This window comes from Anas platyrhynchos, chromosome 24 (genome assembly GCF_047663525.1).
Source record: "Anas platyrhynchos isolate ZD024472 breed Pekin duck chromosome 24, IASCAAS_PekinDuck_T2T, whole genome shotgun sequence".
NCBI lineage: Eukaryota > Metazoa > Chordata > Aves > Anseriformes > Anatidae > Anas > Anas platyrhynchos.
Genome location: NC_092610.1, coordinates 8,873,120 through 8,934,067, shown reverse-complemented (window position 1 = coordinate 8,934,067; position 60,948 = coordinate 8,873,120). Strand labels below are relative to the sequence as shown.

The following is a 60,948-nucleotide window of genomic DNA, read 5'->3' as shown; positions in this document are numbered from 1 at the left end:
GTGCTAGTTTTGGCTAGGATTGAAAAAATCACAGCAAAAACTGCAGTGATAATTTGATGCTGCCACTACATATATACCACCAAGTATTTCCTGCTACCATCCTCACAGCTAAGCCAGGTTTTATGTTTATCCAATTCAGTACAAACCCAGGCACTTTTAATTACTTAATTACAGAGATATCCAGCTGCACTGTGGGATAGGCACATAGCTTTCATTTGACAGAAATTCTAAACAGAATAAAAATGATGCTGCTCAGCTACTGTTTCTGTGTTAGTCATACACGTATTAGTTTAATCTGTAGCAGCTACTCACTGCTTACTAGTCCTCTGGTAAAATATTGCTTTATCTGTAAAATTTGAGACAGCTTAAAGCATGTTTCAGGATTTCAGGAAAAGAAGGGAAATATATTTCTGTTGGTGTATTGCAGTGAAAGTAGATACCTCTCTATAGCTCTAAAAAGTCTTTTGAATATTAGTTTTCAGAGTGGAAACTTTCAGCCAAGTGAGAGATGCAGGCTGTCTAAATGCTGAATTACCATCGAAAGGACTCATGAACAAGAATGGAAATTAAAACAGAAATTTTACACTCTGAACTCTTAATTTCTGTAAAACTAACAACAGAAGAGAAGCAAGGATCAGACACACAGCAATTTAGGTCACTTATTGCTATCATTGATACTAAACAGTTTAAATACCTGTTTCTTTTATAGACCACTATACCAGTATAATTTCCTCTTGGTAAGCAAAAGCACGCATGATATTTATGGGTAGTTTCCCCTCCATCAATGAGGGGCTTAGGATACTAAAATCTAGGGACTTGGACTGGACAAAAAATGATCATGCTTGGGATTTCCCTGTGCAGCTTTGCCAATTGCATTGTACATCTTCTTAGAAGACTCAACAGTTTATTACCTACAGAATAATCGATCTCATCATGATGTGGGAGAAATCAAGCTTTATTAAAATTTATTTATTTATTGTTTTACCAAAAGTTGTATCATACAGGCTGAATGATGAGACCAGAAAGAGTACTGTGGGTTACCTACACCACCAAATTCATTATTCCTGTGGACTTTGCATTATTGTTTTTAAGAACTGCACTCTTGGACAACAGTTGTTTCAAAAACCAAAGCACTTTATGGAAACATCCTAAATCAGTGATATTCTTAAAGCTGATACTTTCTGTTGCTATCTATTTCAATACCAGTAAAGGACTGAATGTCACCAATACCATTCTCACACTGAAGCAACAGCTCCTACTGAATTGTCATGTTTAAACTTGGAAATTTTACATTCATGAATTTTATGTTCAAATATCAGTTTTCACTTAATGGGTTTAAAATTAGATTGTTACCCAATGTGTGCATGCTCTGTGGAGCAGAAGGTCTCATAAAAAAGAAAAAAAAAAAAGAAGAAAAAAAAAACACTCAGATGTTTACATCAGTGAGGTATTCAGCCAGAGACCAATTTCTGAAGGTGGATTACCATTTGGAGTCCGTACCGGTAGCAGTTTCCCTGGCTAGTAGACCAGTTTTTCTCCCACATTCATCATCATTTAGAAAAGCAGAAGTCAGTTTCTGTGGTTAAGAGTTCCTCAATATTTCAGTTTTTTCTCACAGCTGCACTGAGACAGTGGTTATCCCAACGTGTTTCCTGTTACAAATACAAAATTTATTCAGATAGCTTTCTTCTTTACGGTGAAGCAATATTCCAATGCCATGAGAGTTCTGCAGCTTTAAATGCCCAAAATGCCAGAACTGGTAGGAGCCAACACTGCTGCTGCATCCGTGACACCATCCAGTGGCAGACAGCAGTGTGCTCCAAACACCCTGCCTCGCCTCCCCAGAGCTCAGACCACGCCACCCGCACTTCCTCATGGCTTGAGCACAGCAAAAAGGGAACTGGTGATGACCACACTCTGTGTGTCTGCCCTTGTCATGGCTAAATGCCAAGAAAAGCTGTTGTCTGTGAGAGCAGTGCAGCTGCCAGAAGTCAGGAAACAGGCGGTGACAATATTGGAGCTCACATTGCTCACCCTGCAGCAAACAGAGCAATGCCCTGTCCATAGATTGCATGTGAGCTACCACCAGGGTGACACTGTCTCAAAATGGATCACTTCTACATTATTCCACTACTAACAAGGTCAGACGAGATGAAGAAAGAGGAAAATTATACATGTATGAGGAAAATTATCTCTGCCACTGATTCCTGTATGCACTAACACTTGATACTGAACCAGTATCAGTACTCTGAAGGACCCATACTGCTGCCTAGGGCTTCCATACTTCCACTGGAAGGTCCAAATTAAGAAACATACTTCTTACCTTCTGAATTTAAATTTTCAAGTGAGAAATGATGAACATCATACACAGCTGTTTTTTTTTTGTTTGTTTGTTCATTTGTTTGTTTTTGCATAGTGTTGTGGTTTAACCTATTAGGCAGCTAAGCACCACGCAGCCATTTGCTTACCCTCCTCCCTCCCTCTGTGGGATGGGGGAGAGAATCAGGAAAAAGAAAAAGAAAAAAAAAAAAAAAGGAAAGAAAGCCTGTAGGTTGAGATAAAGACAGTTTATTTGGAGAGAGGAAAAAAAAAAAAAGAAGAAGAAAAAAAAGGAAAATAATAATAATGATGATAAGAGTATTAATACCACTAATGTGTACAAAACAAGTGATGCACAATGCAATTGCTCACCACCTGCTGAACGATGCCCAGAAAGAAAGAAAATTATCTCTAAGCTACACATGGCTCTGTAAAAGGAGTCTAGATAAACTATACTAAAATTCTTTTCGAGTCCAAGCCGAAAAGTGTTGAGAAAACCCCAACACAGAACGTAAAACTTTGGAGTACTGGCTCAATAGTCATGATGTCAATTGGATTTCTGGTTTTCACATTTCTATTTTCACATTAGCCTGCAACTATTATCATCATAATATACAACACCTTTTTTTCCAGCTACTTCATAAAGTTTTGCATTAAAAGTCAGCTGCTTTCCTTGCATGACCATGTGTTTTTGTTTTTGTTTTTGTTTTTGTTTTTTTTTTGAGAATGGAAAAGAGGAATCTGAGTATAACATTTTCTCATGTTTGAAAGTGAGCAGCTTAATGGCTGCTGTGATATCAAAGTTCCAACACATTGACTTAATAGTACAATATTGCTGACCTGCAATTTATGTACTACAGTAGCCTGCAATCCCAGAAAGTCCAAAATTGCCACAAAATCATATTTTTCACACCAGCAGAAATAATCACAGACATTTTATTATCAATAATAAATGTATCAAGCTCATATGTCTGCATTTCTTGTGTAACACAGAAAACACTAAGATCAAGGACATGTATGCATCCTACATTCAGCATTTTTATGTCTTTGACAGTGAATGTCGTAGCAATATTGCAGGAGTTCTGGGAAAGCAAACAGAAGCAGAAGGCCGTATTCCCAAGTGAAGGCATCATTGTGTATGAATCACTGAGCTCCCTGGGCCCACCATTTGTGAGCTATGTTACCTTGCCGGGAGGAAGTTGCTTTGGTAACTTTCAGGTAAGTGTCAGCTTCCAATCTTTGCCAGGGGAATTTTATCTATTTATTTATATATTTATTCAGGAAAATTCTTTTGCCATAGAAGATACAGGACAACTACTTCTGTAACAATGAATACTACACTTGACTTTTCCAATCTCATTCTGTCCCAGCCCTCACCGACTTGAGAGACAAGGTACCTGAAGGAAAACAACACAGAGTTCTAGGAATGATTTTACCAGTCTTGTCTCTGGTTTCCAGTCATATCTACAATGAAGTGAAACATTATGAGTAACTCAAGTCAGGCCAGATATGTCCCTTCTACGTCAATAACCAAACCTGTCAAGTTAAGAACATGGAATTAATGAAAAGGAAATCCTTCTATTTTGATCTGAGTTCACTTTTTTTTTTTTTTTTTTTTTTTTTTTTTTTTTTTCTAGACCAAGAAGAACCAGCAAAAGTCGGGTGAAAAATGAAATGAAAAATGTTAAGGCCAGGCAGCTTGCTCACTGCAAGTGCTAATCTGAAAGCAGATGGAGTGCATCTTCATACACTCCATCCTGAGACACTCCACTCAACAGGCCAGACCAGCTGATGAAGTGCATTGCTGTCCTGAAGTTTCATGTGATGGGCTACTTTTAAGTCTCTTGTTTATGCTGTAGTACTTGAGGTCTATGGCAGGACCACAGCACACTCTTATTTGTCTACCCTTCTTTCTTGATCGTGTGTGGGAAAGAGAGAACGTGCAGAGGCCCTCAGCCACATGTTGCACCTGTCACTCTGTGCAGCTACATCCCTGAGCCAAAGTACCAAACTTCATGCTTGTGAAAGGACTTTACACAAACTACAGAAATCTAAAATGAAGCATCCAAACACTTACAGAAGGGTGGGCCCTCTCGATGCACCTCAACGTGGGATCCACAAGTCCTCACGTGGTTTCATCCAGCACACTTCTCTGTCCCTCCTCGCTAAACTTGCTCAGAGGCAGCTGTTACCAAGGTGTCACAGTGACATCATTCAATTCTGTTTCTGAAGTCATCACCGTAGGCCCCTGGCAGCGGCAACACAACACTCTCTCTTGCTAATGCGAATGTCTCTGAAACAAGTAGAGAAGTCCCACTCTCCCCAAGCTGACTTTAATTGGAGTAGTTCCAAAATTATTCTCTGCCCCCCTACATCTGGGGAAGGTGTGTGAGAAATCTTTTCCTTAAGAAAGGATTACAAGCCAAAAAAAGCTTGCTTCTGATATGTTCCCCTTCCTTTTAGAGCTGTTCACCTTTGATTTCCAAGGAAGAAAAAAGAAGGTGAAATCAACAATTCTCCTCCTCCGAGTTGGGAATATGAAATAAGCCCAATTATTTAGGAAGCCTGAAAAAGGAAACTATACATTTCCTTGTTAAACACCTTGTTGCTTCTGAAAACTTTTCCAGTACTTTGCAGCTGCAGTGCTTTTCGGTGGGTGGGCAGCCGAGCTCCATCACGGCCACTCTCTCCCTCCCCCTCCTCAAAGAAAAGGGAGAGAAAATACGAGGCAAAGGGCTCAAGGGTTGAGACAAGGACAGGGAGATCGCTCAACAAGGATCGTGATGGGCAAAGCAGACTCAGCATAGGGAGACAGTAAGATTTCCTGCCTAACTACTACTACTACCAGGCTAGACAAGTGAGAACCAAAGGAAAGAAACCAAAAACACCTTCCTTCCCCCCATCTGAGCTCTTCCAGCTCCTCCCCCCGTGCAGCGCAGGGGAACAGGGGGACTGGACTGGGGGTTGTGCTCAGTCTGTAGCACTTCATCTCCACCACTCCTTCTCGGTCCCTCTCTGCCCCTGCTCCACGTGGGCTCCTCTCCACGGGCTGCAGCTCCGGCCCGGGGCCTGCTCCTGCGGGGGCTCTCCACAGGCCGCAGCCTCCTCCAGGCCACATCCACCTGCTCCACCGGGGGCTCCTCCACCCATGGGGGGGCTGCAGCGTGGAGATCTGCTCCATGGGGGACCCATGGTTGCAGGGGGACAGCCTGCTCCACCAGGGGCCTCTCCCTGCACAGCCCGCAGGGGAACTGCTGCTGCCTGCCTGCAGCACCTCCTGCCCTCCTGCAGCGCTCACCTGGGGGGCTGCAGGGCTGCTTCTCTCACGCTTTCACAATCCTCTCTCCCAGCTGCTGTTGCACAGCAGTATTTTCCCCCCTTCCTTAAATCTGCTCCCCCGAAGCCCACCCAGCAGCACTCCCTGCCTCGGCTCTGGCCAGCAGCAGCTCCTTTTTGGAGCCATCTGGAGCTGGCTCTGCTCTGATGCTGACAAGATGGGGCTGCATTCATTTCCAAACTGCCTGTCATAAAGGCCTTCACCTTTGCATTACATTGAGGCAGCGGTGATCTCAGCCTTATTGTATTGCTCTGCGTAATGTAGCTCCCAAAAGAGATCCCAAGGTCCAGAACAGACATGGAAATAACTGGGGGGTTGTAAGGAAAACAATTGCATTCCATCTACATGGTTGGGTGTTATTAACAGAGCTTTGTATACTGAGCTGGTGCTTGGTAGGAGAAAAACCATAAATCTTCCCTAGGAAAGTAGGACCCCCTCAGCTACATACTGCTGTGAGGAAACTCAGATGTAAGAACACACTTAAATAACACATCAGCAGAGCTGTTGTGCTCCTGACCACCAAAGGCACCTTTTTCCAACACCGTCGTACTGGAAGTTGATGCAGCTGGTTCCATCCTTAACGTGGGACTGTACAGTGCTTTAAAAGAAATATTTTTTCACAGCTTTGGAGAAAGTGAAGCAGAGAAAACCCCACCTAACCACTGATACCTGGACCCCAAACTGCCACAGACTGACAGCGATGCCCACTGGATATCTCCTGCTGCCTTCTGCCTGCTCCAGCAGAAGTCCCGTTTGAATTAGCCAGCAGGTCCCTCTGAGTGGCTTTGCTGAAACTCCTGCCGTAGGAAGTATCCTACGGGAGCCAAGTTGCTAAACTGATGTGTGGTTTTCCCTTAACCCCCTCAGCCCTGACTTTGCAGCTCCTGACGACACTGCCAACGTGTGCAGTGTCACCGTGTGCCAACTAGGTGCCAGCTGCCATGGTTTATAGATTGTAAAATGAGTGATTTGGGACTCGTGAGCACTGAGAACAGGTTAGCAATTGCTTAAGAGCTTTACTTGTGTCGCTCTGGGGCAGGGAGATGGGTGAAACATCTTAGGCTTGAAAGTGATTCCCTGCAGAGGGACGTGCTCAGATCTGCACAACAGATCTGTTGTTTTGCTCACCTTATTAGATCCCTGCTTGAGAGGGTGCTTGCAAGAATCGATTCCTCTTTACCTTGATGTGTCAAGCTAAAGACAAATCTGTGCCAAAGCACTGTCTGATCAGACGAGTGCCTCAGTTCAGGATTGTTCTTGGACAGCTCCAGAAACACCAGGACGATCAGCGCCTTCAGGAACAGATTAATTGGATCTCGAGGCTGTCATAAAACAGGTCCCTGAAGTTTGAAGACTCTTCCAATAGTTTGGGCCAGCAAGGAGCAGCTGTACCTGGCGGCTGCGGTAACTCGGGGCTCAGAGTCTCAGAGAGCGTGGTGAAAGGTGACCCCCAGCTGGCTGCTGGAGGAAGCTGAGGCAGCGTTCAGCTCTAACCTTTGCCTTCTTGGCTGGCATCTTTGCACTCCTGCTGTCAGTGGGTGTTGAGTGTCCTTCCCCCCAGCCTCAGAACGTGCCCTCAGATGTAGGCAGCGTTTAGCAGCTAGAATTCACTCAAATATAAAGAGTACAAATCATGCATTTTCTGCTTTTGCTTTGGAACTCTTAGCTTGAGGTTTTCCTGCAGGCCATGAGGTTTCTTGCAGCAGCAGGGATGAGTTCTGTTAGCAAGAGGCTGTTCTGTGCTTCGACTGTGGGAAGATGAATGGTTACCTGTGCACCGTTAAATAGAACTTGACACCTAGCACACCGCACTTGCAGCCTGTGGGGTGCTTTAACAAGCAGGTAAATCAGCAGAGGCTGTTTTGCAGCCGGGGTGATGCTGGGTGATTAAAAAGCAGGGGCAGAACAAGGAGTTTCTAGTGTTTGTTCTTGCTTGTCATCCGACTCTCCACTTCCACTGTTCGTTAGAAAAAAAACAAAAACAAAAACAAAAAACAAAAAACAAGGGGTAAGCATCTTAATATCTTTATTATAAATGGAAGGCACAAAACAGACCAGCTACAGAGACTGTCCAAGAGAAATACTTGGTGCTTTATAAACAAACAAGGAAGTACCCTTAGGTGGGTGTGATAATCCTCCTCTAATGCGTTTTTGGAGTGCAAAAATAGATTTGTTCCTTTCTTGCTCTTCTCTCCAGGACAAAGGCAGAATAGGCAACTGCAAAGTTAGACCAGGGAGGTCAGTTTGTTCCATACTGAGAAAGACAAGCCTGTAAAACAAACTAGACAGATTTTCTTGGTACTATTCATCTTCCTTCAGCAAAGGCAAAGCTTATGACACTTGTTGGTGTGTATTTCCAGACCCCCAGCTACTGGCACTGTAGCGCATCTCTAATTCTTTGGTACAAAAGGTTCAAAATCTCTTAATGCAAACATTTTACCAGCACCCTGGAGCAAAAAAAAGAAATCTAAAAATCTTACCAACTTCTATTACAGACCTGCTGAGTGCACCAGAGTTACTCATTTTTATTCAGGCTTTCAGGGGCAACTTCAGTTGGTTTAGCGCCCGGATTGCCGTGTTAGCAGGTGTCAGTTTAAAAAAAAAAAAGCTTTTGAGGTCCTTTTTAAAATGAGACTGCTTTTTTGGAATTTAGGGCTGCGAGGTATGCTTGGTTTTGCTTTCTTCCCATTCCTTAGACCAGATCCATTCAGATTCTGAACAGCGTTCCCGGTCTGTTCAGGAAACTGGAAGGCAACAAGCAAAATGATGAGCTCCTTGGGCAGTCAAAAGAGCTAAATCTGGAGAGTGTTTTGAGTCAAACTTCCATGCTAAGGAGCACCAGTAACTGTTAGAAGTAGATGCAGAGGAACCTGCATGGCACTGGGTGTGTTTCTGAAGGTGCTAAAGGTCCGAAGTGACGATTCCTATCCATAGTAAAGAAGAGAAGGAAAGCTTGCACTTAACTACTGTTTTTATTCCCTTTGCCCAGCAGTCAAAAGCAGTAACTAATATGAGAAGCCAACTTTTCCTCTCTTTATTTTAGATTTGGGAAAATTCCCTGCCAAAAAAATATTTCCTGGAAAATTCACTAGTGTTTGTGTGAGTAAAAGGTTTCAACCTTTGATTATTAATTTGTAAGAACTATTTCATCCACTTTTGTCCAGAAGAGTCAGAAATAATTTGCACAGAAATGTGCAGCGTTTTAATGAAAGGTTTCAGAATCACTCTAATTTGAACTTTATCTGGTCTGGTTGCAGGTTTTGTGTTTAGTGTCTTTAAAAAAAATAATAATTAAAATTTCTGACTTCATCTCAGAAAAAAGAAAAAAAAATGCTTGTGGCTAAATAAAATCTGTTGCAGCTCTGCTCATCGAAAAATCATTGGCTGTTAAATTGGACCTAAGTCGTCTTCTCTAACCTTTCATGATCCTGCAGCAATGGATGAGGATGGATATATGGATTAGGGAACAGCACGTGGTGGCAAACCTGTGGTATTTGCTACAGCGCAGAAAGAAAAACCCAATTGCTTCCAAAAAATCCAACTAATTCAAAATCCTTGGCATCATGCAGTCATGCCACTGGCAAAGTGAGCATTCCCCTGCCTCTCAAAGCTTGCTGTACCCTTGATCTGCTGTCTTCCTGCTGTTAATTGATTGCAACTCTACGTGTCTGATCAGGGCTACGAGTTGTTCTCGCTATGGAGATCATACAACATATACTGTGCACGCTTGTGTGTATAGATCTGTTTATCCTGTATGCATGTACATACGTCTGCATATTTGTGTGCTGGCCCCCAGATCACTCATGTTACAAAGCATCGGCCTCGAAGGCATACTCATCAAAATCTTTTGTAGAGCCTCCATTTTTTTCTAGTTCCCTCAAAATGAGAGAATTTTTACGCGCTCTCTGTGTCGAAAAGGCAAAAATTCTGATTTTCACTGTCGCTCTCGCTAACTTTCTCTCACTCCCTCCTCGTGTGTGTATAAACACAGATGTGTGTATGCGTATGCACATCTGTGGATTTATATGCACTGGTATGTTTTTTGCTGTACAGGTAATAAAGACGGGGAAAGGTTTTTGTGTTTTCTTAATAGGTGAAGAAATCTTGAAGACCAGAGATTGGAACATACTGAATTTTAAATTAAAAAAAAAAAAAAAAGTTAAATTGTCCGGCTGTGGAAGATGGAGCCTCATTTTTGCAGCCACTTTGAATCATGAGTTCATCTCTAAATGCGCTGGGTTTTTTGTTTTTGTTTTGTTTTGTTTTTTGGTTTTTATTTTTTTGAAGAGCTAACTATCCCTGGCTGTCTCCAGTCTGAGAGAGCATTCAAATGGACTTGCTTCCTCTATTAGTTATAAGCTGTTTAAAAGCACATCCTATGTTTGAATTGTGGATGAGAGGTTCCCTTGGCAAAGTGAGGAGGAAAATTCTTCCTACCCCTTTATTTTTAATTCACGGATTCAGTCTTGGTTTGGCCTACAGGAGAAGTTAACTGGAAGTCTTTGAAGATCGATAACTTTGCTGAGGTTGTCCAGGTAGGTGAAATGGAAGACCCACAGTGCCTGGAACGTGCTGTTTAATGCGTCCTAACTGTGTTCTAGAGAAGTTATTTGTAGCCAGAGTTGATTATTGACTTGCATGTATGATCAGGTGGTTTTTTAAGGAGTGACTCCGTTTTCAGGCTTCCAGATGTGCTCCAAGTCATCTTATTGAGGATGTGGAAGAGAACGCTTGCTGACAAAGCTCCTGGCAGCTTTACGGAACTTTCATATTTAGTTAGTTCATGTAGCAGCTGATTTCAAGGCTTTGCTCTCTTCGAGAGACTGATAACTTGATTTGATGAACTGAAGAAAGCTGGAAAAATGTTGGTTCCTCATTATTTTTCACTTGTTACTTTCTTTAGGGTTACTTTTCAAAAGAAGATTTCCCTGCTCACAAGCCAGTAGAAGACTTTCAGCCCAAGCAAGGGTGAAGACAGCTCTCTCCAAGAGCAGAGGAAGGCCCTGTGGAGAGAAGCCGAGCTTGTTAGCAGAACTCGTCGGCATGTCTAAACAAGGAGACGATTGCTACTTCTATTTCTATTCTACCTGTACCAAGGTATGGCTGGCTTTCCTTTGCTTTGCTTTTTTTTCCCCATTTTTTTTCAGGAAGGAGTAGATTAGGAGGAGGAAGCACGCTGGTCTTTGGTTAACTTGAGAACCAGATAGATTCTGAATTCAGTTGTAGCAACATTAGGCAGCAGCATGGCCATTTTTGAGGCTGTACTCTATTTTCCTCGTTGGTTTCCTTTTGGTTCCAGGGAGACAAATGTGCCTACCGCCACTGCGAAGCTGCTCTGGGCAATGAGACAGTCTGCAAGCTGTGGCAGGAGGGTCGTTGTTTCAGGAACGTCTGCCGATTCAGACACATGGAAATTGACGTGAGTGCCTAACGATGTGTTCTCAAAATCAATCAACAAAAGCATTTTTCAGTGCCGTAGGTGTACTGATTGTGCTTTTGCAGGATAGATTTGTTTGCTTCAAAATCATACTGGTTTCTGTTACCAAGAGAGGGGGTGGGAGGAAGCAGAGGAAAATAAAATCAATGCCTTAGGTATGTCTTAGCAAGATATATATATTTTTATTAGATGCTGACAGTTTTCTCAACAGATGCAGAATAGCTGTTAAATAGACTGCTAAAACCTGCTGGAGCAGGGGGGTAATAAACAGGCTGTTCTATCGTCATGGGAGCAGGCTTGATAATGAACTCTCAGGTCTCTTCTGACCCACAGTCCTTCCGATAACGCTGTTCTCGCTGCCTGGGGTAGGAAGTGGGGAAAGTTAAAGGTGCAGAAGAACTAAGTCTCCAAGAAGTAGTTCTAGACAGGGTTAACCTAGGCAATTTCAGATGTTCTTTTTCCCTCTGAATAATGCTAGTATAATCCTAGGTGTATTAGTTTAACCCACCCTCAACTGGTGTCTGAGAGTGCCTGTCTTCTCTAACTGAATGATGACAAATCTAAATGTGCATAGTGGTTCCAGCTTATGCAAACTTTGTGAATATGCCCAGAAATACTACACTTAACTGAGAAACTGACCTTTGGAATGATGTTTCAGCACTGTGTTGTGACAGCTGTCATGATCTGGAGCTGCGCATCTCTTTGCAAGCCTCAGGTGCATGTTATCACGAGCTTTTCTTTCTTTCTGTCTTCAGAAAAAGTGCAGTGAGATTCCTTGCTACTGGGAGAAGCAGCCGGGAGGCTGTCAGAAAGCCAACTGTGCTTTTCATCATGCAAAGGGACGTTACATCGATGGACAATTCTTCCCACCAAGCAAGAGTGAGTTTAGGTCCTTTTTCTTGAAGTGCTGAAGACTTAATTTGGAGTATTACTTAGTGGGTGCCAATCCTGTAGGGGGCATCAGGTAACTGTTCATTTGTGAGTACAGGAAAAGGTCTGCAGTCATAGGTGTACTGCACGGAGTGTACTGCTGGTGTTTGTTTTCTGCTTTCGTGCTCAGCTTCTCTTGGCTTTGTGTGATGTTTGCCTTGCAGTTTGCTTCCTGTTGTTTCATCTTTTGCTGAGTGGTAGGGAGATGTGTTGTTGTTCGAAGGGAAGTCTTTGTTGACGGTGTAAACAGTGATGGGATGGGCAAAAGGAGATGATGAATTCATTGTCTGTGCGGGTTATCTGCCTTTCCTACCACCTCTTTGCTAAATTGTGGTCAAAGTTTTAAACTGCCATATTACCGATGATCATCCTCTTCCTCTAGCTACACTGCCAAGTCCGCCTGAGTCCGCGGACGATGATTTGAAAGTGGCTCAGATGTCACTGCAGCAAAACAAACTTTCTGTCCAGTCAAATCCCTCTCCACAGCTAAGGGGGTGATGAAAGTGGAAAACTCTGAAAATGTCCCAAGCCCTACACACCCTCCAGTTGTAATCAATGCTGCAGATGATGATGAAGATGATGATGGTGAGCATGTTTTGGTTCTTGGAAGGAATTTGTGCTGTAAATGATTGTGTAAATCTTTGGTTCTTGAAGGAATCTGTGCTGTAAAGGAATGTAGAAATCACAGATGACCTGAGGTCTGACTAGCGATAGGGCAGGCAGTGTGGCCAGGTCACTGGTGGCTTTGTCCGGCAGTCAGTGGACAGAACCTGAAACGTTGGAGGAAAGCTTAGAACCACTCCTGGCTTTAGCTGGTCTGTTGTGTAAAGTTCTATGTGAAACTAGGAAGGAAATTTCTTTTTTCTGTCTGAAGAGCAATGTGTTGTGTAGTAGTTAAAGCTGCAGAGAGAATCTAGAGTCCTAGATGTTTTATCCTAGTGTATTCTACTTAGGAGTTCATCAGGTCAATGTAGCTCTTTAAAAAACAAAACAAAACAAAAGAGCAACAAAGTTTTTTATATGAAGCATGGGCTGAAGTGTCACTGCATGAGCTACTTAATCATGAACAATCTGGTCTATGCATAACTGAATAGATTTTTCCCCTTCAGACCAACTTTCTGAGGAAGAAGAAACTAAAACTCCTGTCCAGCAACCAGCTGTGGAAGGCAAAAATGGATTACGGGTGATTTCCACTCGCAAAGGCAGTTCTACTGCTACTAAACAAGGTATTCCAGCACCTTAGTAGGATAAATCAGAAGAACTTGACAGTTAACTCAAAAGCAGTGTGGTGTAAAAACACAACAAAATGTAGGGGTGCTGAATGGACTCGGTTATTTCCATGATCTCATTTCTGCCATGAATACCATCATGTGCCAATTGGGTCAGAAAGGTGAACTCCTTTTCTTTACTTTTGGAGAACAAAACAGGGCCACAGCATGGAGTTGAAATGGCTGCATGTGCAGCCTTGCAACCACTGTTGATAAGCCATATCTAACGATAGAGGGATCTAATATCGTGTAAATGGATTAAAATTAAAACTACATTTTTAAGCCTGAAGGATGAAAGGAGGGGCAAAATGCCCTTGGTTCTCTGGCTCTTTCACTTGTGAGGAGTGTTGACAGGCTTTATTCTAAATACTTCAGAAAGTTGCTGAGCGCTAAGAAGCCTGAGGAGCTGTGGTCCTCAGTGAGTGCCTCTAAGCCAGTCTCATGAACTGTTTCCTATTTTCAGAGGGAAATCTGAATTTTGGAATAAAAACACTTGAGGAAATCAAATCTCAGAAGATGAAGGAAAAAAATAAGAGACACAGTGGTGAGTTAGTACAGTCAGTACTTTAGGTGTTAGCTGAGCACGTGTTTCGATGATAGATGGTGGCAAATAAGCATGTTAGTAATAGACACAAGGAGACAGCGTGTGGGAAGATGCTCTTTTCAAAGTTCTTGGAAATCTGTGGCTTTATTAGTTTAGTTGAAGATGGAAGTGGTTCAAGAGGAACTGAGTTGTGTTTTTGGGCTATTCAGCGTATTTTCCTTGAAACAGTAGATCACCGTATTTAAAGCTATGTGGTTATTCCACAAATGCTTGAAAGTCTGCTCCTAACGTCAGCCTAGAGTCCTAAATTGTGATGTGCTGCTCATTTCTTTGTGGTGTTTGAACATTTGCCAGTTAACTGTAAATTCATGCATGTATACAAAGCTGTACGCAGACCAGGAAGCTGCTGATGCTCCAACTGAGTTTCTGGGTGTGCATTACGCTCCTCTTAACATGTGTGTTGGGGGCTTACAGCAGTGCTTACAGTAGAGCTATTTGACCTGCAGTGTGGGTTAAGGTGGGTAACATAGAAAAGGGATTCGGTGTTACTGAAACACTGGATATGTTACTTTTATCATAGTTAGCTTTGTTACATCATGTCTAAAACTAGACTGAAGCTCTTCAGGGCATTGTCCTGTCTTCTGTTTCTGAGAAGTACTTAAATGCTTTAGGGAACTGAAGCTAGAAATACACCCTTTTGTTTCAGTCATTTCACAGTTTAGCTTTCTAAATGTCTCTTTGTTTATCAAGTCTTTAGGGTGGAGTAAGCTCTGTGTACTTACAAATTGCTGCATCAGACATGCTAAAGCAGTGTTCCATGTCATTAGTAGGACCGACTTGGTCTTATCTGTTGTTTTAATATAAAAATCTGAAATAATCCATTCACGTATGCTGACATGGTTTGTAGAAAAGCATGACCTACAAATGAGTAAAGCACTAAATAAATAAATAAATAAATTACTACTTGCTAGAAATAACCATTGCTATAATGTTGCCTTAAAATTATATGGTACATGTATATAATGCTCATCTTCTGTTGGTGATGCATGAATCTGAGTAACAGGTACTTTTGGCTGCAGGAGCTGTGTTCACAACTCTTACTGCTTGGAGCAGACTGCACAGAGAGTTGCACTAACAGCCTGCTAGTGATATGCAGATCAGAACGTTTGGGAACTGGGTCATTTATGGGAGCTGTCAATCCATGCCATGATGGTGTTGCAAGTTGGATTATTGAGGGATCTTTTTGTAACGGGGTTACTTACTTCCTTGACACATTAGTGAAAGCCTTCTCTCAAGACTATGGCTCTTGCTAATACATAACACAAATGGAAACAATTTCAAATACTTGCTAGCAGGCTTTGCTTCCTTTTACCTTCATGCGGATTTTTCCTGTAGCCTATGTAGTAGGGAATATTGTGTTCAGATAAATAGGGTTTGGGCAACAGGCTGTTATTTACTTCCAATATTTTACCGCACTTCAAAACTCTTCCTTGAAAACTACTGTAGAAGTTGAAATGATGCTTCAGGTCATAGTTTGATCTGTGGAATTATGAAACTCCTTGTGGTATTTGATTAAGGAGGCATTGGGGAGGCATTGGGGAGGCAAGGACAATCCCCAGACAAGGACTGTATATCTCGAAACAAGACGCTGCAACTCATGATAAGGAAGCGGTAGACAGACAGAGAAACAAATGGAAGGACTATAAATCTCAAAACTGGACATTGGAATTCATTATAAAGATACAACAAATGGAAGAATTAGCAACAACCAGCGCTTGCAATTAAGAAACATGCCAACTCAGCAGATTCCTGACCAAAGGTGAAAAGTACACTGTGAGGAAGACTCGGGGTCTTCCTCCCAAAGACCCCTGCCCACAATTCTTGGGAGGCTCTACGCAGGTGCAAGGTGCCAAAAGGCTAATTAGCATGAGAAGCGAGGGAAGGCGGGGATAGGTAAGGAATATGTATAGGCACTTGTAGAATATTGAGAGATTGATTGTATAAATTCAAGACTGCTTTCCGCCTTGGGTATGCACGATAGGTGGAGAGATCCCCTGTGCATCATCCAGCGCTGCAATAAAGACTATACCACTTAAAGGAATTTCGGCTTCGATCTTTGAATCATATTTGAACACTTTCTTTCTGTGATCAAAAAGCTTCCTTAAACACAGCCTCAAGCTCAATTACACCAGTGTGTTTTTAATTTTCTACGGCTGGTTATTTCTATAGCAATACAGAATAACACTGCTCATAATTCCTGAGGTGGGGGGAACTATACCAGCCTCTGAAAGGGTGCTAGCAAGCACCTCTAATTAGCTGAAAGCTTTTGAGGTATCAGCCCATTGTTTTTTCAGGGAGGGGGGAATGGGAGCCATACTTTGAAACTGAAGTGCTAGGTGCTTAATAAAATGGGTCTGCCAGAATTGTAGGTGTGGTGCTAAAATATGAAGCCTGGCATGGTGGTAGGCCTTGGTGAATCACTGGATCCATCTTTAGGTGTTGCAGAAGTGGGATAATTTGATCCTGCTGTAATATGAATAGTATTGAAATGTCCTACCAACTGAATTAGCAATGTTAACAACTATCTGCGACTCAACTAGAAAATAACCTGCAATCTCATGTATTTGCAATTCACTTTATAAACTCATTGCCATCCATTATGATGATGATGATGTAGAAACACCGAATTCAGGAATAAGGTTTTGTAAATTGATATCATGTTGTCACTATAGTATTTCAGTGAATTGGAACAGCAGAATTCCATGGGTAGTACTTGTTAAATGTACTTGTCAGCTGGGCTCTTAATTGCATGCCAACTACGATAAGACAGCAAAGGTATACTTACTGGTGTATTTATATTGGTGTATTTATAGACGAAAGAAGGGAGTTTGCAGCCACTTTATGTACCTGTGTAGAGGTTCAGCTACGTGTAATTGTTTTCAGATTGTATGTGCAAAAAGAAGGATTTGGCAGCATTAGCCACTGCTGCCACTGTACAAATAAAGACTGTTGTGCCGTTGTACTGTTTACATTAACTATAAATACACCACAGTAGAGAGAGACTAGAAATTCCAGGCTTTTACTGAAGAGTCATACTATAGTTCTTTTTTTTTTTTTTCTTAAGCCAAGCACAGCAGGGAGTCTGCAGACAAAACTTTGAGTGTTGTCTGCTTTAGAGCAACATCCAGCATCATAAGTTCTTGTGGAACATGACTGAGCACTTTTATCTGGTGCTTTTTCTTGCTGTAAAGATGCACCTGTAATCTTTTCTCTGAGCTTCAAGTTTCAACATATTTTGTGTCCAGCTAGTAAGAGCATGAAGTCTCTCAACTTTAACTAATTTCCTCAGCTGGTTAACTATATAGTTATTTAGCATTAAAATATTTGTCAATGTATGCACATGTGTGCATATGTGCACAGTCTTGTCTGCACAAAAATCCAAATGTATCCTGTTCTGTCATTTAAAGAGTGACAAATATGAATTACTTATGATGTAGATATGATTGACCTGTATTTTCTAGATACATAGTTGTGGTCTGATCAGCTAATCTGAATATCAGCATCAAGTAGATTCACAGCTCAATGGCCGTTTTCTCCTAAGATGACCAGCTTCATTTTCTCTTCTTTTGAGAGAAATGGAGTTGAGTAACTTTGTGTGACGAGAATGCTCTTTTCTATAACCTTTTTGTCTCCTGTAAACTTAAGAGTAGAGCATGGTTCTTTCATCTCTGAAAAGTGAAATGACATATTCCTTTTAAATCATTATTTTGGGGAATGGTCTCTGCCATGCTATTGTTGCATGTTGACATATCTGAGTATATATGGAGCACCTATACAATTTTGGACTGGAGAAATTCTGGAGTTAAGTGGTAAAGAGAGCCTGTGGAAACTTCTGCAGAGTCTCATGTTCTTTTGTAATAGTACTTAATAAGGAACAGATTTGTAGGTTATCTAAGCAGATAACTCAAGAACTTGTTTCAAAATCTAAAGATCCCTTTTGAACAGTAATTTCAAGAAGTATGTATTATCTCACTACACCGCTGTCATAATATGTCAGCATATCTAGAAGTCTGTTTTCTATGAAATTTGTAATCAGAGATGGATATCATCACTTTCAATACTCTGCTAATTGACCAAACTCTGCATGGAAAAATTGCAGTTGGACAAACATAGATATACGCAGGATCTAGCTTTAATGTTAGGTAAATGATTTGATCTTTAGAATGGTGTCCCAGGGATGTACATGTTGCTTTTAGCTACAGGCAACAACAGAAGGCATAAGTGTTACTTAGTTCTGTCTCCTCCCAACGTATCCTCTGTGTCTTGCTCTAAGAACAGGTGAACTTGATGTTTGTGGACGGTACCAGCTGAAATGCTGGGTTCACCTCCCTGTGGAGAAAACTGCTTGCTGAATCTCCAGTGCATTGCAAACAAAATTAAACTTCTTGTAAAAGAAGAGATAAGGCTGCTTACCCCAAACTGGAGCTTGCGTATGTGTATTATCTACTTCATTTTTAAATTGTGTTTGTCAGGCTCTGGGGATGGCATCTGAAATAGTTTTTAAGCACTAAATTATTCTATTCTATTCTATTCTATTCTATTCTATTCTATTCTATTCTATTCTATTCTATTCTATTCTATTCTATTCTATTCTAATTGTGTCTATTTCCACCCAGAACATGAAGACCAGCTTCTTGTAGAGCCACCTTTTTTCCACGAAATCTCTCAAGAGCGAATGTATTAGCCTAAAATGTGTTTGGTAGATTGTTGTTTTTTTTTTTTTTTTATTTTATGTAATTCTTCTTTAGTTACCTAAGGTAATACAGTGTAGTCGGTTAAAATATAAATAAATTATACTGTATCTTTTTGATTTCTCCCTCATTCCCCCAATTCCAGCCCTGTCTTATGCTTTCTGAGCCAAAAAAAACCACTTCTGTGGTTTAATGATATGAATTATTGCTTGTTTGATCAAACAATGTTTTCATTCTACCTTCTGTGCTACTTTCCCAGGAAACTGATAATTAAAAGAAGCCAGCTCCCTAGAATTCCAGACATGGCAGTGGAATCTGCTCTAATCAGTTCAGTCCCTACCATTGCGTCTCGTTTTGCCTTACTACAACTGGAAAGTGATACTGATTCAGAGCCTGGAAAAGGCAGAAGTGGCCGACGTGCTGGTAAATCTCTAGCTTCAGGGTGTAGATCTATAAATGTGAAGAAAGGAGAGAAAAGAAGAAAAAGGAGAGAACATCAGCAGAGTGAGGCCAATGATGTAAAGGGATTATATTTTCAACAGTGAGTAAGGTTGTTGTCTCATCAAGAGTTTTTGCTGTCCCTGAAAAGTCATTGGTTTTGGTTTTCCCTGTGAAAGAAGAACTACTTAATCGCAGATTACATCTTTACATTGTCCTGTTTTATGTTTCTGAGAAGTACTTACACGCTTTAGGGAACTGAAGCTGGAAATACACCTTTTTGTTTCAGTCATTTCACAGCTTAGCTTTCTAAATGTCTCTTTGTTTATCAAGTCTTTAGGGTGGAGTAAGCTCTGTGCACTTACAAATTGCTAAAGCAGTGTTCCATGTCATGAATGGGACCGACTTGGTCTTATCTGTTGTTTTTCATATACAAATCGGACAGAATCCGTTCGCGTTTTGCTCCTTGAGCTCTGTCGGCATTGTGTCTACAGATGTGTCTGTGTGTGGACGTGTGCCTGGGCACTCCCGGCGGCTGCTGGGCCAGCAGCTGCGAGCAGTTGTGAGCGTGGCTCGCCTACTTGGAGACCGCTTGTGTTTGAGGGAAAACTCAGCCTTTACCGCTGAGCTCCACCGGAGCCGTAAGGAGACGCTCTCCTCCATGACGAGCGCGGCGATGGAAGCCGCATTTCGCACCCCTGCTTTGACCACAAGCAGACGGCCCCCTCCACCCTCCCCAGGACTCGAGGGCGAGCTGTGCGCGTCCCTGGGGGCCGGGGGCTGCCCCCCGCTGCCCCCCGGTGTCCCCTCACACCCACCCCTCAACCCCCACTCCGCCTGCGCCCTCCTGCTGCGGGGGGCCACTGTGCGCGGCGGGGCAGCGCCGCCGAAGGTTGCGGACGTTGCCTAGCGAGGTGCTGTCACCAGCAGCGCGGGCGGCCCAGGCGCGGCCCGCCGGCCCCTCAGCCCGCCCGGAGGCTGCCTCCCGCCGCCCGGAGCAGGTTTGGAGTGGGGAGCGACGGGGCCGGGGCTGGGGCTGGGGGGAGCCGCCCCACAGCGCCGCTGAGCCGGCATTTTGCTTGGTGTTTGTTTGAGGAAGTAGGAGATGGGATCTCTCCCCTCCTCCGCCCCTCCCCTCCCGCGACTGGTTTGGGTGTCATTTTGGGAGGGGGGGGCGGGGGGGGAGTCAGTAAGTTTTCAGTATGTGCTCGTGATTGCCGTGCCCTTTCTGAAATGAGCAGGATTTCAGGCTCTTGCTTCTCTTTCTTGGCTTCCCTTTGCTCTGTTCTGTACAACAAGGCTTTTTGTCAGCTTCCAAAGTTTCTCAGCTCTGAATGGACAAGCCCTCAATGCAAATGGGTGTGAGTGAAATGCCAAAACTCTTCTCTTTGCAACCACAGAAGACTTGTGTTTCAATCTGGTTGCATTTTCATGCAGGCTGAATTTGATGTGCTTAGCTGGTGAGTTCTGCCAGTTGGGTAACAGAGCAAAAAGGCTGCGTGGGAGTTGAGCAAGAAGGAAGTTCAGCAAACTGTCCTTTGCATGGCAAAGCCTCCTTGACTGAGAATCAGCAAGAGCAGAAGATGTGTTTGGGATCCGGCAGCATTTGATACCCATCGAGGCTTTGGAGTGTTTCTGGTAGACATTTGTAAAGAAATCCTATTCGATGCTTCTTCTTGTGCTTCAGAATTAATAGATGGGGGGCAGTATAAGGAACCATGGTTGCTGAAATATATAACTAATAAAAAATAGTTCCATATGGGCATAAAGAGACGGATTAAAATCAGAGGAATGCTTGGTGTGTAGTAATCACAACTATTTAAAATCATACCCACCATGTAAGCAACACGACAGCTTTCTGTGCTTCTGAAATTCTAAATACTTGGCCCTTGTAAGCAGAAGATGGCTTTCAAGCACGTGTGTGTCTATAGGTATTAATTCCGGATAAAAAGGTTTTTTTGAATAATTTCTGTTGCCTATGCATCGGTACTGTAGCAGTGAGAAAATAAGGTTCATTGTAAGTCTATGCTTTATCAAGAGTTCATTAACAAGATCTTACAATATTGTTGCTTCATCCGGCAGTATAACGTCCAAACAGAAAGTCTGACCACTTTCAGACCAAAGGTTAAGTCTGCTAGCTTAGAAGGTAATAGAAGCAAAATTAGTTTCTGCACTGGTTTAACAGTTGTTAACATATCTGCTTTTTTATCACAGTTCCTTTCCAGGGTGTAATGTTGCTTATGTATTCTTTGGGAAACTCTTCAACATTCTGCTTCAGCAGGGAGTTAATTCTTTCTTCTTTAACTCGGAAAACATTTTTTCTTAGGTGCAGAAAATTGCAAATGAGGTGAACAGAGGAATTGTAACAGATCTCGTAATGACTTCCTGAATACTGAGGGGGGAGCACAGAGATGGAGGCCGGCATGGAGGAGATCCTGGTTAAAGTTGCAGTAAGGGTCAGACCTCTGCTTTCCAAGGAAGTACTTCATAACCACCAAGTATGCGTGAGATTAGTCCCAAATACACAACAAATAATCATTGGGAAAGACCGTGTCTTCACTTTTGATGTTGTATTTGGCAAAAACTCAACCCAAGAAGAAGTTTATCCAGTTTGCATGAAACCTCTTCTAGTGTCTTTGGCTGAGGGATATAATGCTACAGTATTTGCATACGGACAGACAGGTTCTGGGAAGACTTACACCATTGGAGGTGGTCACATTGGTACGTTGTAAAAAGTCTTTTTTTGTGTGTGTGTGAACAATGTAGTTCTGCAAATTAAGTATTTAATACATAACAGATGATGCTTGAGAATTTTTAAGAGATAATGAAAAAATGTATAGCAAAAAAAGACATATATATTCCAAAGTTTATGTGATGGTTGTGTTCTAAACACAAATTCTGTGTCCGTTAGGCTATACCAAAAGTATGAGAGAAAAAAAAAAAAAAAAAAAATTAAAGTGCTCTTTCCCATTCTCTATTCTAACAGGCAACTTACCCTACTTTCTGAAACACAGTGCTTTAGAAATTTTGGCTCCATTTATCCTACTTAGAAAGTATCTGCTTTAGGTAATTGTATGAAGCAAACTCACTCTTGGACTTTTTTCAGAGTCTGACAAAGAGATTTCATAGATAAATTTCATGGAATAGAATCCTAGAATGATTTGGGTTGGAAGGGACCTTAAAGATCACCCAGTTGCAACCCCCCGCCACGGGCAAAGATGTCACCCACTAGACCGGGTTGCCCAGGGCCCCATCCAGCCTGGCCTTGAACACCCCCAGGGATGGGGCATCCACAGCTTCTTTGGGCAACCTGTGCCAGTGCCTTGCCACCCTCTGAGTAAAGAATTTCTTCTGAATATCTAATCCAAATCAACCCTCTTTTAGTTGGAAAGCCATTCCTCCTTGTCCTATCATTACACCACCTGCCAAAGAGTCCCTCCAGAGTCCCTCCCCAGCTTTCCTGTAGGCCCCCTTTAGGCACTGGCAGGCTGCTGTGCCTAAAGCCTCTTCTCCAGGCTGCACAACTCCAACTCCCTCAGCCTGTCTTCGTAAGAGAGGTGCTCCATCTCTCTAAGTATCCCTGTGGCCCTCCTGGACTCTCTCAAATACTTCCACGTCCTCGTGCTGGGGGACCCAGAGCTCCAGGTGGGGTCTCACGAGAGCAGAGCAGAGGGGGACAATCACTTCCCTCCCCCTGCTGGCCATGCTGCTTTTGATGCAGCCCAGGATATGGTTGGCTTTCTGGGCTGGAAGCACACATTGCTGGCTCAGGTGGAGATTCTGATCAACCAACACCGCCAGGTCCTTCTCCTCAAGGCTGCTCTCAATCTGTTTTCTGTCCAGACTGTAGTTGTGCTTGTAACTGTTCCAGCACAAGTGCAGAACCTTGCATATTGGCCTTGTTGAACTTTATGTGGAATTCAAATTTTGCTTTTTTAAAGGCAGATATCTGAAACTCTACTATTCGACTTACTTGGTATTTCCAAGTCAGTGTTTCTCAAACACCTGAGACTGGAAACTACTATTTTTCTGTATTAGTTCGCAGAAGAATTCTTCAGCTTCTGCATGTATACAATTTTGCTTTCTGACTTTCCCTGAAATCGTGTATCACCAGCTCTGGTTATCTTCCCTTCCGTATCGAGAAGTCACAATTTGTTTGTCTGTTCTGCTGAATAAGAGAGAAGAAGTGGAGTAGCAGGAATTAGAAGACTATCTGGATTTTTCTTGGTCCTTGATTCTGAATTTGAAACCCTGAAAATTATGTATTCGTTCTTTTTGCATAAAGGATTTGAAGTTTTATCATTAATTCATTAGCAAGTTCAAAATATTTTTTTCTTCTAGCGTGATTTTTTACTAATTTAATTTTCTTGTAGTCTCGTACCCGCAGAAAGTAGTAAAGTTCTGTATCATTTCCATGCATTTCTGATCAACAGAAAAGCAAATCTTTACATGAAAACTTGGGAAAACTGAGCTCTTCCTATTCCTTATTATATTGAGTGATAAACCTCGCAGACTTCTCTTTAGTTTTAGTCTTTGTAATTTGTGTGACAGAATGACTGCAAGTGTCTGTGACATCTGTGTTTCTATTTTAGCATCAGTTTCAGAGGATGAAAAAGGCATAATCCCACGGGCTATTCAGGAGTTATTTCAGCATATTTCTGAAAACCATAACATCGATTTCCGAGTGAAGGTATCTTATATAGAGGTTTACGAGGAAGAACTTTGAGATTTATTGGAGTTGGAGACCTCTGTGAAAGATTTACATATCTGAGAAGATGAAAACGGAAATACAGGTAGGATTTCAGCTCTAGAACTTCGTGCATTTGATTTCTGTTGTGTGCACAAATTATTGTTTCCATCTCTTGAAAAGAGAGCTTACCGATGACTAATACTAGACGAAGTCACGTTTTCAAAATATCAATTCAGTTTAGCTGATCTGAAGCAGCCTTCATTTGAGATTCCTATGAACAATATCAATGTTCCTCCAGAAGCAGCATCAGGTGGTAAGGTAGTACTGTTACTGTTTCTGCAAATTCAGCATAGAAACACAATTGTGCATGATTATTCAGTTGAATGAATGCTTTAAGATTAAGCCTTTGCTTCTCACTTCAAAGTTATATTTGTTAAGCTACTTATGCTGTAAATATCTGCTTCCATTCCACTAAGAACTATGTTCTTAACATAGGGTGGGAGTCACTTTTACTACAAACTTTCAAAATTTCTGTCTTTTTTTTTTTTTAACTGACAAAGTAAGCTTTGAGCTAGGTTTGCTCATACTTTTTTTCTAGATAGCACTAGGTTGCAAATTTCATAAGACGATGTGTAAACACCTAAGTGTATTCTGTGTATTCTGTTTACAATACTGTTTCAAATGGTGTGACAAAATACACCCATATATTCTATTTCTGCAGGTTTCAGATGTGCTGTACTTCGTGCTTTCCACATACTGTTTTATTTTATTTAGCTATGTGCTACGACCTTATAATAATGCAGGCTTGTATGCTTCTGTGATTTGTGTTTATAGATTGACTCTTCATAATTGCAGTAAGCTTTTACTGAAAAGTTTAAAATTAATGTAATTATTCTGATTTTCTTTTGGTGTTTGAAGTGATTGTTGGTGCTAAGGAATTCCAAGTAGAATGTGCAGATGAAGTGATGAGCCTGTTGGAAAGTGGCAATGCAGCTCGTCACGCAGGCACAACACAAATGAACGAACACTCTAGTCGATCACATGCCATTTTTACTATCAGTATTTGTCAGAAACAATCTGCAGAGTCTCAAAAAAAATAGTGATCCACAGGATTCATCTTGGAAATCAGTCCAGATGATTGCTTCAAAGTTCCATTTTGTGGATTTGGCAGGATCAGAGAGGGTGACAAAGACTGGAAATACCAGTGAAGGATTCAAAGAATCAATTCAAATCAATAGTGGTTTGTTGGCCTTGGGAAATGTCATCAGTGCGCTTGGAGACCCAAAAAGGAAAAGCGTACATATTCCATACAGGGATGCTAAAATCACTCGCATTCTGAAAGACTCCCTAGGAGGGAACGCCAAGACTGTCATGATAACATGTATAAGTCCATCCTCATCAGACTTTGATGAATCTGTAAATTCGCTCAAATATGCAAACAGAGCCAAAAACATTAGAAATAAACCAGTTGTCAACTACAACCCTGATCAAGACCGGATTGATGAAATGGAACTTGAAATCAGATTGCTCCGAGAAGCTTTGCAGAACCAACAAGTTGGTAATCAGTGTTGACATGACTTAAATCAAGAAAGAACCCGAATCAGTTTGCTAGAAGAACAGCTCACCCAGCTTCAAGCTCAGTGCTTCAGCTACAGAAACTGTTTGGATGAAGCCTTCCCATTCCTGGTTGATTTGAATGATGATGTTAGCTTAAAAAGCAGGAAGCTCTCACCGTGCAGCAAATTGACACTGGAACTGGCACCATGCAAGAGCCCCATCATATCACAATTCTTCAGCTGAGGAGAGAACTAAAGAACTGCCAGGTATTTCATTCTAAGTTGATTGTTTAGGTACCTATGAACAAATCAGGAAAGCTAATGTGTCTGTCTCGTAGGAGGAGGAGATAGAGTTCCAACAAGTTAGAATTTTATAAAATCAACCTATTTTCATTTTTCACACTGAATTCTGGTAAGCCTGTAGATTGTTACCTCACAATCGCATACACAAATTCTGGCTTTTCTTGGTTCTCATCATCCTAAATTACAGCTCTGTTATTTATTCTTCATTTTTTTTCTCTGGCTTATTGTAAAGCTCTGCTTCCCAGGTTCAAAACAGTGTAAGAGCTGGGTTTAAACTGAAAGATACCCAGGTAAGCATGCCATCCACAGCTCGGAGGAGATGGTTAGGGAGATGCTAAAATAAACAGGGCAATAAAGGCTCTTGAGCAGCTCTTAAGAGTTGTATTTACTTGAAAGATATAGGTTGTACAGAAAAGATACAGTTGTACAGAAGTATCTGTCTTTAGAATGGTAAGACATAGTGTGTCTATACTTTGCATTTGGCTCCTAAAGGTTTTCTGGAAGGCCAACTACATTTGGAAGTAACCTTCAATCACTATTGGATCACTTGCCCAGAAAAACATCTGAAAAAAAATAACATTATAATTTCTTTAATCTTTAGGCTCTTCTTTGAGATGAAAAATGAGGAGGGCCATCCTTATTTTTTTGTTTGAGAAGTGTATTAATATTATGATTGATGCTGAGATTTTACAGCCAAATCTCACAGCACACCGAAGAAAGTAATTGGATTTAAATACCCACTTTGTAAGGTAGTGTTGGTTATGGGTCCATTATTTCCTTTGGGAGAAAGAAACTTGTCAAAACAAAATCAATAGATGAGAAACAGAAGTAAAGAAACGACTGGTGGAAACCACTTTTGAAGGGAGCAGCTGATTCCCCAGAGGGCCATGCTGCCATAGCCACAGGGACCTTGACAGCCTAGAAAGGTGGGCTGACAAGAACCTCATGAAGTTCAGCAAGGGCAAGTTCAGAGTCCTGCACCTGAAGAGGAACAACTGCAGGCACTAGTGCATGCCGGGGGCCACCCTGCTGGAAAGCAGCCCTGCAGAAAAGGAGCTGGGCGTCCTGGTGGCCACCAAGTTGAACATGAGTCAGCCATGTGCCCTTCCTCCTAAGAAGGCTAGTGGTTTTGTTGGCTGCACTAGGCAAAGTGTCACTAACAGGTCAACAGATGTGATCCTTCCGCTCAGTGAGGCCACAGCTGGAGTAGTGTGTCCAGTTGCAGTTGCAAACTGTATTTTGTGGTGCGTTATACACAGCATAGGCAGCCAGTCAAAAGAGGAGTCTCCCACCATATTTAGCATTGATGTGGCCTCACCTTGAGTATCGTGTGCTCAGGGGCACCCCAGTTGAAAAAGGATGTGAAGATAATTGAAAGTGTGAAGAGGAAGGCAACAAAGCTGGTAGAAGGGCTGGAAGGCAGGTCCTATGAGGAGAGACTGAGAACACTTGTGTTGTCCAGTCTGAAGAATAGGAGGCCAAGAGGCGACCTCATGGCTCTCAGCAACTTGCTGAGGAGGGAAGGTGCTGGTCTGTGCTGCTGGTAACTGAGGGAAGAATGCATGGGAATGGCACAAAGCTGTGGGGGATGTCCAGTTCACGCTGGACATCAGGGAAAATTTCTGTACCATGAGGATGGTCAGACACTGGCACCGGCTTCCTAGCGAGCTGTTTGGTGCCCCATGCCTGTCAGTATTCAGGAGGCGTTTGGGCACTGCCCGCAATAACATGCTGTAACTTTAGGTTAGTCCTGAAGTGGTCAGCCAGTTGGACTTGATGATCTTTGTAGGTCCTTTCCAACTTCTCTACTGCATTCTGCTTGATTCTGTTCAGTTCCGGGCTCCCCCATGCAAGAGATTCAGGGACATAATGGAAAAAGTGCAGCAGAGGGCCACAAAGATGCTTAAGGGACTGGAGCACCTCTCCAATGAGGAAAGGCTGAGAGAGATGGGACTGTTCAGTTTGGAGAAGAGGAGGCTCAGTGGGGGATTTTAGCAATGTCTTACAAATACCTGAAGGGAAGGTGCAGTGAACGTGCAGCCAGGACAAAAGGCAGTGGGCATATACTGGAACACAAGAGCTTCTAGGCAAACATCTGGAAGCACTTGTGTACTGTGTGGTGGCCGTGGCTGTGCACTGGAACAAGTTGCCCAAAGAAGTGGAGTCATCCTCTGAGACCTGCAAAAGCCACCTGGACATGGTCCTGGGCAACCTGCTCAAGGTGGCCTTGCTTGAGCCAGGGGTTAAACCAGGTGACCTCCAGAGGTCCTTTCCAGCCTCAGCTGTTCTGTGATTCCATGGTGGGAGAATTTGCCATATATACGTCACAACTTTGCAGTTCCACTCACATCTTTGAACAACAAATAAATGTATGTATGTATTTAATTTTCCAACTTCAAGAATAACAATGCCTGCTTTTCCACTGGCTGAATTTTCCTTTTATTATCTAGCAGGCTCTAGCTATGGATGAAGAAGTATTCAGCCAGAAGGATCATGAATTGAAGATATTGCAGAATCAGATAAAGACATTAATACAGGAAAATGAAGAGCAACTGGAATCTTTAAAGAAGGCTGAAGAAAGACATAGATTACAGGTTTTTTTCCTCTGGCATATATTACATATATCTATATCAAACCATCCGTCCACTATAGGAATGTACTCATGATTTCAAGACAGATCCTTCAGAATTTTTTTGGATGTAAACACCTACCAGTCTTACAAGCACCTTGTTTGAATTAGAGCTGTATTCCCTAATGAGCTGAGATCATCTAGTGGGTGAATCACAGTACTGTGATTCCTGAAGTTTGTGTATCAGCCTAACTGCCACAGCCTTCCTGTATGATATTAAGTGATTCATTCACCCTCTCTTTGCTTCCTGCGTCCCTCCAGATCTGTGTTGTTGCTAAGTTGTTTCAGGACGATTCATGATTTAGGACTTGAAAGGCTTTAAAAGATTGTTTAGAATCTCAAAAAGACCATCAAGTTCCTACAGAATGCTTTAATTGAAAGGCTGTGTAGAAACATGCTTTGTTATATCTTTATTCAGTGTGAGAGTAAAGTATTGTTGCCTTTTGACTTTTTAAGACAGAATTTCATCCTAGTATTCTGAGAGTTTACTATTACAAGAAGCTGAGTGACACAGTGGAAACACTGCTTGCCTCCTTCCCTCTCTAGATCTTGTATATGCTAATGAAATTGTAATGGGTAGTAAGTGAATAGCATTTCAAGATCCAGGAGACCATATATAGGATAGTTGATAGATCTGACTTTATAGGATGATAGATCTGACCTTTTTTAAAGGGAACAGCATAAACATGGCTAGTTAGTACTCTTCTCCTTTTTCTCCTTTTTTTCCTTATTCTCCTTATTCTCCTTATTCTCCTTTTCCTCCTTATTCTCCTTTTCCTCCTTATCCTCCTTTTTCCTCTTCTTTGCTGATGGCTTGGGGAGAGTCAATGAATGAAAGGTAAGTACACTGGTCACCATCTTTTCCTTCCCTCTGTAACTTTTTTTCTGTTCTGTCATCTCTGGATAGGCTTTTTTTGTGTGTTTTCCTTTTTTAACCCATACTGCATATTGTCAGCTTATTAGACTGAAACAATCCATGCTTCTAATACACATAGATGCTTATATACGATTATGCTTATAATTGTATCCTATGGAGGATACGAGGCAGATGTTATGAACAGAAACAGTTGTACTGTAGGCAAAAGATCGCAGCTCTCACTTTTACTTAAAAACAGAAAAATCAGTATAATAATTAAATCAAATGCTTGTGTCAAATGGCTTAAAGTTGTATGCACAGGAAAGTGTCGTTTCAATGATACATGATAGAATAAGAACTGTAAAAGTAGCATGTAAATGTTTGTACCCATGTATTTATGTAACAGGTTATGCACTATGGGGTTGTATGTACAAGGGCATAAGGGACAGAGTCTTATAGGGATTAAAAAAAAAAAAAAGTTGTAAGGTGGAGTTGCCCATTACTACTTCCACAATCATAAAGTGTATGGTATTGACATATATATTCTTTTTGCTATGACACAGAAATATTATGTATTGTATTCCAACAAAATGTCAATTTGTGGGGCATTGTCTATGTATGGGGAAAGGACTTGCAGTCTAAGAAGATGAGAAAAAAAGAATAAATAAAAAATATATGATTCAAAGTAGGAGAATGCATACTTTAGTTAACTATCTCTAGCTGTTATTCAAATTTCCTGTTGGTAGGCAAGATTTTCGATGTATTCTGAAAGGAACAGAGAAGACTGAAAATTGTATGGTCTTGGCCTTATGGATAAATCAGTTCAGTGAAGATATGTAATTTTGAACAATGCACAGAGATTGCTGTAGGAAAGGCAAGTAAGTTCTTCAAACTAGCATTACCGACAAATTTGAGGCTGGGTAGAAAAGAAAGTAACGGTTGATACAGGGGATCCTGGGGTCACGTCCAATTTTATGAATGTTAATTAATAAAAATAATCTTTCAAGTTGGACCACTCCAAGAGGAAGAGGAAGCCTACATGTATGTACATTTCATTCTTTAAACTCAGACCATGTGCTTCATTTGAACATTTTTCTTGAATTACCGTTTTATTTATCCATGAACACACAAATAAGGCAAGCAAGGGCTGATAAATATGTCATCTACTTCTCACTAGATGTCTAAATCTAGCTGACATAATTTATATAGGACAGGTCTTTTAGAGACAAAAATGTCTCAAAAAAAAAATGATTGGAGTTTGGGGAGAGGTAAGATTCTACCTGTCATGCCAGAGAATTTTCAGTTTGTTGCAGAATTTGCCTGTGCACTGCAGAAGAATTTAGAGTTGGTGAATGATATACAAGAAGACTGACCTTTATAATGAATTTAGAAAGTTATGATGCAAACCTGATGATCAGCAACCGTTTTTGTTTTTGTTTTTTTCATATGAGAATGAAAAAATGGTGGAACAGCAAATCCTTATTGATCAGCTAAAAGAAAAATTAGAGAAGTTTATGGTTGTGAAAACTTGGGACTTCTCAAGTGCTTGTGGAGATGGGCCTGCTGTTACGGCATCTGCAAGAAGGCCATACAGTGTCCCACTCACAAAGAGTCTGCTACACTCCCTTTACCCATCTTCAGGGACAGAGACACGAAAGGTAAGGTCTACCTAAGCATTACATTTTTTTTAACAGTTATCGTTCAATAATTCTATTGGGCGTGACAAATTATGGTGACCTATTGTCAGCTGCTGTTTGGCTTTGAAGCATTTTAGCATTGAAGACTGAAAAAGTACTTTCGAATGTCTTGCGACACACGCTATGTCCCAGTTGTCCAAAATCTATGGGTTTACATTTTGAATCCCAGAATGGCTGGAGTTTGAAGGGACCTTTAAAAATCATCTAGTCCAACTCTGCCATGGACAGAGACACCTTTCACTAGATCAGGTTGCTCAAAGCCCCATACAAATTGACTTAAAACACAGAATTTATCACAGTCATAAAGCTGTAGTCTTTAGTGATCTTTTTGTGCAATGTTTAACAGTTCAGATAGGAAGCATTCCCAAAATGAATGATTATTCTGTACTGATAAACTGAACATTTTGGGTAATAAGTTGGTAACAGTACCTTCTTTTGCACTTGGGACAAGTGTTCTAAGCAGAACCTTCTCTTGCAAAACCTTCTGGTACACAGGTACTCAGAAATATTATTTAAACACCTGCAATTCTGCATACAAGGTCAGGTAGTGAAAGACTTTTAAACTGAAATACTATTGGAATATCAATAAAGAATTACTGAACTATTCCAAGTGTTTTTTTGGTGCTTTTTGGCAGGTGTATACCAGTCCCCCTGCTTTTTCCCTGGCTCGGATGATGGCAGGATTCCGTGCTCGTAGCCAGATGATACTGAGCTACATAGAAGATCAAGATGAAGTCCTTCACTGCCACCTCTCTATCAGAGTGATGAAGAGAAAGAAAATACAGACAGTCAAAAGTAATTTATTTTTTTTTTCTCATTTAGGTAATTTTTTCTTTAACTTTTGTTACAGATAAATATATAGCAAATACAATATTACTGCCTAATCCTACTGTAATGTGAGGCCATTTGTGATACTACTTAAAATAAATTTGCAGGACCAACTAGGCATATTATGAAACTAGTTTAAAAACCACATTTTTTTGATGCGATAAAGATTGCATGATCTTTGTTTTGGGGACATCATCCAACAAGATCAAGCATGGGAAGAAGAAGGTGCAAATGCTTATGTAAGCTTTCTCAGTTTGGCACTCTTCTCTTTAATATCATGTACTTTATATAAAGTTAAAAGAAAAAAAAATCCCTTTGTGTTTAGAATGTATCATGTTTTCCATTCTTTCTTAGGCATTCAATAAACCAAAAATGGACACGAAAACAGGCTTCTCTGTGCTTTCCCTTTGAGCAAAGTGACATGAAATGTCAAGTTGACAAGTCCAGCTTATGTGACAAATCTGTGCCACAGACTGATACAGCCACAGGTAAAATGGAAGTCATGAGAGTAAATTGTGTTAGATATAATACTAGAATATGCAATAATGTCTTTATCACATGTAATTATTTTTCTCATCAAAATGTCTTTATTTGCTACAAATACTTTTTTCATTATAGCTCAACATAAATTTATTTTTTAATTATTTTCCTTTTCCCTCTTCTGAAATTGACATCAGTGACCTTAATGTTTGAGTACTACTTACTAGCGAGAAAGCACTTGACCTACAAATCTAGTACTAGTTCAAGAAAAGGAAACATGCTATTATTTCATCAGAGATGCACTGGAAATGCTTAAATTAAATATGTTTTTTCTCTCTCAGATTAGCATTCATTAGCATTCTTGAAATGCTAATGCATGCTGTCATTTCCATATTTAGACGGCAGGGAAAAGACTCTTTGCAATACTCTCTCCTTTTGGCTCTTTCGCTTCATTTGTAAGAATTCTATACATACTATATTTCAGATCACTGTCTTTTGGCTAAAGAGTGTATTCCTTTTATTCCTTTTTTATTCCTTTTTTTTTTGGTCTCCACATTGTTTTGTTTTCTTTCAAGGTGAAGAAATCGACTGCCTCCAGAAAAGTCATGTTTTTAACATGCAGAAGTTAAAGAATTCAGAGTTGAGACTCACTGAGGCCAAGCAAAAAATGGGAGAACTTGCACTTAACATCAAAATGAAAGAAGAACTTATTAAGGAATTAGTAAGAACAGGTAAGTGACTGAAAAATTGAAATGAAGACATTCAGAAATAAGCAAGAAAAAAGACACAAAACTTCTGAAGACCTGCATATCTTAGTTTTTGGGTAATTTTCTTCTGCGGGAATACTTCTGGTAACTTACAGTTTCCTAACTTCTATGAATTACTTGCTATGAGTGCATTGAAGGCTGCAAATTTTTATTGTGTCCTACTCAGCTGTGATCTGCAGATTTGTTTGTTAAATATTTTTTTGTGTTTTGTAGCTTATTGTGTTTATCCACCTATAGTGTAATTTTTCATGTATGCTTAGTGCAACTGATCTCTTCATGGACATGTGTTTGTCACCCAGTGTCTGGGATAGGAGAGAAGATACGACACTGTGCTGGGAATGCTTGCATTGCCATCATAGCAGTAGAGAAGCAGGAGTCAGAAGTGGATGAGGGAAAAGGTCAGTGTCCCTGTTAGCCTATATCATTACACACCTGTCCTGATACATATATGCTTGCCAGAAACTTATCATTGTGATGACCCTAAAGATCTGTGCTTACCTGTTTCAATCACACTCTTCTAGTGTGTACATATTCTCCTGAGGCAGTCTTTTGGCATTGAGAAACATTGTGCGCCCCCAGTAACAGTACTTACGGAATCCCAAACAGAGCAAATCAGATTGCCCGAACAGGGCAAATCAGTAGAAACACAATCGAGAGTTTTTTGCTGATTACCAAGTTGAAAGCTGAGAAATATGTAGCATATTCTTCTGGGGAACAAACAAACAAACATACAAACAAACAACAAAAAACATAATAATACAAGCAAGCTATTTTGTCAAGGACTGCAGTAGGCAGAAAATTTTCACTTGATGTGGCACTCAGGTGTTACTTTCTTTGGTGACATCAGATGGTTTATGAAGAGTTCAGATTTAAAATTCCTTTGTTCATCTATATTTCAGTGTTATAAGGGAGCTGTTTGTTTAGGTTTGGAAAATGTCTCAGAAATTTTTGGTTTAATCAGGATGAAGTAAGTAACGATTCAATTACAGGTTTAAGTGATACATTGCAAATTATTAGCTTGCTGTTTTAAAACTATTTGGATATGATGTCTTTAAGGTAAGGATGCAGAGTGTGTAAGCAGGCAATATTCTTTGAAGATAACTAAACCGGAGCAAGAATCCGAGCAGGCCAAAATGGAACTGGCCGAAACTCAAAAACGGCTTCAGGAGCTGGAGAATAAGGAGCTGAGAGAGCTTCCTGAGAAAGCCAAGCTGCAAAGAGAGTTCTGAAAGAAGATGGATGCAGCTAAGCTGAAAGTGCAGGTATTTCCAATATGACCATTAGGATTTGCAAATTCCTGTCTCAGCATCACCTGAGACACTATCATCCGTACACTCTGCTTGTGAAACTCTCACCAGCTTCACACAATTGAAGCTAGTTGGATTGAAGTAGCCAATGAGAACCTTCACACAGTTATACCCACTACTATTTAACAACTAAGTAGTTAGATAGTTCTGTCTTTGATGATTTTACGAAGGCTCAGAGACCTTAGAGATAATGTGTGATTGTTGTGGCAAAATGTAGCAAGTCTTGCTCACTGTCCTAACTCAGTGAAATAGAGAATTAACCTGAGTCGGGTTTTAGTTTTAAGTTTTCCTGTTGTTAAGCTGAAATTTTCCATGAACATTCAGGCCTTACAGAAGAAGAAGCAAGACACTAAGAATCTGGCTTCTCTATCTAACCAAAGTGAAAAACGAGCAATAGAACTTGAACAGAACGTGGCTCAGATGAAGCATCAGCAGACCCTGCTAGAGAAAAGACTGCGTGAGGAGAGTGAAAAAAAAGAAGCAACTAGAAGCAGAGCTTCAGCGGGACCAGCTACAAATTAAAGTAGGATTCTTTCTGTTTCCTTATGACAAAGAATAAGATCAACCAGTTTGACCTTTGTTTTCCCAAAGGCAATGTACTATACTACCAGATTTTGTCCTTTTAAGTAATTGCTTACTTGACACTGAAGAAATTGTGTATAAGTATTTTCACAGAAATCTTCATTCTTCCTTTCTCTTCAGCTATTTTTTTGAATGTTATTATGTGATGTCTAGCCCTGAGTTGCAATTTTGCATGTAAATTAGTTCAATATTTCTGATTTCATGATTGTGTAGATTCTGTCATTAAATGTGTTTGAAAAACACACTGACTGAGGCAGAAAGAAAGTTTTGTTTGTTTTTGTTTAGAGGAACTTCAGCTTAAGATGGAACAGCAACAGAAGATTCTTAAAGACAGAGAGATTGCTGCATTTAAAAAGAAGAAAAATAACTCGGTGTGGACTTTACAGAAATCAGAGGTAGCTAATCTATTCCAAATCTGTGTGGACACTGAAAAGAAAGGTGTCTTTATTCACCCCGTGTCATCTTTGTAAAGCGTTTGGAAGAAGAGTATTCCGTCCTCCCTCCCCTGTTTTTTTTTTAAATTGTTTTTTTTTTTTTTTTTTTTTGTAGCAAAAACTGAGACAAGTCAAGAAGCTCTTTAACTGGTTTTGAATGAACGAAAGGAGAGGGCTGTAATGTCTTTGTTTTTTCTATGACTTGTCAAAGGTAGTAATTCAGATAGCTGGAAATTCAACGAGTTTGGTTGTCTGGTAGGCTTGAAGGTGATTCTGATGAGCTCTGTTATAAATGTTGCACGGTTTGTTTGTTTATTTCTTTTCCCATCTGACAAATATGACAGACGGCTATGGTTTTGGTTGTTCATGACAGTGTTAGAATAGTAGGTTTCCTGTGCAACAGTGCTACCTGCATGATTTCAGAACTAGACATTGGAACATGAGAGTTTCATGAGTTAACCAAAGTCTTTAGAGGTGAAAATCAATTTAAAAAACGAAATAAAAGCAACTTCTTAGCCATACCAGCAATATGCCCACTGATAAACCATTGCTTCAGAAGAGACTTATAATAGACTCTGCTAGCAGGATCAGAACTCCCATTTTTTCTTTCTTTCAGCATCACAGTTTCTCATCACGATGTGTTTTTCCACAAATCTTGGTCTTGGGCAAGAATCATGCAATGAGGATGGGCTAGCTGATTTCTTGTGGTACCTTTCAAACTTAGTTGTTGTCATTCTATATATGACATCTATTTCTATAACTGTTTTTAGGAAAATAATACATTTCCTTAAAAGCATCTGATAAAATTGTTTGCATAAGATGTAGTAATATAACATTGCTGAGCCTCTCCTTAAGTCAGTCCTATTTCTGTATTATCCTGAATCAGGATTCTGTTGAACACTTAATGTTAAGAATTGAAATGTTGATTTCTCACGTTTTATCAGTTACTCTAAAAGAGGAAAAACATAGTCATAAAATTCTGACCCAAATAGTCCTCGTTAATGCTCTCTGGATCTCTGTTTAAATTGTAGAAGTTAGAAGAGCAAAAGAAATGGCTGGATGAAGAAATGGAAAGAATTCTTCAACAGCACCAACAGTTAGCGGAACTAGAAGAAGATTTAAAGAAAAGAGAAGCCATTGTAGCTAAAAAAGAAGCATTATTGCAAGAGAAGAGCCTCCTAGAAATCAAGAAACTGAGATCTAGCCAGGTGATTTAAGAAAAAAAAGAAAGAAAGAAAGAAAGAAATTTAACACAATTGTAGAGCTGCCTGAAAAGACTATGGGAGGAGGGCAGCCGGATAACAGAAGAGGTTTAAGCCATGCGACTTGTATCTCTAGCGCTGCCATTACATTATTGTGTGGCTTGATCAAATGAACATTTTAAACATGAATAATAGAATGTAATAACCTTTATTTACATGATATCCCCGAAATTCTAACAACAAAACAAAATCTGACTTCCAAAGTTCTGTTATTGCAGCACATTAAATAACAATATCTAAAAAATTGCTCAATGCCTGCAAAGTAGAGAACATGGCAGAGAAACATTCTGTATTATTTACTTTGGCTACTGAGAAACAGAAATTGAAATGTCATTGTCACCGTAATGACTAACTCATGTAAGATATGTAGAAAACTGCACATTGCTTTTCTTTGTTTTCTTTCATCTTTTGATTAAATAGTAAATTTTATGGTAGCTGTCTACTTAGCCTAAATGGCGTCCCTTTACAAGAAGTAGACAGGTCTTCCACTTTAGGATGCGACAGTCTCATGTACATGTTTATGGGGAAGGAGTTTTATATTTACGGTTTCTTTCATTCTTCCTCTTATTTCTTTCTCTCTCTCTCTCTCTTTTTTTTCTTTTTTTAAAGGCTTTAAACAAAGATAGTATGAAATTGTCTACTCGCTTAAGTATGCTGGACCAGGAATTGTGTGATAAAGGTATGCAGCTTCAGGACAGCACTACTGAAGATAAGACAGACATTCTGGAAAAAATTCAGGTTCTTCAGAAGGAAAGGGATCAGCTACTCAGAAGAAGAAATAGTGTGGATGAGAAACTGAAAGAGGGTAACTGAAAAGTGTTGTCAGCTGAAGTAAGTAACTATCTCTGAGATACATCAAAGTTTTAGGCAATGTTGTATAATAAAGTATTCCAATCATGACCTAAAATGTCTCCCAGTATTAGACAGTAGAGAATCAAAGAACTGAGGTTGGGTGTTTTTGTTAACAGCCGACATGAAAATACTGCTATAATGGCACTACTTCCATAACAGTGAACAAATACTTTCAGAGGAACTTACTTACTTTAGCTAGAGTCCGGACAAATGTCGCTGGCCTAACAATTCTATAATTAGAAATAATGAAACAGGATGTCCATCAATTTATCTTAGGCAGCTATTTTCCTATCAGGACATAGAACAAGGTGAAGTACTCTAATAGTGATGTCCCTTGATTTTTTTTTTCATAGGCTTTTGTGAAAGACCAAACCTCACCTGAAGGCCTCCATATAGTTACAATGAAAATAAGCCATATTGTGGATGTTACACACTTGAATTGATCAGTATAATTAAGTTGAAGATTGAATAAATTGATGTAAAATACACAGATTTGTTTTAGGTCTTGAGAAGCAGCAGTTGGGGCCTATTACTGAGCTGATAGCATGCCAGAAAGAATCCTATTTGCTTCACTCCACAGAATCTTCTGCAATACTTCAGGGCATGAATTTCTGCCACCTTCCTGCACAGATAATGGTCACCAAACTGCTTACAGATCTGATTGGTTCATTAATCGCTAATTAGAAAACTAGTTCAACTGAAAAAGTAATAGAAGTCATCAAATTGTGGGGAGGGGAAAATGGAGGAAGAATAGAATGTAGGCTTTTGTGGTGATGAACCATTTGTTTGAACTCTGGTCTGTGGAAGGGATATCAAGACATTTCCTGCTTGCTCCAAACAGGTTCTAGATTTGTACTCTTCCTCTTATTTTTCCCATTCCATTCTCTGTACTACTACTAGTTAGTCTTGCTCTTCAATTTAGATTCACCTTTGAGAATGAAGTTAATGTCTTATGCACACAAAGGTTTGTTTTGTACTTTTTTTACAATCTCACTCCTGTGTTTCTGTGTAGGAAGAACATGTCCTTTTGCAGCTGGAAGAAGGAATTGAAGCCCTGGAGGCTGCTATTAATTACAAGAATGAAAGTATTCAGAGTCGCCAGTACTTGCTTAGATCCTCTTCACAGATCCTTTCACAGAGTGAGGATAATGCAATAGGAAAACTAGTTTCCTTGTCTGCTGATGAGCTCAGAGCTATCCTCTTCAAATACTTTAACAAGGTTTGCTTTGGCTAATGATCAATATTTTATCCTATTACCTGTTATTGCACTAAATAGTTAAATGAAATAGTGTCAAGAAGTAAAGTCAATTTAATCCACTTTCCTTGAAAGCCTGCTTAGGTTACTCACATCTGTTGTTAATTTGGATATTTTGCATCTTGACATCAACATAAAAAAAGATGCTTTTCTATTACTTGTTTGTATCTTGTTTTGGTGTCATTAGCTTAAAAGGTGTTGCAACTCTGGAAATTTCCTTGCTCCTTTCCACTGCTTTATGCTGCTAACTTCTCAAGTAGCAACATATTTAAACAGTGGTGTCGTATTGAAATTCTTCCCACCTGCAGTCTTTATTAACCTCAGGATAGTATTTCTTTTTTCCAAATCCATTATAAAATCTTTCTGCAAACAAGCGCTTACCACCATATACTGAAGAATCGTAATGACACCTGGAAACATAAAAAAGAAATGCATTAGGACTTGGTGTCTCTCTTTGCCCATGGGTGAACCTTGGGTGATTTTGTGAACAAGTTGTCTGTGGTACACAAATTGGCAGTTTTCCAGAAACAGGAAAAAAACTCTTGTATCAGTTTAAGTTCTGCACAGGGCATTAAAAAATCCACTAGTCCATGTGATCAAAATCTACAGAGCTCAATTCTGAAGTGTGAACTCGTGTCAGCAGGCAAATCTGTTTCCAGTATAAGCTTACAGCTTATACAGACAATTGCTTTTGTATCCATTCATCTATTAAGCAGAACTGTAAAAGCATTTGTTGAAATGGTTTGATAGAAGTGTATTAGATTGTCTTAGATTGTTGGCCTGCGAGAGTCTGAACGTAAATTACAACTGCAGACTGAAGAACAGGAGATGAAGGTCATAGACCAGGAAAATATAATACGTGAATTGGAATCTGCACTTGAGCACATCAAGTTGCAGTGTGACAGGCAGCTGACGCTACAACACAGAGAACATGAGAAAAAACTACAGTTGATACTGCATCATTTCAAGGGTGCTTGTTTGTTTTCCAAGGGGAATTGTACAGCAGATATTATCTTTAGTCACTGTTGAGAAATACTGTGTTTCATATGAAAGAAAAAAGAAGATATGAGGTAGAAAGATAGCATTTTGGCTGTTACTAATTCTGATGTCATGTAGGATGCTGATGAACAGACACAAGGTGCTTGTATAAAAGAAAAAAGCTGACCATTTTTAAAAAACGGTCAGAATTGTCACATTTTTATATTCAATTTGTTGACATTGGAAAGGTGAAAGATAGCAATCCCCTTGATCTTTATCCTCTAAATGCTCCTATTAAAATGGAGAATTGGGGTTGGCATGGGCTTTTTGCTCCTCTGTCATACTAGTTTAAATGTACACCCTGAAAGCAGAGTGTCAGCAAAATACAGGACATTCTCTAGCTGGGCATCTTGATTTTGGCACAGAGAAGTGAAGTGAAGATTTGATTCTCATACTAGTTTTACTTGCCCTAGAACAAGATGGTGAAGGTATTGCAGAAACCTTGAAAGAGTATGAAGTAAAAGTCCAGCAACTGGAAAAAGACTTCTTTTATTCTAGAGAAAACCAGCAGAGAGCTGAAGAAGAAATTGAAGGGCTTTTTTGGAGAGTCACCCCATCAACTAATGGCACCTACTAAATGTAAGTACATGATCTTAAAATGCTTTTGTGTTTGTCAGTAGATCATTTGAGGGGTAGCAAACAGACAGAATTATATCAGATAGACATAAAACTCATATTTTTACTGAACTAACTCTTATCCAGGAAGGTACTACATCTCCCCACACTTGCAAAGGAGAGACAACATCAGTTTGTAATAGAGGCAGTGGTATAACACTGTTCTAAATTCGTGTTTGGTTTTCTGTGGATTCGAGCATAATTTCAGAAGCTACAGTCTCACACTGTTGTGGTTGAGAAAACGGTATTTTATGATCTGAAGGACTCTGAATGGCATTATAATTAACAAATGTGTAATATGCTATGCTTTTAGATGCCAGTATTTTAAACAATCAACTTGATTTTGCTGCCAGCACTTGATTTCATAGAAGTTATTTCTTGGAAGATTGTCAATGAGGAAATGAGGAGGTCCATACTTCCAGTTAACTAAAATCATTCTTTATTAAGGTTAAAAGACCTAGATATTTGTAGTAAGAAGATAAGCTTCCTAATGTGATCTATGCTTTGACCAAAAAAAAAAAAAAAAAAAAAAAAAAAAAAAGGACCAACAAACAACTATGAAAAGTTTTTTTGATTGTTCCAGGTCCTACTAACCACAACTCAAACTTAAAATGAAGTAGTTCTAGTGTAGAAGCAAAAATGGTTTAATCATTGTCATTATCTTGGTTGTCTTACACCTCACACTGCCACCACCACCACTTCACACGCACAGTGCAGCCTTCTTGGCCCCGTGTTTCGTCTTAAGGCTCAGCGTGACTCATTCTTCCTCTTAACTGATGGTTCTATTTCGTCACACTTGAGGTAGTGCCATGTCTTTGTAACACGTAGATGCTGGTCACATATGCATCTGTTGCTACCAGAGTGAATTGAGGTTTAGCTCTCCAGGCAGGATAATAAGCCTAGAGGTTCATTAGTCGAAAGTATGCTGTGACGGTGTGAACATGAATATTGCACAGGTTGGACTGTAAATGAGCATGGGGAAGATTATTCTGTGTCTAATACACAAAGAAGCATGTAGTCCAGGACATGTTTTGCTGTGAGGAAACATCCATCGCAGCCAAACTGTAGCGAAATGTAGAAGGGTGAATGTCCCTGTGAATTTCTAACTTTTTCAAATCCATATGTTTGTAACGTTTGTAAGAAGCGCTCAGTATTTTTGTATAATTACCTTTAGTTATCTTTCCTCTGAATATATTTTGGGGCATAATACAATGTAATAAAAAAGTGATGAGCTTTAAAAATAACAAAAATCCCTGTGTACATTAAAGTCACATTCAAAGACTATGTTTTGTGTGTTCTGCTACTGAAATTGCAGACTACTTTTGAAAATACGAAGAATTTCATATTTTACTGTCATGGTTCAGTTGTTTTAAGATTGCCTAAATTGCAAGTTAGAATGGTGAAGCTTGTATTACAAGCAAAGAGCCAGCGGAAAGTAAAAGACACAGTCTTTTACTTCCTTGTCTTTCGGGTCCTTAACATACAATGGTGCTAGCTCAGACCTAGGAATAACCAGTCTTTATCTTGTTCCCTGTCTCAAGTCCCCCCTTTTCTTGAGCCTAAGCAAATTCTTTGGCTTATTACAATCCTTCTTGATTAAAAGTTTTCATTAAATTCTTACCAGTTTTGACTTGGTGCTTGTTTCAGTTACACTTCCAGGTATCATAATCTAGTCCTTCATACAGCACCAAAATGCACATTGTACCACTACACAAGTCAAGACTACTACTCTTAAAAAGAAGATCAGGATTCCTCTAAACGATTGCTTAAGCCAAGAAAAGTTGGGTAACCAAAAAGGTGATTTTGTTGCATAATTCTCGAAAACCCCAGGAGGTGTCATCTTGAATTACCTTATGTAATCACCTTAGACTAATCACCTTATTACCGTAGTCTTTCCCCAAATGTTTTCGTGCTCAGTCTCAATTCCTCCTGCCTCATTTACACACATACAGCAACTAATATTGATTAAAGTGCATCCTTCCCCTTGGGAGGCAAATAAAAGGTCTAGTGCCTAAAACATTGATTTGTTCTAGTTGCTTGCACCAAACTGTAAGATGTTGTTGCAAATATTGGTTTCCGAAATGGGTTAGATCTTCTCCTTTGTCCGGCATTTGGTAAGGCCTGCCATCCAATATCTCCAAAGGGGCTTAGTTTGACCAAGTTTGCTCCTGGGGGATGGATGGAGCCCGTGGTAGGGAGCCATGTGGGAGCAGTGCTTGAGGAGCTGCTGCCTTTGGCAGCCCCTGCAGGCTCACTTCGGGAATCCCGTGTGAGGGATGAAGTTCTGTGTTTTTTGTTTTGTTTTTGTTTTGTTTTGTTTTGTTTTGTTTTTCTGAAGAAACCGGGTGTTTAAGAAGGAAATGCAGAGTTGCCTTTGTTTGGCACTCGATGGTCTTGAGGTCTCTTCCAACGTAGACATTCTGTGATTCTGTGAAGTCACAAACGCCAAGGCATCACACTGGCTGGCTCTGCAGCACAGATGCCAGGAGTGCTGCTTGGCATGGTGGCGGCGGCGCGGTGCCCCAGCCCCAGGCCCATCCCAGCCCCAGCGCACGTCGCCCTCCACTCCCCCATGGAGCCCCCCGCCGCCTCAGCAGCCCCGTGGCGGACGCCCCATGGCAGAGCCGCCCCCGAGGAGAAGGAGCCCGCAGCCCTCTGCCCGCAACGCACCGCACTGCACCAAGCGCCGCGCAACGGCTGCCACCACCGCGGGGGCTCCTGGTGTGAGCGGCAAGCGGTGGCAAGGGGGGGCTGTGCTTCCTGAGTCAAGCTGCTGGACACCGGCTTGCCTGGGCAATTGCCCATGTTGCTGAGGAGGCAACAGAGCCAAAGCCCTTCGGGCTGAAGATCCAGCACAGCTGGGGAGGCTTTGGCATTTCTGCACAATGCTGCTCAATCCTGCTTGGGAGCCCAGCCTCAGGTGCGGAATGAAGCCAAGCAAGCTCGAGGGAAACTGTGTGCTGGTAAGTTGTCAGTTCTTGCTTTCTTTTTCATTCCTCACGCCTAAGAAAACCTAACTCTTTCAAGCACCTGTTTGAAGACACGGTTTGATGGACTTGATTCTGGGTGTGCTCCTTAAGCTTGTTCGGCAGCTGTTGAACCCCGCTACACTTGCAGGAGACCTATGCTCGAGTTGATGCTTGCTGTGATCAAGCGGTGTTCTTTTGCTCTTCTTTGCTTTGGGGATGGTGGGTGAGGTTGCAAAGAGTTTTCAGGAGGATTCTTCTTTTCCTTTGCAGAATCCCAGACTGCGTATTAGAGCTGCTCTTCATCTCTGCTCGGAAAAGCTTCACCAAAAGAGAATGGAGATGAGGAAGGCAATGGAGAATGATGAGGACTATTTGCAGTCAGCACCCGTAAGCTTTGTGAAAGAATCAGGTGCATTTCTGTAGTGGTAGAAAGCGTAGCTGGAAAGACTTCCTAAGAACGTCAAGTCCAATTCATTGTTCTCAGAGCAATCCCGTAGTTTAGACTCCTGATAAGGTATTTGTCTGTAGGCAGCTGCCAACTTGTCCAGCTAATCCAATTCAGCCTGGAAAACAAGCAAGCAAGCAAGCAAGCAAAAAGCACAGAAACCTGCAGTTTATGGAGTGCAACTGTCTCCTTTCTAATCTCATGGGTTTCACCAAGTTTTGGGTGACTCCAGGGCTGGCTTGCCAGGGAGACTTTCTTGAATTGCTGGCAGATCAGCCAGAAGGGCAATACAAGACCCTGGCTAAACACAATCTGTAGGCTGCTTCTAGATCAACAGTTTCCTTGGTTACTCCACAACCTCCACAATCTCCACTTGCTTCGAAGCTGTGAAGATTGCAAGTCCACTTTGTGTTTTTCAGCCACTCTGTGTCAAACGCTAAGAGTTTTCACTGGCTGTTAAAACAGAAAGGACAAAGAGCCCCTCCTCTGGGTCTTCAGAAGGCTCCTAAGATCCCCCAGACTGGCTAAGTAGCGACGCTCTAGTATAGATGCATCTAGATGCAGTAGAGCTAGATGGTGGGAGAGAGGCTCTAGCATGGACGTGACACGCTTTGACAGCATCTTTTCTCTGACAGCAACTTCTGCCTTGGCTCTTCCCATCAAGCCAGAGCAGTTTCTTGGCCTGCGCAACCTGCAGACTGACCTCTCGTGTGTATCCGTGCTGGACTGAGGGTAATGTTTGGAACACACACTGATGCTGTATTCACTAGAACTTTGAGAAGAGAGCACAAGAAGCTAACCTGCATACGAGTTTCTTAGGTTTCTGTAGAGAGATAGAGATGTACATGCATACATATTTACTTCTGTCTTTACTTCTTTCAAGATATCTTTTGTTCTCCAAAATGAATCCTCTGACTGTTACTAACGTATGGGACACAACTTGACACTCTAATGGCATAGAAATACTTTTCAGCTCATCCTTGCTATTGTTTCTGGATTGAAAAAATAATTGTGAATATGATTACCTGCTTGGAATCTTTTTTTTTTTTTTTTTGTATATATCTATTCTATTATGAAATCCTATAAAAAGGAGTGAACTCAAGAGGAAAAAAAAAAAAAAGAAAACAATTTTATATCCACTTCTAAATTAGCTCAACAAATGAAACAGTAAAAAATGCACATAATATTTCTTCTATCCCAAGATTTCATGGTACAATAGTTCTTTGCCTAACCCTGCAATAGCCCCATAGGCATTGCAATTGCTTACTTGTGTTCTTCTCCTTTGCTTGTGTTTAGTGTTTGCTTTTCTAATGTTACAACATTGGATTGATTTACCTCTTTAGGTATCAAGAGAAGAAGGCATTTGCTTCAGAGGACAGTACTTTGATGCTTTCCAGGGCTAATGGCCAAAGTTCTCAAAGCACTTTTTTTTCTTTTTTTTTTTTTCCCCATCAGTGATTTATACATTTGTCAATCTTTCCATCTTCATTTACAACTCCGAATTTAGGTTTTAGGTGAACAAGAACCCTGAAACCAGCTGAAGCCATATCAGACATGAAGCCATATCAGACATAGTAAGGACATGTGTCTGTGAGGAAGTAATTCAGAGTGATTCTCTGGTGTCCTTTGGACAGCTTTCCTCTGGTCCTCTGCACTAAGCATCCCCAAGGGATATTTCAAAGCTCTCGGAATGATCTGTCATTCTCTCTTCCACTAGAGTCTCCATTAGAAAAGCGTGACTATTCCTTGCCCATGTGGAAAAGAAGTCCTCCTTGCGTTGTTTCTAAGCAAAACCTCTTTCTTGTGTTCTATGGACAGAAACCACTTGGCTAGACAAACTCAATCATTGCAAATGGAAGGAGTGGAACTACTTCAGCACCGTGCTTCGGCTTCTAAGCAGAACTGTAATGTAGGTGGGGACGTAGCAAGAGGACATGGCCAAGCCAGGGTGGACTTGAAAGTGCCGTGTCCGAGCCACAGCAAGAAGTCCGTGATTGCCCCTTGGAGACTGCTGCTCACCTAGTAGCACAGCAGCTGGAACGCTTCTGGATACTGCTGATGGATTGCCACGAATCAGGCAGTGACACAAGCTACGAGAACGACGGAAGTGACTGGAAGTGATGCTTCTCCCTGTTCTCCATTGCAATTTGTGAAAGAAAGGAGAAGAGAGGAGAAGAAGAAAGGAGAAGACGGGAGGGAAGGGGAGGGAATGAAGAGAACGGGAGGGAGGGGAGGGAAGGGTAAAAACGAGAATGGGAGGGGAGGGAAGGGCAGGGGAGGGCAGGGGAGTTCTGGGGAGGGCAGGGGAGGGCACGGGAGGGCAGGGGAGGGCAGGGGAGCAGAGTGTAGTGGAGTGTAGGGTAGTGTATGGTAGTGTAGGGTAGTGTAGGGGAGGGGATTGTTTGGTGAGGAGAGTGTAGGGGAGCGTAGGGGAGGAGAGTATAGGGGAGTGTAGGAGAGGAGAGTGGAGGGGAGTGTAGGGAAGGGGAGTGTAGGGGAACAGAGTGAAGGGGAAGGTAGGGGAGGTGTGTGTAGGGGAGTGTAGGGGAACTGAGTGAAGAAGAGGGTAGGGGAGCAGAATGTAGGGGAGGGTAGGGGAGCAGAGTGTAGGAGAGTGTAGGGGAACTGAGTGAAGAAGAGGGTAGGGGAGCAGAGTGTAGGGGAGTGTAGGGGAACTGGGTGAAGAAGAGGGTAGGGGAGCAGAGTGTAGAGGAGTGTAGGGGAGCAGTGTGTAGGGGAGGTGTGTGTAGGGGAGTGTAGGTGAGGAGAGTGTAGGGGAGTGTGTGTGGGGGGAATGTATGGGAGTATAGGGGAGGAGAGAGTCGGGGAAGGAAGTGGAGGGGAGGAGAGGGAAGGGGAAGGAGGGAATATTGCCTTATTTGTTACCTTTTTACTGTCTTCGTGTAGAGCCGTGACAGGCAAAATAAACTATGTTGGTGAAAAGGACGTCTTTGTCTGGTGTGATTCCCGCTCACCCAGTTTAAATTAATCAAGAATAATCTGCTCCTGATTGAGGTCTTCCCTTAGTAGTGCAGTGCTAGGACCTACGTGCTCAATGTGCTGAGGATGTGCAAGAGTCTTAGAAAACAGTCAAGTTTTCCTCCCTCCTTGCTTCTTTATGAAATAAACATGATATCATACAGCACCGGGCTGTTTTTCATGACGGAAATTCACTTCTACCCTGCACAACAAAGCTTATGATATATCCAGACCAGAGCTAAGCCGTCAGCTTGGGCAGCCACTGTCAGGCGTTCGCTTCTGTCCAGTCGCCCCTTGGGGAAGCCACTTGCACTGGTTGCTTTCCTCACAAGTTTACCAAGTTTGCGTAAAGCTCCAAAGCTCAGGCCTATGCAGACACAGACCTGCTGCTCCTTTAACACACAAGAGGGGGCTATTGTTCACAACAGCTTTTCCAGTGCTTCTCTCCGTTTTTTGTTGGAAATCTAGTCCTTGCTTGCAGATTGGCTTTTTCAATTCAGTGATTAGTGGGTACTGGAAGGTTCAAAAACAACACCTGACAATCTTGTCCATACGTAGGTAAGGAGAGATCTAAGGAAGGAACAGGTTGCAATACCTAAGGCTTATGCATCGCTCAAGCTTCCAGTTGAGCTGTGAAATCCACGCCTCAGGTCACTTGAGGTACCAGGAGTCCCTGTAGAACATACAGGGGTCTCCAGCAGTGAGGTTCCCTGAGCAGAGGGCTTCAAGAGCTCCACAGGGAATGAAAAGAAGACTTGTGATATCCATGAGGAATGTGGCTTGCTCTCGTCAATAGAGACAAATTCCTTTCTGATTAATGCTCCACCCTGCTCCACTCCAGGGACAGATGCCTATGGCAACCTGGTCCCAGTACGTAGTACTAGGATGAGGTGGCAGGGACTGTCCCCATTCATTTTCTTTCTTCAGGGTGGCCATGCCTCCTCTCTGGCTGAAGGTGGGCTTCATGGACCGTGTGAAGGGGAGAGGTCTGGGGAAGGACTGAAAAACTTGAGAAATACTCCGAGGATAAATCAAAAGTTGGTTGCACTGAAGTAGATAGGAAGTGCAAATGATAGCCTGGGTAGATTTGCTGCAAAGAATCTGAAGAATCTGGGTCTGCTTGCCAGAGCACTCATCCCAGTGGCTCATGATTTCTTTTGCACAGTTTTGGTTTGTTGTTCCCCAAGTCAGGACGGAATTTTGGGAATGCTCTTACACTTACCTCATGAAAGAAAGACATGTTCTTTACTAGGTATGATTTTACCTGCTTAGATTTAGGGTACTTAGGCTATGCTATACAACTCTTCTTCACAAGAATAGTCTTCTCTATACAACTCTGTATAGTTGGTCTAATGAAATGAAAGGAACAGTGTCAATTTACAGGAACAGTGTCAATTCCAGCATTTGAAGCAGTGCTGTGGCTTCATAATTAATAGACAGCTTTTAGAAGAACAGACAAAAATGATTCTATCTATCTTTATTTCCTGTGTAGATTTACTTAAGTGGTTCTTTCCCATTCATACTAATCCAGCTATTCACATACAGACCGGAGTTATGCACTAAAAAATTATGTCACTCTGTCACTTTCTGTCATGATGTAATTATTGCTTACAAGCAGCAGTCAATTGAACAAAGCCTTTCACATGACTGGCTGTCTAACAACTATGCTGCTGTTGTATTTCCCAGGTGAACCACTTCAGAATTTCATAGAAGTGAAGAAGGATGCCTATATGGTATGCTATCTGGCTACCCAGGTGTAGTCTGTTGGTTCCAAAACTGCCTGTCTTCACCTTGGGCAAAAGAACACAAGGTACTCAATATTGAAAAGATACCAGATAAGCATTAGTATCTTGAGTGTCGTAAGTACTCCAAGCCCGAAGGGAATTGCCACATTTCCTCTTGGCCAGCACAGCCGTGGTGTTTTTAATATCTTGGAAAACAAAATGATCAGGTATGCTGTGAATCAGCTGGCAATTTGCTTTGTGGCTTTTCTCATGAATTCTGCATGCTTCCTTTCTTTGGAGATACTTGACTTGTACATCCAGGTCTTTCTTCTTTAAGAAAGTAGAAGCACCTCAAAAAGCAAAAAGTTACCAAGGTGTTTGAAAACAGGAGTCCAAATCTAACAGATGTAGGGATTTATAACAGAGGAAGTGGAGACAAAGATCAGCCATGAAATAGATCTGAGAAAAACACAGGTAGCAGTGTCACATGCGGATAAAGGAAAAGAGATAACCAAATGTCTTTCTTGAAGTGGAAAAATAATGGGGAAAACAAGACTCATGGGAAAAGCAAGCATCTTAGCTGGGTGGGAAAAGCAAGCATCTTAGCTGGGATTGACAATAAGTAAAAAGCTACTACGCAGAAGTCTGTAGCTGTTGTAAAGTTGCCATGCCATTTTGCAGAGCAGAACGCAAACACATCAACGTGCATTCTGGGCTTAGAGGAAGAAGCTCGTGAATTCTTGGTAGTTCTCATTCTGAAGTGAAGGGTCTGTAATGTACATATTGAAGCAAAAGTCACACTTGTACAATATGTATAGAATTCCCTGGAGCATTTAACAAAAACGCCTGACTGGTAAGGTAGGACTGGCTAAAGGCTCCCCTGGAGAGTTCACTTGTACCCAAAGCCTTCCTTTGCGGGCACTTTTGGATGGGCGAAAGGGGCTTGCAACGCGTTTCCTGTGGCCCAATTTTTCAGACGTCTTCTATGCCGGCTAGGGATAAATTAAGGCTTGCTCGGAAACAATGAACCCGGAGGGTCCAGTTGCATGTGGGGCTGCGTAAAGGCTCTCCTGGGGAGTTCACTTGTACCCAAAGCCTTCCTTTGGGGGCACTTTTGGATGGGCGAAAGGGGCTCGCAACGCGTTTCCTGGGGCCCAATTTTTCAGACGTCTTCTATGCCGGCTAGGGCTATATAAAGGCTTGCTCGGAAACAACGAAACCGGAGGGTCCAGTTGCATGTGGGGCTGTGTAAAGGCTCTGCTGGGGAGTTCACTTGTACCCAAAGCCTTCCTTTGGGGGCACTTTTGGATGGGCGAAAGGGGCTCGCAACGCGTTTCCTGGGGCCCGATTTTTCAGTCGTCTTCTATGCCGGCTAGGGATATATTAAGGCTTGCTCAGAAAGAGAGAACCCGGAGGATCCCGTTGCATGTGGGTCTGCGTAAAGGCTCCCCTGGGGAGTTCACTTGTACCCAAATCCTTCCTTTGGGGGCACTTTTGGATGGTCCAAAGGGGCTCGGAATGCGTTTTCTGGGGCCCGATTTTTCAGTCGTCTTCTATGCCGGCTATGGATATATTCAGGCTTGCTGTGAAAGAGTGAACCCGGAGGGTCCAGTTGCATGTGGGGCTGCGTGAAGGCTCCCCTGGGGAGTTCACTTGTACCCAAAGCCTTCCTTTGCGGGCACTTTTGGATGGGCGAAAGGGGCTTGGAATGCGTTTCCTAGGGCCCGATTTTTCAGTCGTCTTCTATGCCGGCTACGGATATATATACGCTTGCTCGGAAAGAGCGAACCCGGAGGGTCCAGTTGCATGTGGGGCTGCGTAAAGGCTCCCCTGGGGAGTTCACTTGTACCCAAAGCCTTCCTTTGCGGGAATTTTTGGATGGGTGAAAGGGGCGAGGAATGCGTTTCCTGGTGCCCAGATTTTCAGTCTTCTCCCATGCCGATAAGGGCTAAATTTAGGCTTGTTTTGAAAGAGTGAACACGGAGGGTCCAGTTGCATGTGGGTCTCCGTAAAGGCTCCCCTGGGGAGTTCAGTTGTACCCAAAGCCTTCCTTTGGGGGCAATTTTGTATGGGTGAAAGTGGCTCGGAATGCGTTTCCTCGGGCCCGGATTTTCAGTCTTACGTGCAGGTAAGGGATATATTTAGGCTTGCTATGACAAAGTGAAGCCGGAGGGTCCAGTTGCATGTGGGGCTGCGTAAAGGCTCCCCTGGGGAGATCACTTGTACACAAAGCCTTCCTTTGCGGGCACTTTTGAATGGGCGAAAGGGGCTCACAACGATTTTTCTGTGGCCTGATTTTTCAGTCGTCCCTGATGGCGGCTAGAGATATATTTAGGGTTGCTTGGAATGAGTGAAGTCCGAGGGTCCAGTTGCATGTGTGGCTGCGTAAAGCCTCCTCTAGGGAGTTCACTTGTACCCAAAGCCTTCCTTTGGGGGCACTTTTGGATGGGCGAAAGGGGCTCGGAACGCGTTCTCTGGTGCCCAATTTTTCAGACGTGTTCTATGCCAGCTAGGGATATATGAAGGCTTGCTCGGAAACAACGAACCCGGAGGGTCCAGTTGCATGTAGGGCTGCGTAAAGGCTCCCCTGGGGAGTTCACTTGTACCCAAAGCCTTCCTTTGCGGGCACTTTTGGATGGGCGAAAGGGGCTCACAACGCGTATCCTGGGGCCCAGATTTTCAGTCTTCTCCCACGCCGGCTAGGGCTATATTTAGGGTTGCTCCGAAACAACGAACCCGGAGGGTCCAGTTGCATGTAGGGCTGCCTAAAGGCTCCCCTGGGGAGTTCACTTGTACCCAAAGCCTTCCTTTGGGGCCACATTTGGATGGGCGAAAGGGGCTCGCAACGCTTTTCCTGGGGCCCGGTTTTTCAGTTTTCTCCTAATCCGGCTAGGGCTGTATTTAGGTTTGCTCGGAAAGAGCGAACCCGGAGGGTCCAGTTTCATGTGGTTCTGCGTAAAGTCTCCCCTGGGGAGTTCACTTGTACCCAATGCCTTCCTTTGGGGGCACTTTTGTATGGGCGAAAGGGGCTCGCAACGCTTTTTCTAGGGACCGGATTTTCAGTCTCCTCCCATGCCGGTAAGAGTTATATTTAGGCTTGTTGTGAAAGAGTGAACCCGGAGGGTCCCCTTGCATGTGGGGCTGCATAAAGTCTCCCCTGGGGAGTTCACTTGTACCCAAAGCCTTCCTTTGCGGGAATTTTTGGATGGGTGAAAGGGGCGAGGAATGCGTTTCCTGGTGCCCAGATTTTCAGTCTTCTCCCATGCCGATAAGGGCTAAATTTAGGCTTGTTTTGAAAGAGTGAACACGGAGGGTCCAGTTGCATGTGGGTCTCCGTAAAGGCTCCCCTGGGGAGTTCAGTTGTACCCAAAGCCTTCCTTTGGGGGCAATTTTGTATGGGTGAAAGTGGCTCGGAATGCGTTTCCTCGGGCCCGGATTTTCAGTCTTACGTGCAGGTAAGGGATATATTTAGGCTTGCTATGACAAAGTGAAGCCGGAGGGTCCAGTTGCATGTGGGGCTGCGTAAAGGCTCCCCTGGGGAGATCACTTGTACACAAAGCCTTCCTTTGCGGGCACTTTTGAATGGGCGAAAGGGGCTCACAACGATTTTTCTGTGGCCTGATTTTTCAGTCGTCCCTGATGGCGGCTAGAGATATATTTAGGGTTGCTTGGAATGAGTGAAGTCCGAGGGTCCAGTTGCATGTGTGGCTGCGTAAAGCCTCCTCTAGGGAGTTCACTTGTACCCAAAGCCTTCCTTTGGGGGCACTTTTGGATGGGCGAAAGGGGCTCGGAACGCGTTCTCTGGTGCCCAATTTTTCAGACGTGTTCTATGCCAGCTAGGGATATATGAAGGCTTGCTCGGAAACAACGAACCCGGAGGGTCCAGTTGCATGTAGGGCTGCGTAAAGGCTCCCCTGGGGAGTTCACTTGTACCCAAAGCCTTCCTTTGCGGGCACTTTTGGATGGGCGAAAGGGGCTCACAACGCGTATCCTGGGGCCCAGATTTTCAGTCTTCTCCCACGCCGGCTAGGGCTATATTTAGGGTTGCTCCGAAACAACGAACCCGGAGGGTCCAGTTGCATGTAGGGCTGCCTAAAGGCTCCCCTGGGGAGTTCACTTGTACCCAAAGCCTTCCTTTGGGGCCACATTTGGATGGGCGAAAGGGGCTCGCAACGCTTTTCCTGGGGCCCGGTTTTTCAGTTTTCTCCTAATCCGGCTAGGGCTGTATTTAGGTTTGCTCGGAAAGAGCGAACCCGGAGGGTCCAGTTTCATGTGGTTCTGCGTAAAGTCTCCCCTGGGGAGTTCACTTGTACCCAATGCCTTCCTTTGGGGGCACTTTTGTATGGGCGAAAGGGGCTCGCAACGCTTTTTCTAGGGACCGGATTTTCAGTCTCCTCCCATGCCGGTAAGAGTTATATTTAGGCTTGTTGTGAAAGAGTGAACCCGGAGGGTCCCCTTGCATGTGGGGCTGCATAAAGTCTCCCCTGGGGAGTTCACTTGTACCCAAAGCCTTCCTTTGCGGGCACTTTTGGATGGGCGACACGGGCTCGAAACGCTTTTTCTGGGGCCCGGTTTTTCAGTTTTCTCCCAGTCCGGCTAGGGCTGTATTTAGGTTTGCTCGGAAAGAGCGAACCCGGAGGGTCCAGTTGCATGTGGGGCTGCGTGAAGGCTCCCCTGGGGAGTTCACTTGTACCCAAAGCCTTCCTTTGCGGGAATTTTTGGATGGGTGAAAGGGGCTAGGAATGCGTTTCCTGGGGCCCAGATTTTCAGTCTTCTCCCATGCCGATAAGGGCTATATTTAGGCTTGTTGTGAAAGAGTGAACACGGAGGGTCCAGTTGCATGTGGGGCTGCATAAAGTCTCCCCTGGGGAGTTCAGTTGTACCCAAAGCCTTCCTTTGCGGGCACTTTTGGATGGGTGTAAGGGCCTCACAACGCATTTTCTGGGGCCCGATTTTTTAGTCGTCTCTGATGCCGGCCAGGGATATATTTCGGGTTGCTCGGGATGAGTGAACTCGGAGGGTCCAGTTCCATGTGGGGCTGCGTAAAGGCTCCCCTGGGGAGTTCACTTGTACCCAAAGCCTTCCTTTGGGGGCACTTTTGGATGGGCGAAAGGGGCTCGCAACGCTTTTTCTGGGGCCCAGTTTTTCAGTCTTATCCCACGCCCGCCAGGGATATATTTAGGCTTGCTGTGAAAGAGTGAACCCGGAGGGTCCAGTTGCATGTGGGGCTGCGTGAAGGCTCCCCTGGGGAGTTCACTTGTACCCAAAGCCTTCCTTTGGGGGCACTTTTGGATGGGTGAAAGGGGCTCGGAATGCGTTTCCTCGGGTCCGGGTTTTCAGTCTTAGTTGCAGGTTAGGGATTTATTTAGGCTTGCTATGAAAGAGTGAACCCGGAGGGTCCCGTTGCATGTGGGGCTGCGTAAAGGCTCCCCTGGGGAGATCACTTGTACCCAAAGCCTTCCTTTGGGGGCACTTTTGAATGGGCGAAAGGGGCTTGCAACGCGTTTTCTGGGGCCCAATTTTTCAGTCCTCTTCGATGCCATCTAGGGATATATTTAGGGTTGCTCGGAAACAGTGAACCCAAAGGGTCCAGTTGCATGTGGGGCTGCGTAAAGGCCCCCCTGGGGAGGTCACTTGTACCCAAAGCCTTCCTTTGCGGGCACTTTTGGGTGGGTGAAAGGGGCTCGCAACGCGTTTTCTGGGGCGCGATTTTACAGTCGTCTTCGATGCCAGCTAGGGATATATTTAGGGTTGCTCAGAAAGAGAGAACCCGGAGGATCCCGTTGCATGTGGGGCTGCGTAAAGGCTCCCCTGGGGAGTTCACTTGTACCCAAAGCCTTCCTTTGGGGGCACTTTTGGATGGTCCAAAGGGGCTCGGAATGCGTTTTCTGGGGCCCGATTTTTCAGTCGTCTTCTATGCCGGCTATGGATATATTCAGGCTTGCTGTGAAAGAGTGAACCCGGAGGGTCCAGTTGCATGTGGGGCTGCGTGAAGGCTCCCCTGGGGAGTTCACTTGTACCCAAAGCCTTCCTTTGCGGGCACTTTTGGATGGGCGAAAGGGGCTTGGAATGCGTTTCCTAGGGCCCGATTTTTCAGTCGTCTTCTATGCCGGCTACGGATATATATACGCTTGCTCGGAAAGAGCGAACCCGGAGGGTCCAGTTGCATGTGGGGCTGCGTAAAGGCTCCCCTGGGGAGTTCACTTGTACCCAAAGCCTTCCTTTGCGGGAATTTTTGGATGGGTGAAAGGGGCGAGGAATGCGTTTCCTGGTGCCCAGATTTTCAGTCTTCTCCCATGCCGATAAGGGCTAAATTTAGGCTTGTTTTGAAAGAGTGAACACGGAGGGTCCAGTTGCATGTGGGTCTCCGTAAAGGCTCCCCTGGGGAGTTCAGTTGTACCCAAAGCCTTCCTTTGGGGGCAATTTTGTATGGGTGAAAGTGGCTCGGAATGCGTTTCCTCGGGCCCGGATTTTCAGTCTTACGTGCAGGTAAGGGATATATTTAGGCTTGCTATGACAAAGTGAAGCCGGAGGGTCCAGTTGCATGTGGGGCTGCGTAAAGGCTCCCCTGGGGAGATCACTTGTACACAAAGCCTTCCTTTGCGGGCACTTTTGAATGGGCGAAAGGGGCTCACAACGATTTTTCTGTGGCCTGATTTTTCAGTCGTCCCTGATGGCGGCTAGAGATATATTTAGGGTTGCTTGGAATGAGTGAAGTCCGAGGGTCCAGTTGCATGTGTGGCTGCGTAAAGCCTCCTCTAGGGAGTTCACTTGTACCCAAAGCCTTCCTTTGGGGGCACTTTTGGATGGGCGAAAGGGGCTCGGAACGCGTTCTCTGGTGCCCAATTTTTCAGACGTGTTCTATGCCAGCTAGGGATATATGAAGGCTTGCTCGGAAACAACGAACCCGGAGGGTCCAGTTGCATGTAGGGCTGCGTAAAGGCTCCCCTGGGGAGTTCACTTGTACCCAAAGCCTTCCTTTGCGGGCACTTTTGGATGGGCGAAAGGGGCTCACAACGCGTATCCTGGGGCCCAGATTTTCAGTCTTCTCCCACGCCGGCTAGGGCTATATTTAGGGTTGCTCCGAAACAACGAACCCGGAGGGTCCAGTTGCATGTAGGGCTGCCTAAAGGCTCCCCTGGGGAGTTCACTTGTACCCAAAGCCTTCCTTTGGGGCCACATTTGGATGGGCGAAAGGGGCTCGCAACGCTTTTCCTGGGGCCCGGTTTTTCAGTTTTCTCCCAGTCCGGCTAGGGCTGTATTTAGGTTTGCTCGGAAAGAGCGAACCCGGAGGGTCCAGTTTCATGTGGTTCTGCCTAAAGGCTCCCCTGGGGAGTTCACTTGTACCCAATGCCTTCCTTTGGGGGCACTTTTGTATGGGCGAAAGGGGCTCGCAACGCTTTTTCTAGGGACCGGATTTTCAGTCTCCTCCCATGCCGGTAAGAGTTATATTTAGGCTTGTTGTGAAAGAGTGAACCCGGAGGGTCCCCTTGCATGTGGGGCTGCATAAAGTCTCCCCTGGGGAGTTCACTTGTACCCAAAGCCTTCCTTTGCGGGCACTTTTGGATGGGCGACACGGGCTCGAAACGCTTTTTCTGGGGCCCGGTTTTTCAGTTTTCTCCCAGTCCGGCTAGGGCTGTATTTAGGTTTGCTCGGAAAGAGCGAACCCGGAGGGTCCAGTTGCATGTGGGGCTGCGTGAAGGCTCCCCTGGGGAGTTCACTTGTACCCAAAGCCTTCCTTTGCGGGAATTTTTGGATGGGTGAAAGGGGCTAGGAATGCGTTTCCTGGGGCCCAGATTTTCAGTCTTCTCCCATGCCGATAAGGGCTATATTTAGGCTTGTTGTGAAAGAGTGAACACGGAGGGTCCAGTTGCATGTGGGGCTGCATAAAGTCTCCCCTGGGGAGTTCAGTTGTACCCAAAGCCTTCCTTTGCGGGCACTTTTGGATGGGTGTAAGGGCCTCACAACGCATTTTCTGGGGCCCGATTTTTTAGTCGTCTCTGATGCCGGCCAGGGATATATTTCGGGTTGCTCGGGATGAGTGAACTCGGAGGGTCCAGTTCCATGTGGGGCTGCGTAAAGGCTCCCCTGGGGAGTTCACTTGTACCCAAAGCCTTCCTTTGGGGGCACTTTTGGATGGGCGAAAGGGGCTCGCAACGCTTTTTCTGGGGCCCGGTTTTTCAGTCTTATCCCACGCCCGCCAGGGATATATTTAGGCTTGCTGTGAAAGAGTGAACCCGGAGGGTCCAGTTGCATGTGGGGCTGCGTGAAGGCTCCCCTGGGGAGTTCACTTGTACCCAAAGCCTTCCTTTGGGGGCACTTTTGGATGGGTGAAAGGGGCTCGGAATGCGTTTCCTCGGGTCCGGGTTTTCAGTCTTAGTTGCAGGTTAGGGATTTATTTAGGCTTGCTATGAAAGAGTGAACCCGGAGGGTCCCGTTGCATGTGGGGCTGCGTAAAGGCTCCCCTGGGGAGATCACTTGTACCCAAAGCCTTCCTTTGGGGGCACTTTTGAATGGGCGAAAGGGGCTTGCAACGCGTTTTCTGGGGCCCAATTTTTCAGTCCTCTTCGATGCCATCTAGGGATATATTTAGGGTTGCTCGGAAACAGTGAACCCAAAGGGTCCAGTTGCATGTGGGGCTGCGTAAAGGCTCCCCTGGGAAGTTCAGATATACGCATAGCCTTCCTTTGGGGGCACTTTTGGATGGGGAAAAGGGGCTCGCAACGCGTTTCCTGGGGCCCGGTTTTTCAGTCTTCACCCACGACGGCTAAGGATATATTTAGGTTTGCTCGGAAAGTGCGAACCCAGAGGGTCCCGTTGCATGTGGGGCTGCGTAAAGGATCCCCTGGGGAGTTCACTTGTACCCAAAGCCTTCCTTTGTGGCCAATTTTAGATGGGCAAAAGTGGCACGAAATGCGTTTCCTGGGGCCCAATTTTTCAGTCATCTTCTATGCCGGTAAGGGATATATTAACTCTTGCTCGGAAACAGCGAACCCGGAGGGTCCAGTTGCATGTGGGGCTGCGTAAAGGCTCCCCTGGGGAGTTCACTTGTACACAAAGCCTTCGTTTGGGGGCTCTTTTGGATGGGCGAAAGGGGCTCGCAACGCGTTTTCTGGGGCCTGATTTTTCAGTCGTCTGTGATGACGGCTAGAGATATATTTAGGGTTGCTTGGAATGAGTGAACTCAGAGGGTCCAGTTGCATGTGGGGCTGCGTGAAGGCTCCTCTGGGGAGTTCTCTTGTACCCAAAGCCTTCCTTTGGGGGCATTTTGGATGGGCGACAGGGGCTCGGAATGCGTTTCCTGGGGCCCAGATTTTCAGTCTTCTCCCATGCTGGTAAGGGATATATTTAGGCTTGTTGTGAAAGAGTGAACCCGGAGGGTCCAGTTGCATGTGGGGCTGCGTGAAGGCTCCCCTGGGGAGTTCAGTTGTACCCAAAGCCTTCCTTTGGGGGCAATTTTGGATGGGCGGAAGGGGCTCGCAACGCGTTTCCTAGGGCCCAATTTTTCAGACGTGTTCTATGCCAGCTAGGGCTATATGAAGGCTTGCTCGGAAACCGTGAACCCAGAGGGTCCAGTTGCATGTGGGGCTGCGTAAAGGCTCCCCTGGGGAGTTCACTTGTATGCAAAGCCTTCCTTTGCGGGCACTTTTGGATGGGCGACACGGGCTCGCAACGTGTTTCCTGGGGCCCGGTTTATCAGTTTTCTCCTAATCCATATAGGGCTGTATTTAGGTTTGCTCGGAAAGAGCGAACCCGGAGGGTCCAGTTGCATATGGGTCTGTGTGAAGGCTCCCCTGGGGAGTTCAAATGTACCCAAAGCCTTCCTTTGGGTGCACTTTGGGATGGGCGAAATGGGCTCGCAACGCTTTTTCTAAGGACTGGATTTTCAGTCTCCTCCCATGCCGGTAAGGGCTATATTTAGGCTTGTTGTGAAAGAGTGAACCCGGAGGGTCCAGTTGCATGTGGGTCTGCGTAAAGGCTCCCCTGGGGAGTTCACTTGTACGAGGCAGGAGACCTTTTCTCCATTAACACCAGCGACAGGACCCGCGGGAACGGAGTTAAGCTGAGGCAGGGGAAGTTTAGGCTGGACATCAGGAAGGGGTTCTTCACAGAGAGAGTGGTTGCACACTGGAACAGGCTCCCCAGGGAAGTGGTCACTGCACCGAGCCTGACTGAATTTAAGAAGAGATTGGACTGTGCACTTAGTCACATGGTCTGAACTTGGGTAGACCTGTGCGGTGTCAAGAGTTGGACTTGATGATCCTTAAGGGTCCCTTCCAACTTAGGATATTCTATGATTCTATGATTCTATGATTCCTTTGGGGGCACTTTTGGATGGGCGAAAGGGGCTCACAACGCGTTTTCTCGGGCTTGGTTTTTCAGTCTTCTCCCACGCCATCTAGGGATATATTTAGGCTTGCTGTGAAAGAGTGAACGCGGAGGGTCCCGTTGCATGTGGGGCTGCGTAAAGGCTCCCCTGGGGAGTTCTCTTGTACCCAAAGCCTTCCTTTGCGGGGAATTTTGGATGGGCGAAAGGGGCTCACAACGATTTTTCTGTGGCCTGATTTTTCAGTCGTCTCTGATGATGGCTAGAGATATATTTAGGGTTGCTTGGAATGAGTGAACTCAGAGGGTCCAGTTGAATGTGGGGCTGCGTAAAGCCTCCTCTGGGGAGTTCACTTGTACCCAAAGCCTTCCTTTGGGGGCATTTTGGATGGGCGACAGGGGCTCGGAATGCGTTTCCTGGGGCCCGGATTTTCAGTCTTGACCCATGACGGCTAGGGAAATATTTAGGTTTGCTCGGAAAGAGCGAACCCGGAGGGTCCCTTTGCATGTGGGGCAGCGTAAAGGCTCCCCTGGGGAGATCACTTGTACCCAAAGCCTTCATTTGCGGGCACTTTTGGATGGGCGAAAGGGGCTCGCAAAACGTTTCCTGGGGCCCGATTTTTCAGTCGTCTTCTATGCCGGCTAGGGATATATTAATTCTTGCTCGGAAACAGCGAACCCGGATGGTCCTGTTGCATGTGGGGCTGCGTAAAGGCTCCCCTGGGGAGTTCAGATATACGCATAGCCTTCCTTTGGGGGCACTTTTGGATGGGGAAAAGGGGCTCGCAACGCGTTTCCTGGGGCCCGGTTTTTCAGTCTTCACCCACGACGGCTAAGGATATGTTTAGGTTTGCTCGGAAAGTGCGAACCCAGAGGGTCCCGTTGCATGTGGGGCTGCGTAAAGGCTCCCCTGGGGAGTTCACTTGTACCCAAAGCCTTCCTTTGCGGGCAATTTTAGATGGGCGAAAGTGGCACGAAATGCGTTTCCTGGGGCCCAATTTTTCAGTCGTCTTCTATGCCGGTAAGGGATATATTAACTCTTGCTCGGAAACAGCGAACCCGGAGGGTCCAGTTGCGTGTGGGGCTGCGTAAAGGCTCCCCTGGGGAGTTCACTTGTACACAAAGCCTTCGTTTGGGGGCTCTTTTGGATGGGCGAAAGGGGCTCACAACGATTTTTCTGTGGCCTGATTTTTCAGTCGTCTCTGATGACGGCTAGAGATATATTTAGGGTTGCTTGGAATGAGTGAACTCAGAGGGTCCAGTTGCATGTGGGGCTGCGTGAAGGCTCCTCTGGGGAGTTCACTTGTACCCAAAGCCTTCCTTTGGGGGCATTTTGGATGGGCGACAGGGGCTCGGAATGCGTTTCCTGGGGCCCAGATTTTCAGTCTTCTCCCATGCTGGTAAGGGATATATTTAGGCTTGTTGTGAAAGAGTGAACACGGAGGGTCCAGTTGCATGTGGGGCTGCGTGAAGGCTCCCCTGGGGAGTTCTCTTGTACCCAAAGCCTTCCTTTGGGGGCATTTTGGATGGGCGACAGGGGCTCGGAATGCGTTTCCTGGGGCCCAGATTTTCAGTCTTCTCCCATGCTGGTAAGGGATATATTTAGGCTTGTTGTGAAAGAGTGAACCCGGATGGTCCAGTTGCATGTGGGGCTGCGTGAAGGCTCCTCTGGGGAGTTCAGTTGTACCCAAAGCCTTCCTTTGGGGGCAATTTTGGATGGGCGGAAGGGGCTCGCAACGCGTTTCCTAGGGCCCAATTTTTCAGATGTGTTCTATGCCAGCTAGGGCTATATGAAGGCTTGCTCGGAAACCGTGAACCCAGAGGGTCCAGTTGCATGTGGGGCTGCGTAAAGGCTCCCCTGGGGAGTTCACTTGTATGCAAAGCCTTCCTTTGCGGGCAATTTTGGATGGGCGAAAGGGGCTCGCAACGTGTTTCCTGGGGCCCGGTTTATCAGTTTTCTCCTAATCCATATAGGGCTGTATTTAGGTTTGCTCGGAAAGAGCGAACCCGGAGGGTCCAGTTGCATATGGGTCTGCGTGAAGGCTCCCCTGGGGAGTTCAAATGTACCCAAAGCCTTCCTTTGGGTGCACTTTGGGATGGGCGAAATGGGCTCGCAACGCTTTTTCTAAGGACTGGATTTTCAGTCTCCTCCCATGCCGGTAAGGGCTATATTTAGGCTTGTTGTGAAAGAGTGAACCCGGAGGGTCCAATTGCATGTGGGTCTGCGTAAAGGCTCCCCTGGGGAGTTCACTTGTACCCAAAGCCTTCCTTTGCGGGAATTTTTGGATGGGTGAAAGTGGCTAGGAATGCGTTTCCTGGTGCCCAGATTT

The 60,948-nt window shown here is 43.6% G+C and overlaps 1 pseudogene; it reads left to right on the top strand.

Moving 5' to 3' along the window:
- The first annotated feature begins 4,595 nt into the window (after positions 1-4,595).
- LOC139999381 (kinesin-like protein KIF27) lies at positions 4,596-41,459 on the top strand (annotated as a pseudogene).
- Positions 41,460-60,948: the final 19,489 nt, after the last annotated feature.